The sequence below is a fragment of the Apteryx mantelli genome, chromosome Z (genome assembly GCF_036417845.1).
Source record: "Apteryx mantelli isolate bAptMan1 chromosome Z, bAptMan1.hap1, whole genome shotgun sequence".
Classification (NCBI taxonomy): domain Eukaryota; kingdom Metazoa; phylum Chordata; class Aves; order Apterygiformes; family Apterygidae; genus Apteryx; species Apteryx mantelli.
Window position 1 is genome coordinate 30,637,666 of NC_090020.1, and position 72,089 is coordinate 30,709,754.

Consider the following 72,089-nt stretch of genomic DNA (forward strand, 5'->3'; position numbering starts at 1 on the left):
TTTGAAATAATTTGAAATAAATACAAAACATCCTGACTAGTTCTTCCCTAATCCCTTCCAGTCAGAGGAGACAGCTGCATATTTGGTGGCTATTTGTTATGTGTAGGTAGAAAAAAAGAGAAATCTGCCTTAAAACATATCAAATCTTTTGCTGTCATGCTGTCAACTGTTCTCTGTGTTTGACATCCTCATGAAATGACATCTGTATGTCCTACACCAATGTCATTTTTAAAAATCCATTACTTTCCAGTATTGTCTGTTATTTCAGTTATTTTCGTAATGATCAGTGTAGTTTCTTATGTCATATTTTCTGTCAACTTTCTTGCCATCTGCAGAAAAGTGTAGGTGATTTCTCCTCCCTTTTCTTAGATTTTCTCTCTCTAGTTGAAACAGATTAATAATCATTATCAAAATTAAACTACCAAAAATGAGTTGGCAGAAACTGAAGATTTGTGTTCTGTGGGAAATCCAAACATTCAGAACTAAAATGAGTCATTCCCACAGAAAGATATTAAGAAAAAGTCATGAAAATAAAACTGTTTTTGTTTTGAATTTCCCAAAACACAGGGAAGTAAAGCAGCCCACCTGCTCCCTCGGATTCTCTGAGCTGCCCCCACTCCCAAGACTCTCCACGAGTTTGACCTGGGGGCAACAAAATAACATTCTCCAGGACACAGGAGGGACCCCCCCCCTTCCTCTACATGCTTCTTCCCCTTTCGTGATTGAACAGGCATCCTGCAAAATGAAAGTTTTTATCTGCTTTTATTCGGGTAGCCCACACAGTGCTGTGATGGTCCTGCAAGGCTCCAGGCTCCCAGACAGCTGGACGGGATGGGCACCTTTGGGTCCCCAGCTCTGATGAGCATGAGAGATGTCTCAGAGCTGTGATATCTGTAGGGCAGGAAATTTTTTTGTAAAATATTTGCTGATGGCAAAACTTTTTTTTTTTTTTTTTTTTTTAATCAGCAGTGCAATCCATTGGAATTTCCATGACAAGCTCCATCTACTTTCAGTCTTTTACTCCAATGCCTGGTGTAGTTTTAGTACCGCTATAATCACATGAGTATATATATATAAGTATGTATGTATGCATTATATTAAACCAGAATTATTACCCCTAAAGCAAACTCAGCTTATTCACATTCCCAGGTGGGAAAAGCTATGCAGAGATAAAACATTAGTGAGTAGCAGCTATGGGTGGAGGGGTAGTATGGCTTTATACTTCACAGTTGCCCCAAGAAGAAGACACATGGTGTTTTTTCCCTTCATCTGATGTAGTTGATCTGCTTATCTACCCAAAATGGAGCTTTCTCTTTGTGTTTTTTGTTTTTCTAGTCTAGTTTGCAGCCCCTGTCATTGAACTCCTTTATTGACACTTACAAGTTTCATGTTGTGTCTGTGAACTATATGAGTCCCAATTGTAAATAAGAACATAGTTCATTTGTTTTCTGTGAGGCTCATTGAAGCTGATGGGACTTTTTACAGTGAGTTCAGAGGGAGTTGGAATGAGGTCCATTTGTTCTGAGTTAGTTTTCCCTGTAGTCCAGTTTCAAAGTAACATTTGTGAAAAAATACTTCACGGAAAAAGCGATGGCATAATAATGCAATTTGCCACACATTTATTATATCCAAGAGAACAACCATGTAGTTGCAACATTATTACCATGAAATGCTTTTATTTCACAGTAACTGTAAAATAACCTTATGTTCCCCGTTCAACCCCTTTCTCTCTTACGCACAGTCTCGTACAATAGCATAACTGAAATCTTATTTTCAGACTTGTATTTTTCCTCCCTTGCAGCTGGGAACTGCAGAATTCCCAGTAAAGAATCTCTTTATTTTTATATGAAAGAGGGCATCATTTCCCACATACATTTCTTCTCTCACCAAATTAACTGGACATTTTTGCAATCCCTCATTCAGGATTCCATTCAATCTCTGCTCTTTCTGTAGATATATTAGAGATCCATTATTCCCTTTTAGATGTCACTTCTGCAATTACAAAAGGATCATAATTCTTAAGGAAAACGATGTCCTTTGTCTCATAATTTCCTATGTTTCTTTCTTTTTTAGAAGACTATAGAATATAATGGCAATAGAGTCAATTGGATTGAAAATGCAATATTAGAGAGTGATAACATGCCTATACAGCTTCAACACCCTATAAAATTTAGAAAGAAATACCCTTTAGAACCCTTATTGTAGATAGAAAGGACTTTTTCTCTTCCGCTTGTATCTATATGATTTTCTTAGGACAAAGCAATCCCGCCTGCATACTATATCTTGTATCATAATCATGCTAAATTTCCTGGTATATCTTGGCCTTCGCTAGGGACTGCATATATTCTATAAACATACCTCTCATACATATTAATTTCTATACTGACACCTATTTGATTTGTATTATTTCACCTTTTTACCTTATATTTGTTTTACTTTATTCATCATAATTACTCTTATTCTGTTCTGTGAGCCTGATTTTTTATTAAGTTTTTCCTACTTCATAGTAGGAATTCACACCACTAGAGAATTACTTGGACTGTTTATTTTTAACACCATAGGTGTTTATTTTTATCATCTGTACATTTTTAGTGTTCTATGGCATTGGCAATTTATGAGGAAAATTTAAAAGAAAGACTTCATTTTAGTATCTTACAATAACCCATTTCTTCAGTTTTTTATTCTTCTGGAAGGGGAGGATTGGGGGTTAGAAAGGGCTCCCAGTTCCAACTTAGATCACAGCCTACTCGTTAGGCTACTCTTCCAGCAATGAAGATGTTGGTTTGAAGCCCCCGAAGCAGGGATGGTCTAGATCAAGGCTATAACCACCTGTTAATCTAAGTGCGGGCACCTATGTTATTAAATCTTTCTTTCCCTTCAATGCTCACTTTAAAGGAGCCACCGTTACACATGGTGAAGGTGTAAGAGAGCCTAGGCTCTGCTACCGAGGCTCGCACTGGAGCATGAGACAAGATGGTGGCAGAAGTAGGACTTCAGGCACAAAAGGTCAGGTCAGGCAAAGAGCACTGCGGTTAGGCTCTTTCAAAGTTAGACCATCACTGAATGAGAGCTTTTACATGGTGGTTTTGAGCCTAGGTTATAGACTGTGGACAGACTTCTGTTCTACACATCTAGACTATTTTTCTTGAGCTTGCTCAAAGTCAGTTCCTAAAAACAAATAGTTACAAACCATCTTTCAGACAATATGCAAAACTTAAGTTAGAAAGAACATTATTTGCTGAATCTTTTGACCAACAACTCTAACTGCTTAGTGTACATGAAAATACTCAAGCTTCTCAAGACACGATATTGCCAAGACACAACGTATTAAAATTTCCAAGGCCTCATTCAGAGCCTTCCATATCTGTGCCTTGACCTTCTTATTCCTGCATGACCACAACAACACCTGTCCACCTTTTGAAAGCCTAAGGTGTGGTATTTCATTCTCTATCATCATCCTCCACAGCTGTGGACCTCTGCACATGCTTTGTGAGGCTGAACGAGCTCTGGCAACAGCTCTGTGCCGCTGCAGAACCCGTAGAGATAATAAATACCTCTAAGGCAACATAAACCAGAAGGGAAAGAGGCAAACCAAAGGGGAAAATGGGACAACGGCAAGGTTAGAGGTACACTAGAGCATTTTGAATATTTATTCATAAAGCTGTTGACCTGCAGGGCCACCTAAAATGACAACAGGATGCTCAAGACAAGCAAAAAGCCTGAAGAGAGAGCTGCAAACAGTAATATAGTGATTTTGAAAGCATTTGTCTAATTTAGGACCAAAAAAAAGTTCTGTTCATGGATTGGTGTAATTGGGAGGGGCTAGTGGAGTAGAAATAAGCGTTTTAATACTTATCTTAAATCTACCTTTCAAAGTCAGTGTGTATCTGCCAGCATTTACCACTAAGTAAATGCTCCTTTATTCACGAGGCTGCAACCTCACAGAAGGCCCAGCTTGCAAAAGCTGCCTGGTAATCCATATGCTAATCGACTCTTTAAAGATGCAGTGAGAAGGCAAAGAAAATCTAATGCTTTGAAAGGACACGTTGAAAGCATGTTAGCTGAGCTATTCGATTTGCAGCCTGATAGAAACAGACCCGTGTAAAGAGAGAGCTGCAGGCCCCAAAAAGGAAACAGATGTTAACTGCAGCATACAGGCAGGGCAGAAATTAAAACTCAGCCCAGGTATTCCACTAGCGGCAGTCTAGCTGGTTGCTCATATCTATATTTAATGCTATAACTTCTTTTAAAAGATACTTCTAGAGCATGCAGGCAGTACACAGTAAAATAGCATTTTCAGGGAACGTTATAAAGACACTTATGTAGACCGCAATGACAGAAAGCTCAAATATTGAGTATAGCAATATATTACAAATCGAATATTCAGGATATCTATTTTAATCTAAGAGGAAACAGAGCTCTCTACTCCAATCCTGGTGAAATGCCTTTGGCTTACTGAAGTATGTGATCTTGTTAAATGAAAGGATTAAAATGAATGCATCCTTACTTTAGTATTTACTTACAATTAAATGAACTAAATAAACAACATACTTGTTATGTCTGCAGACAAGATGAATTAAGTGAAACAAGCCAGGCTGTGTGGACACGCTGATGTCTTTGTTTTCAACAGAGCCTAATTCTGGGAAGAGCAACATACCACGATAAATAACAAAAGTTGCTTGTTATGGTTAGCTATTCATTGGCTGAGCTCTGATTTGGTAATCAGAGGGGCTGTGTAGCAAATGATGCCCAAGCATCTCTCCTCTGATTAAGAGACTTTCTGTGCCCTACACACCCTCAGCACCCAATGGGCTAGAGAAGAAAGGGAAAATAAATTGGTTAGAGGAGGAAGGAGGATTTAAACCAGTTACTTTGTTTGTATTTTGCTGTCTAGCAATTGGCCACTCTTTGCATCTAAGCAGGCCTTCCTACCTGCATCCCTTTTAAAAGGATGCCCCTTGCCTTCAAGGCATTAACACTACCCATAATTAAGGCAGGACCATGTTGTTGCCTTTTTCTTCCTGGAGAACTGCTCACATCAAGGCACTCAGACAGTTAAGCCACCCACAATCACACCACAAATATTTGTTTATTGGGAAGGAGAATATGGACAGATCTACAAAACTGGTGTATGTATTATTAACACCAGCTTTGAAAGTGTTGCGGTTGAGCTATGGTAAATATCACTGGTAGTACAATATTGAAGAGTTTGGGAAGTCATCAACCAGTGCTTTAGATGTGAAACACATGATATAACCACAAGCTGCACTTTATGAAATCTGAAACTGTAACATGAGGAGTGACCTAATTTAATTCATGTGGTTCCATGTGTTTGATGTTAATAGACCCTTTCTTACTGGGGGGAAATAAGGCCTTTAATAAAATACCAGACATACCCTGCCAAGTCATTTATCCTTGGGGACTAATTCTCTTCATATTATGATTGATAATTCACGGATTCCACAGGGGTTTCCTGTACCTTTTACACATCCTATTTGAAGGAGTAATTAACTGCAAGTTTCCAATGGTTTCCTATCTGCAGGTGTAATGAGGGAGGTGGAGTCAGATTGCTCACATATGGCATAGCAATTTTTCAGCCAGTGGCAAAAAGAGGGTGCCAGAGATGGAGGCAGAGCCTCACTTTCTAACGCTTGCAGGCAGCATTCATCTGCCATTGTTCAAAGGCTTGTTCTTGTAAAAGTATTTTATAAACTCTCTTTAATTGGTTCACTTTGTAAGCAGATACTTTTTTTCTCTGTTCTGTGTGTTTCTCCCCAGAGAATCAAATGCCTCAGAAATACCACTGGATGATTAGATTACCAGCAGCAGTTTTGAGAACATTTCTGCAGGCTTCCCAACCTGGTATTATAGGCCTTTTAATGGGGCCAGTAACAGTAATTAATGACAACTGTGTCTCTCTGTGCTTCCTTCTCAGTTGTGCATTTCCATCCATCAGTCCTTCCCTGATGTCATGTAATTTCTGTTCAACTATGGGCAAACATTTTAAAATGGGCCTTTGTTTTGAATCAGAATGAAAATTCAAACTGACTCTTCGTTTCAGCATTTCAGATCAAAACAGAACATTTTGACATCCCAAAGTCAAAACATTTGACCATAATCACTTTAATATGTTCCCACACTGCTTTGGAGGGCGTCATACGTGTTTTATTTCCAGTTTCTAGTGGCTTCTAGGCTTCTGCTTCTCTGTGGAGTTGGCAGACCATTCTACATCTTGTACATTTTGTGGACAATCAGTATTTCACCTTGATTTTCCAGATAAACATTTTTTACTATTGTTAAAATGGAAGATTTCCTGTAGAAAAATTTATTTTGGAAACACTTCTTTGCCACCAAAAAGTACTCTCATAGAAAGTTCCTCACTAGATCTACCTAAAAAACAGTCCTTTTATAGAAAAACAGGAATAGCAAATTGGTATCTGGAGTCAAGTGATTCTTCTTCCACATGAGAGCAATACTGCTGACTCAAAATACTTAGATTTCAGCCAGAACTTATCTGTTTAGATTTTTCATTTTTCATTGAAAAGAGTCTTTTTGATCAAAGATTTCTATGCCCTGATCTAAAACTCACTATTAAGGCATAATACACAGGCATAATACAGAACATGCAATCAGTGATGGAGGATGAGTACCATGAGCTAAATTAGCCCTCCCCTGATTTGTTTTGGCTTCCTAGAACCAGGAAAGAGCCAAAATGGTAACCAGATATCTTATCAAAAGTCTTGACCTTTTTGTGCTTACTTTAGGTCATTAGAAGGTATTTAAGCGCAGCTTAATTTTCTTCCTGAAATAGTCAGCAACACAAACACAACCAGAAGCAAACAAAAAATTGAGCAGAGAAAATAAATGCAAACAAAGGGAATGCAAAAGACAGGAAACCAAGCCATCAGCTCTGAGAAAAGGTTGTCTCAAGGGCCACAGCCAAAGGTACCATTACAGCTGAGATGGAGGTGTGACTGTCTAGCAGCTCAAGCACAGTTACTGTGTGGGAGCTGTATCACACTACAGGCTGAGCTGGCTCAGGGACTGATGAGAAAACAAATCCTCACTATGGGAGGAAGCCAGAGATCATGCTGAGGCTGATACAAAAGGACTGTCCAGGGACATCATGACTCCAACTCTACCTCACAACAGGACGCTTGGAGAACTCTTATCACCTCGTTCTTTTCTTACCTGTTCTTGAAACTTCCTTTTCCTTTGATCTGTGTATAGGTCTCCTGACTCTAAAGCATATGGAGATTGTGCCATATGTCTCATCAGATCATGAACATTGACCATAGTCATGCCAAGTTTTCTTGAACATTAACCTGCCAAACTACTTCCCTCCCTTTTTCTCTACCAATGACCACTCCAATGAAAATATTTGTATTTTATTAACTCATAAAATAACCCCCTACCTTCTCCTAAGTGACTAGACAAACAGGAATTTCAAAGGCTAACCTGTTAGGATGAGAGAAAGCAGCTAAACCTACATGAGGTTTGTTGCTGAACGGGGATTATAAAGTAGAAGAAAAGAATATGCAAACTTATCCCACAAGAAACTGAAATAACTTAATATTGGGAAAAGTATGATCTTCTAATGTCACACATCTTCACAATGTTATGTCATAAGTCAGTCTGGTCAGTACTTTGCCATGGAGCTCTCAACAGTGATTTTATTCAATTATTTTCTTATTATGCATAAGGAGAAGCTCAGTAGTCTTACAGGTTCCAAATATCACTTTTTGGAATGAAGTACATTCAAACTGCTTTAAATTATTTAAGACAAGTTCAGTCTTCTAGTAAATAGGTATAGCTCTTCCTGATCCAAGTAAACAATTTCCAACAACTGCATTACTGACTATAAATATAGCTACTGTCACCTTCCCTTTGCTTCCCAGCATACAGGGAGATTTTAATTGGCATTTTTTTCCTCTTTGGTATTAAAATTCAGCTCCTTACCCCAGGTCCTGCTATTCATTAACAAGGTTCCAATAACTACACACAATCTTCTTATATAGAAAAACTACAGTCATTTATCAGTATTTCCTCGTATTCTATTGCTTACACCTCATAATTCAAAACACACAGTGGAACACCTGGTGTTCCTGTCGCGAGTCACTGTGGAGATATATACATATATATATAGTACTGCTCCTTCAGAGTGTCCCTGGCCTTTTCATCTTTCTGAGTCCTCTGAAGGCAGATAGGTAACCAGATCCCTGCTAAGCTGAGATCCAGAATCATTACAATTGTGACGAGCACTCTTCCTGCACTGTTGAAAACAGAGCGGAACATACTTCACCATTTCATGCATCTGGGATAAAATGTTTGCTGAAGAGCTAAATCTTCTCACAGAATTTGTCTTCTCAACATGAAACCAAAACATGCAGACTAGAACAAAGATCTCCTATTAAAAGACAAAAGCTTCCTTAGAAATAATAATAGAAAACGACTTCCCTTGAGCAGTAAGCGAATGCTTTGATTAGTATCATTCATAAACTATTAAGACTATATCTTCTGACCTCTCCAAAGCATACATCTGCTCAACTACTGCAGATTGACAGACAACAAAGCAGAGCAAACATATTCTGTAGTGGTTACTCTGATCAAAAACTTTGGGATAACATCACTTCAGGGCAACACCATCACACTTCCTTTCCACATAGTTCCTCAGAAAGCAATTATCTTAAGTCCTACCATTCTAAAAGTTCTGTTTCTCCCAACCATGCTTTCCCTAACTATAAACATTTTTCCTTTTTGCACATTACACATTATGTCGGTACTAGTAAAAGATGACAGATTAGTAGCCTCCGAAAGACTAACGTCCTCTATCTTGACACCTAATGGGCCACATGGGCCTGATTTCTTTTCCACAATTTCCTGAATTCATGTTCATGTACTTGAAGACCGATCTGCAGTGGTAGTCACTAGCTTGAGAGACTAATTAAACCTATACAGCCATTTATTTTTAGCCTGTCTGCTGAGGCTATCAGCAAGATTTTTACAAGCATTTCAAGTGGTCATGGTTCTATGATTTATCTGATGGAAGTTAGACCCAGTCAAAATACCTTTGATGGAACAGTTTTCCATCAGAAGATGAAGTTTCATCAAATTGATTTTTTTTTCCAGTGAAACATGTCAATTTCAATTAAGTTTTATATGAGAATATGTCAAAATGAATAATTTCAAGTTTTTTATTTGATTTTGATAAAGTAAAATATTTTGTTTTGACTTTATTTTTTTAGGGAACCATAAAAAAACAGGACTGGAAAGATCTAGTGCCTTGGCCACGTTCAGCTATATCAGCCTCACTGTCTTACAAAGCCACACTCAAAAATTCCTTCCCCTGTGACTGTGAACACTGGTGAATACTCTCTGGGTAATAGTTATTTGCCCATTTTTGCACCAACTCTATTGAAGTATCGTTAGAACAGCATTTTCCAAGTTTGCTTATTAGTCAGCCACAGGATTCAGTATCCAAAGCCTTATTAAAGTCCAGTTATGAAACCCAGCAGCTTTCCCATTCACAAGTCCTGTTATCATCCTGCAGAAAATATTTGACTCGGTTTGTTCCTGATTAATGTATCAAATGTCTGTATCTGTTAGTTACCTCCAGGTTATTTTTCAGATGCTTATGAATAGTTTGATTATTTGTTCCAAGTTTTCCCAAACTGAAGCTGAGTTGACTGAACTATTATTTTGCTAGCTCTTCTTTTCCTCCTTTAAAAAAATCAGACATTATATTTTTCAGTCTTCAAGTATCTCACTACTCCTCCAGAAATCTTTCAAAGACAACCCTGATGTTGTTTCTCCTTTATCTTTAAGTATGCCAGAATGCAACCCTACCAACCCAGCTCAAAGCCTTCTTTAACCAACTCTCTCCCCCTTCTAGGCTAGTTTTGTTGCACCAACACTATGGAATTATATCACTGAATTATTTTGAAATTAAATATGTCTTACGATATTTAAATCTGTTATATATTGCATATTTTGCAATAATATTTTAATGTTAGAAAAATGTTCCTATATTTCTAAATCATTTTTATATTCAGAATTTCCACACCATGAGGTATGGATATTAATACTATGACATACCAAATGTTCATATCAAGTCAGAATGAAAACAAAATTATATAAAATTACAAAATGAAATACTGCCACCTTTTATATAGATATTCTGTTTTTCAGCTATCGCTGTTGAGAACAGTTTGAGATCATGGACTAAACAACGATGAGAGAAAAACAAGTGACTACCTTTTTTTTTTTTTGTCCGTTTGTTTTAAATCAGTTTTCTCCAACCTGGTTCTTACCTAGATCTTTATTTTACGAACATCCTTTCTTTCTTCAATCTCCTTTGAAAGTCACACTCTTTAAAAAAATCAATTTATAAACTCTATTTTAGAAACAACTTTTAAAATGGTCCATTTAATTTGTTCTTTCATACACTTTTAACTGTCCAGAGTAAAGACTTCTTTTGCAGAAAAGTGAGTGTCAGCCAATCCACTTTGATTTCAATTATTTGTGTAGGATTACGGTTGATTAATAAGAACAGAGAGAGAAGCAGAAACTAGTGAGAAGAGACCATACTGCTCCTTCCCTCTTTGTTTATTTTTAAATCACACCCAAAACCAGAAATCAGAGCATCATTTATAATATTTTCATTCTGTTTGGCTATTGTTTTGTTTCCTTAGCAATAAACCTCATTTAGATTAACTACGCAGACTTGTGGTCCCTTTGTTCCAGCTCAGGTTGTTGTCACATGAAATGGGGTGCATTTCCTATTATCTTGTACATAAAATAACTATTTTTAGGTTCTGATATACACACAGTTATTTTTAAACCTTCAGTCTTATAAAGCTGTAGCTGAACAGCAAACTAAAAATGTTGAAACTGATTGAGAAAGACCCCTGGCAGCACTACTCTTTCTTATGGATACTCTGTTTAGAAAGGTGCCTGAGATATAAAAAGCCATTTCTGCCACTGAAGGCACTGGGGAGCACCTCCAATGAAGTCCAAATTATAGAACAATGAGCGCAATATCAACTCAGTGTATTATACACTAATTTTGGCAATGCCATTTTAAAAAGAAAATAACAAAAGATACCCATTAACAATGAGCACAAAGGATCTCATTTTCAAACCATCAAAGCACAAGGCCACTTGCAAAAATATATGCCCAATTACATGCTTAATCTGCATGCACAATTACTGTGACTTCATGTGATGCTCAGGTATTGAAACTCAACTGACCATTTGCATGCACACAACCTGATTTGCATTTGCAATCACAGTAAATGTACATTCAAATTAAGTGTGTAATTATGCATGCATTTTTGCACATGGCCCTGAGCTTCTAATATTTGGAAAAATCAGACCCTGAGGGCTACATTCTTCTCCTGAATACACAGAACTCCCACTGTCCCATTAAAAGGGTAACCAAGAGCAGAATTTGCTTCCATATGTTCTCACAGCACCCCTGTCTTATAATTAATTTTTTCTAATATTTAAAAGCTAGCCAAAGCCCAGAAGTTTATCTTTAAATAATGAAACAATTTAACTGCATCGCTTATCCAACCTGCATGGAAATAGACAAGCTATTTATCAATCCCTGAAAGTGGAGTTTAAAAATTGAAATGCCAAGAGGTACTTAACTAATGCTGAGAACTCGGTGCCACAATACAATGCACAATAAAGCATTCTTGTGCTCCTAGGGTCTTTTCTTGGTCCTGTGCTTCATATTCATCCACAGGCACAAAAGGAGGAGGAAAAGAAGAATCTGCAGAAAAGAAACTAGAAGGTAAAGATGAAAATGAGAAAAAGTGTGGGACCAATTAAGGAGTGAAGGGAACTGATATTCAAATAATAGAGCAAATAACCTTTGATGGTCTAGTGGGGAGCAGAAATGAAGACAGATGCATAAATGACAGGAAGTCAGAAGAAAAGAGTTTAGTGCAGGACTAGAATTTTATATTCAGGACTGAGTTGAACAGATTAAGTCAAACCATGGAACATAAAAGGTGGCTAAACTCAGTAGGGCTGAACTATATGCAGTAATAATATTAATACAGGAGACAAAGAGTGCTTTTCAGCTGTGGCCTCAGAATTCTTTACATAAGTGGGTATTATTACTACCACTTTACCAGAAGAAGAACCAAGGCCCAGAGATATTATATCACATGACAAGCACCACTCTCAAATTGAAAAGTAGAATTTAGGTTGCTTACCTTTCTCTCTACAGTTTTCCTGAGAACCCTCGAAGAAGGGGCTGTGATGAAAGCCTGGTCTTCTGTGCAAGCATTGGACTACTGCAAAATAGCACGTTTCCCCACAGGGGAAATTTATGTGGCTGCAGGAGAGAGGAAAACATTTTTTAAAATAGAAGATGCTAAGCTCTCATCCACAGAAATTTTAGGTAGTTTCAGAGACAGCTCTAGTGTTTGACAAGCTACTCTGAACCCTTAAAGATGTAGCTTCAAATTGTCATTGTTCCTTTAAATAACTAAAATTTTATGTCTACATGTGTACAGCAGGTATCAGTGCTTATGTGAATGTACCCAGCATAGAATCTGTGAGTGCTATTTAGATGGTCAGCTTTAACTACAGGCATATAAAGAGAATTGTTCCTTGCTTATTAAGAAAAGTTTCTAAAGTCCTAGGATTTCTACAATAAAGAATCGTTGCTGTCCTGTTAAACAACTATTTATATCCACCCATTAAAAATAACAAATGGTACTTGTTATGCAAAGTGAGTACCTATTAATGAAAGAACATTTTACTTAGGCTTAACTACAAAGAATCACTTCCCACCTAGTTTTAACTTTGAATCTCAAATGAATAAATTGCCTTGTATTTAAGTTGTTATCCATGCTCATGGCTTCCTATGCAATGAGAAGGGAGCAAGAGCAAGCCTGGGCGAACACTGCAGAGAAGGGGCATAATAGCACCATTGCATCTGCTCTGCCTTAGGTAAGGAAGCAGTTCTTACCTAATAATATGCAAACAGATCTGCAGCTAAGGATTTGGACATGGGCATGCCAAGCGCAGAGAAGTGTTACTTGTGCATGCGTGTTCCTTTGTGCTCTCTTGCAGGTGATATTACAAATCTTTACAAGCTCAACACCATCTCTTCCAAAGCACCCCCATCTGCCAGTACCGATGGCACGACAGCAGTGTATTAAGACGACAAAAGGAACAAGTGGGTACTTAGAACCACACTAGCACATGATAGAAGTTGACAGAATAGACCAAGAAGCTCCCTCTATTGTGTCTTGATTTATATTTCTATTAACAGTTCTGAAGACAAGAGTCACCTTTTTGATGTATGCTTAAGCTGTACCTCATACCGATATAAGTTTCTGCAACACAGAGGCAATGCTGACAGCGAATGTCACTTTTTTAGTAGTCTGCAACAGACATTTTTAGCAGCATAAAATGGCATCTTTTGGGAGAAGGGGGGGGTTCATTTGCATTATTTGTGTAGTTCCAACCACAGAATGTGTCAGAATGTGTCCAGCAGCATGTGGAAGTTGTCATGACTCTTAAATCAAAATGTCACTGCAGTGCAAATTTCAATTTCTTATTCACCAAAATTTGCATTTCTTTCTTTTAGAGTTATAGTTTCTCTAAGACTTCACTTGGGGGAAATAATATAACAAACAGCCCATGCTGATCGTGCCCATGGAAAAGTCGAAAGCAGCATACTTATTACTGATGTACTTTGTGTAGGTAGGAAATGTTCCAACAACTGTGATGGTGTGGGGTGATGCAACTGATATTGCATCTTTCCCCATCCCGTTCTCTACCGGACATAGTCCTTCCTGAAGATGGGATAAAGAAGAGCGGCCGCACCATTAACGGCCATAGTCATGTTGTTCTGCTCCATCGTGGCACAATACATTTTGGAACAGCAACTGGCAGGATAACATCCGCAATCCTGATGAGATGAGATAAGTTCCAGTAAACGAACTAGCTCCTTCCCATGTTCTGTTACACTGAACATACAATGAAAATAAATGCAGAATGTACGGGAAAGTGCCATACCCCTGTTTTACATTGGCTCATATTTGTTAGAGTGATTAACAGAATTAAGCTCTGAACAGCAAGGATGTCAGGAGAGAAACTCTTTTACTAAAGGAGCCTTCCACATTCTAATCTATTTCATGGAAAATACCTAGGAACAACAGGGATGTTCACAGGGAAATAAGAAAAAGCTATTGCTTTTTAACAAAGGCTTTTTTTGTTCCTAATGCGAATTTTCTTAACCCTTGCTTTTGTGGGAACACATCAGACCTTGAATGGTATTTAAATGTAATTTTTCACATAATATCTAAGCCTGCTTTCAAAACTCAAGTAGCAATTTAGTTACCTGGACTTTATTATGTATTCCTGCTTCATATCTCACCTCTGATTTGAACATGTTTTGTCTTTCATTTCAGTCCAGTTTCTATGACTCAAAACCCCATGCTAGACTAGAATACGGTAATAGGGGCAATTATGTCATTGAGTATGCAGCACTACTCTCAGGTTAAGGTTTCACACCTGGGTGTCATTATTCTCTCCCATATCAATTTATTATTTAAGGACTTATTATTCGAAAGCTCTTACAGTGCTCTGACAATTAGAGTAGCAGAGATTCCATCTGCATTAAGTGTATTTATTTTGCTCTCCTAGCTTTTTGTGCTAGAATAATTAAGTCCGTTTATAATACAGTAGTGGCAGACTACTCTGGAACTGCCAGTATTGCCCAGCCCCTCTTTAATCATCTGTGAAAAAAAGAATATTAATACAGATGTGTGTCTGTAATACACTCATACACACAGAACTACAGAATAGAAATGTGATAAAAATACAGCTAAATATTTCAGTTTTTTTCATATTGGTAGAGCAGATGATTGATTTTTGTAGTAGAAACACAACAATTGGGAGTAGAAGTTACACTGCAGCTTATCAAGAAAATAAAATTCCCCAGTTTAAAAGCAAGAGCAAAACCAATTTAAGTTCACTAACATTAAATATATGGTATCTATGTTATGGCATTTACATTATGTTTTTAGTCAAGCTAGGAGTTTGCATCACAACTCACTGCAAATCTAAAGTTCTGAAGACATAATCAGCTCTGGAAGTTTTCTAATTCAACTGCAAAGGACACATGTATTACTTGCCCATATGAAGGCCATAAAAAGCAGAATGACTCTTTTCTGAAGATTATCTTTCTACTTGTTAGCCTAAACCAAACCACTCCTTTTTTACTGATGGAAAATTAAGGTGGCTACTCAATACGGAGAGAGCAAGAGAAAGAGAAACACACACACACATATAAACACACTTCCATGAAATATATGCACGTCCATGCGCGCACGTACACAGCACTACACCTATATGTGTATTTGCACCTGCATGCTCAAAATGCTGCTAGAGTCCTACCATTTAGGTAAACACAGGAGAGCTTCAGAGAAATATGCTTAAGCTTACAGATTACCTGTAAAGTAACATAAACTATAATTTGAAAAGGAGTTTGAATGTTACTAATTTATATATAAAATAGCAAAAAATAGTGGACTGTAACAGAAGTGACATGCTTTCTGTATCCTAGTATTCATTTTCTGATGATCCCTTTTCCCAGCTCTTAAGTGTTTGTCTCACCATAACTTACATTCATTTATTCAGGTATGATTTGCACTATCCTATATCTCACTCCAAAACAGAAACTCAGTGAGTTTATTTCTATTGCTATAAAGTAGCTTGGCTAGATCCATATCTGTTTTATTATCAAAATGCTTGTGTTTTTTCTGTCTTACTTTGCATTTTATGTGCTTGTAATAAAAAAGTCAATAAAAATACTCTTTAATTGTGAAAAAAGAGGAGAGAGAGAAAGAGAGAGAGAGGGAAAGTCAAAAGCGCACCATAAGGCCCTGTCAGCCTCTCCTAATCTGGCAAAACAAAAATGGGAATATGAAACTATGTGAGGTTCATTTTTGTGGAGCTCCCCCAATACTCTCAAATCCCCCTTTCACCTGACCTTGATCTCCAGAAGTAGTAGAGATGGAACAAATTAAGAAAAAGCCAAACAGGCCATTTCTGAAAATAAGAATATTTTTCCTAGGCTAGCAATACAAATTTAAAATACGAAATCAGCTTCTTGCAGAAATTTCACAAATGACAAGCAAATGCTGGAAGGTATAATACAAGTTCATTTGGGATGACTAATGCCCAAATGAAAGATGTATTCTGGAAATATAACTTAATAAACATATATGTATATATTTTATGCATAAATATGTTATAAAATATAACTTAATAAACATAACCATACAGAGAAGTATCAGGAAATTCTAAGCAGCAGTCCTCTGTTGTCAAACAGTAAAGTGATTTTGTGCAATGTCTAAACATGGAAACAGCAAGTGTAGCAACCTTCACATCATGTGATAAAAGATCTTTAAAAGCTTCTCTTCACTTTTCCATACACAAAGTCCTTCTGTTACAGGTCACACCCACCACATGGTTGATAGTACCACATTCACCTTAACAGTAATACCTCTTTACTGGTGCTGCAGCCAAGCCCAGTATCATTTACTACACCCTTATTCTGTCATGCCTGAATGACATCTATATATTGCAATTTTAGGGCACCTGACACTGTGGTATCTAAGCTGAGGCATGATATGCAGTAACATGCACTGCTCAGTTGCATGGTAATTTTCTTCAAGTGTTTCAGCCATTTTTGAGTCTTCTCTATGCTCTACAAAAAGGGCAGCATTAAAATTAATAGTCTTAAATTTTCTTCTGGGAATTATGTTACTCATTGACATTTAGAAATGGACTTCCAGCAGTTTTATTTGAGCAACCCACAAGACCACAACAGCATAAAGAGATTAACAGAGGTGAAAGAGAGAGCTAGAATAAAGCAACAAGTGACCTCAACCTTCACCCAAAACTCAAGACAAATCTTAATGAAGGTCAAAACGATTTGTAACTTCCATTCCCCACCATCTCTCTTGCATTAGTTCGTGCCAAAAAATTATGTTAAAATAAAAACATTGTTAAAATAAAAACATTCTTCGGTTCCTCTTTCTAGCATAAGTGAAAATTATAAAGGAGAATTTCCAAAATAAACAAATAGCAATTCAACACCAAGCTTTCACAGGGACAAAAATAGCTGTGCATCTTATTTCTATTTGACTGCCCATTGAAGAATAGGTGCACTGCTCTGAGGGTCCCATTGAAATATCTATCCAGAAAAGGAAAGAGAGCAAAATGGATATTGGCTCAAGCCATTGGCATTCAGAGGACATTTATACCTGGAGTTACCTAATTTTACCTATTTAATTAAGGTGCTTTCTATAATTAGTGGTGAGAAGGAGGAACGCCAGTGAGTGATACAGCCCACCCAAGCAAAATGCTTAACATTAGGAAGGAAGAACCCAATGCTTTTCCACTCATTCTTCAAGTTACGTTGCGAGCAAAGGGAAAAGTGCTGAATTACATGGCTGAAACAAATCCCTTAAGTCACACTTTTGTCAAACAGCTTACAGATCTAATTAAAATGAGGACACCTGATGGGCCTTTATCTATTTCAGATTTTGTTTTGCTTTGTTTGCGATGGAACTTAAGAATACTTTACTTCCCATGGTGGTGCTAACTAGACTTATGCTGGGTACAAACTATGTCTAAAAAGCTGATTAAAAAGTATTGCACTTTTGAATGAAATTAGGGAATCAGGGATTTATGAAATTGGCAACATAAGAGAAACATCTTTTCTCTAAGGAAATCCAGCATTGTGAAGCAAAGTTAAAACTAGACTCTTACCATGGTATGTCAAGGCTCTCTAGAATAAATTTTTTAAAAGTATTATCACAAAATTAAGAAGGGAAGCAGTAATACCGAGCCACATTAATCCTTTTTAGATTCTCTACTTTATAAAGTGACAGTTTGAAAGATTATTGCTTGTCAAGAGGGCTGCTCCATATAATCATTCCTCTCACTGTCAAATATCATAGAATGGAAGACGAGAAGTTATATTCATAACTTCTAACTAGAAGTTTGTAAAAAATTGTTCCCTATTTTATTCAGCAACTGAAAAAGCAATACAAATAAGACATACAAAAAAATCTGTACACATTACTTCTCTGTTTATAGTTATAGCTAAGGGGACAACAGTAGAAGGTCTTTTTAAGCCTGGATTCCTGGAACGAATGTAGAGCTGGAATCCCTCCAAGGTGGGGAGATTTCTGAGGACACACTCTGGGAAAGGGGGTGGCCAGCTCATGAGATAAACACTAAATAGTCAGATAAGGGGTTGGAAAATCCATTTCTTCCTTTACAAGTCAGCGTCAAAGACTGTATGTGTCTCTTTTGGGAGATTAAAACCAAGTCGTTTAATACAGTTGCAGTAAGAACATTTTTCAGGAAGACAGACAAGAAATGATCTTCAATTCTTGATAAAATTGATAAAGATTTACTATCCTTGTTAAGATTCCCTTGCATTTAATTATTTTTGAAGTGTTTATGTTATAGCAATTGCTCTTGAACACCTGGTTCATTTTTGCTATGTGTAAATACTCAGCCCACAATTTCTTCAACTTTGAATTAATTAATTTTCCAGAAGAACTACTGATTTTATATCCAAAGCAATTAATGGGACAGTCTAGCTTGACAGCCTCTCAAACAAGATACTAAACATAAAAGTTGTGCTTCTTTCCCGACTGCTTGTCCTTGGGAGTATTTCCAGTGACTTCAATGGCTCCTGGATTTCCTTTGGTTTATGTTGCAAGTGCCAAACTCTAAAGCTAAAATAAATATCCAACTTAGATGGAAATGAAGGAAATAAGCCAGTAACCTGAGCGCAGCTAACAGAGGCAGCGAACAGACGCAGCAGTTTGCGCAGAAGGGCGCGCGAAGGGGCGTGCGAAGGGACCTTCATTTCTGTTCCCTGTGGTGTACACTTCCCCAATATGGTCGTGACACGCCGCACAGCGCGTTCCCCAGCGGCTGTTGGAGTTGCTGTGTCAGAGGCTTGGACCCAGACTGGCCCTCTGACAGTAGATGCAGCTCTACAGGTCTCAGGCTGCAGGGAGTGCTTGGGGCCTCTCCGGGAGGCCTGGGCTGGCAGCCAGCTCTCCTGCAGGAGGTGTGCTGCTGTTGACGAGTTGTGTCGTCAGGTAAGGGAGTTACGGGAGGAGGTCAGTAGGCTGCGCAGCATCCGAGAAGCAGAGCAAGAGATAGACAGGGTATTCTCGGAGACTGTACAGCTCCGGGAGTCCCAACCCCCTGCAGCAGTGGAGTTGCCAGAGGGCTCTGTGCCGTGTGAAACGGTACATCATAACATCACAGAAGAAGGCTGGAAACTGGTCACTGCTCGTGGGAGGAGAAAGGCTCCTACTCCTCCTGAAGACCTGAAGCTGAAGAACAGGTTTAGTGCCCTCCAGGATGAGGAGGAGATGGGCATGGCTGCCAGGGAAGTAACCGGGACAACAGACCCTGTGCCCTGCCGGAACACCCGGAAAAAGCGGCGGGTGATTGTTGTGGGGGACTCCCTGCTACAGGGGACGGAGGCACCTATCTGCCGACCTGACCTCATGTCTAGAGAGGTTTGTGGCCTGCCAGGGGCTCGCGTGTGAGATGTCATGCAAAGACTGCCAAGGCTTGTCCACGCTTCGGACTATTACCCACTGCTGCTCTTCCATGTGGGCGCCAATGACACCAAGGGCAAACTGGAGACCATCAAGCAGGATTTCAGAGCTCTGGGGATGGTGGTCAAGGGTCTGGGAGCCCAGGTCATCTTCTCCTCAATCCTGCCAGTGAGGGGGATGGATGAGAGGAGGAGGAGACGGACTTTCCAGGTTAACGACTGGCTGCGCCGCTGGTGTTGGCAACAGGGTTTTGGTTTCTACGACCATGGGACCCTGTTTGAAGATCGACAACTGATGGCGAGAGATGGGATCCACCTCACGAGGCGGGGCACACAGGTCTTTGCCAACAGGTTGGCCAACCTGGTAAGGAGGGCTTTAAACTAGGAAAGATGGGGGAAGGGGAGAGTTATAGTGACAGGGTAGTTGGCAAAAGACTGCTCAAGTCAGGATGCCTCCAGCAGGTGAATGCAGCCAGGGAAGTGCGCATGGGATGTGGCTATGGAGGACCCTCTTGTATCCCTCCTGGGAAACCTGCATGCTCGATCACCTCCCTGAAATGCCTGTACACCAATGCACGCAGCTTGGGGAACAAACAGGAAGAACTAGAGATATCTTTGCGGTCGCAGGGCCATGATCTCATTGCCATTACGGAGACATGGTGGGATAGCTCGCATGACTGGAGTGCTGTCATGGATGGCTACGTACTTTTTAGGAAAGACAGGCCAGGAAAGCGAGGTGGTGGAGTTGCTCTTTATGTGAGAGAGCAACTGGAATGTATTGAGCTGTGCCTAGGGGTGGATGAAGAGCGAGTCGAGAGCTTATGGGTAAGGATCAAAGGGCAGGCTAATAGAGGTGACACTGTTGTGGGTGTTTACTACAGGCCACCTGATCAGGATGAAGAAGTGGATGAGGCCTTCTACAGACAGCTGGAAGTAGCCTCACAATCCCAGGCCCTGGTTCTCATGGGGGACTTCAACCACCCCGATATCTGCTGGAAAGACAACACAGCTAGGCACAAACAGTCCTGGAGATTCCTGCAGAGCATTGGTGACAACTTCTTGACCCAGGTGGTGGAGGAGCCAACAAGGAGAGGTGTGCTGCTGGACCTCGTACTAACAAACAAAGAAGGACTGGTGGAAGATGTGAAGGTTGGGGGCTGCCTTGGCTGCAGTGACCATGAGATGGTGGAGTTCAGGATCCTGCGAGGAGGCAGCAGGGCACCAAGTAGGATCGCAACCCTGGACTTCAGGAGAGCAAACTTTGGCCTCTTCAGGGACCTACTTGGAGGAATCCCATGGGTGAGGGCCCTGGAAGGAAGGAGTGTTCAAGAGCTGGTTAATATTCAAACATCACTTCCTCCAGGCTCAAGAGCGGTGCATCCCTATGAGTAGGAAGTCAAGCAAAGGAGGTAGGAGACCTGCATGGATGAGCAAGGAGCTCCTGGCAAAACTCAACCAGAAGAAGGAAGTCTACAGAAAGTGGAAAGGGGGACAGGCCACTTGGGAGGAATATAGGAATGTTGTCAGAGTATGCAGGGATGCGACGAGGAAGGCTAAGGCCCGTTTGGAATTAAATCTGGCTAGAGATGTCAAGGACAACAAGAAGGGCTTCTTCAAAGACATCAGCAGCAAGAGGAAGACTAGGGAAAATGTGGGCCCTTTGCTGAATGGAGTGGGTGCCCTGGTGACGAAGGATGCAGAGAAGGCAGAGTTACTGAATGCCTTCTTTGCTTCAGTCTTTACTGGTCAGGCCAGCCCTCAGGAGCCCCAGACCCTGGAGGCAAGAGAGAAAGTCTGGAGAGAGGAAGACTTTCCCTTGGTGGAGGAGGAGTGGGTTAGAGATCATTTAAGCAAACTTGACACCCACAAATCCATGGGCCCTGATGGGATGCACCCACGAGTGCTGAGGGAGCTGGCGGATGTTATTGCTAAGCCACTCTCCATCATCTTTGAAAGGTCATGGAGAACAGGAGAGGTGCCCGAGGACTGGAAGAAAGCCAATGTCACCCCAGTCTTCAAAAAGGGCAAGAAGGAGGACCCAGGCAACTACAGGCCAGTCAGCCTCACCTGCATCCCTGGAAAGGTGATGGAGCAGCTCATCCTGGAAGCCATCTCCACGCATGTGGAGGAAAAGAAGGTGATCAGGAGTAGTCAGCATGGCTTCACCAAGGGGAAATCATGCCTAACCAATCTGATAGCCTTCTATGATGGAATGACTGGCTGGGTAGATGAGGGGAGAGCAGTGGATGTTGTCTACCTAGACTTCAGCAAGGCTTTTGACACTGTCTCCCATAGCATCCTCATAGACAAGCTCAGGAAGTGTGGGTTAGATGAGTGGACAGTGAGGTGGATTGAGACCTGGCTGAATGGCAGAGCTCAGAGAGTTGTGATCAGTGGTACAGAGTCTAGTTGGAGGCCTGTAGCTAGCGGTGTCCCCCAGGGGTCAGTACTGGGTCCAGTCTTGTTCAACTTCTTCATCAATGACCTGGATGAAGGCACAGAGTGCACACTCAGCAAGTTTGCTGATGATACAAAACTGGGAGGAGTGGCCGATACGCCAGAGGGCTGTGCTGCCATTCAAAGAGACTTGGACAGGCTGGAGAGGTGGGCAGAGAGGAACCTCATGAAATTCAACAAAGGGAAGTGCAGGGTCCTGCACCTGGGGAGGAGTAACCCCATGCACCAGTACAGGTTGGGGGTTGACCTGCTGGAAAGCAGCTCTGCTGAGAAGGACCTGGGAGTGCTGGTGGACACCAAGTTAAGCATGAGGCAGCAATGTGCCCTTGTGGCCAAGAAGGCCAATGGTATCCTGGGGTGCATCAGGAAGAGTGTTGCCAGCAGGTCGAGGGAGGTGATTCTCCCCCTCTACTCAGCCCTGGTGAGGCCACATCTGGAGTGCTGCGTCCAGTTCTGGGCTCCCCAGTACAAGAGGGATGTGGCACTACTGGAGCAAGTGCAGCGAAGGGCCACAAAGATGATTAGGGGACTGGAGCATCTCTCTTATGAGGAAAGGCTGAGAGAGCTTGGCCTGTTTAGCTTGGAGAAGAGAAGGCTGAGAGGAGATCTTATCAATGTGTATAAGTATCTGAAGGGAGGGTGTCGAGAGGATGGGGCCAGACTCTTTTCAGTGGTGCCGAGCGACAGGACGCGAGGCAATGGGCACAAACTGAAACACAGACACTTCCATCTTAACATGAGGAAAAACTTTTTCACTGTGAGGGTGACAGAGCACTGGAACAGGTTGCCCCGAGAGGTGGTGGAGTCTCCTTCTCTGGAGATATTCAAAAGCCGCCTGGATGCAATCCTGTGCAATGTGCTCTAGGTGACCCTGGTGGAGCAGGGGGGTTGGACTAGATGATCTCCAGAGGTCCCTTCCAACCTCAGTGATTCTGTGATTCTGTGATTCTGTGAACCTCTTGGGTTGTTAAACGACAAAACCGTGAGTTATTCTGTGCCAACTGTTCTATTCAGTCTAACCCTTTGAAGTAATTATCTGATTTGATCTGCCTGGCTAATAGGTACATCCCGGATCCTGGGACTGGAGAACTACAACCATCTTCCAGATAAGACTGTATCTTCTGACAGAAGAGAATATAATGTTAAAACTAGGAAGGTAGCATCTTAACCATTAACAAAGTGGAGTGGGGAGGTGGGTATCTTCAGGCTCAGCATAAATATGCTGAATTCAAATCGTGTATGATGCCAGCCCTGGGGGACTGGCCCCACCAGGCTGCCAGAATGCAAGCCAATTAGACAGGAAGCACCACGTTCAAAGGACTCTGCCAAGCATTAGGCACATCATTCCTGTAAAAATCAGTGGTGAACCAAATCTTCTACAGAGGATCCAACACCATTTTCATTTAACAAGTGGATATCCAGACTCTTACAAAATGAAGCCAACATTGACAAAATCTTGAGAGCCCAAGGACTCCCATTTAGTAAAGCAGCCCTCTTGCATTTGCACTATCATTTTTAATATGCAAGCCCTAGGATAGTCCATCTTGATCTGACAAAACAGCACTATTATGGACTGAATAAGGCACAGGATGCAAAGATGAGAAAACACATCTCTTAATTACTTAAATCGGCACTGTTTTCAGCAGAATTGTAGAACTGAAAGACTTTCGTTTCCACACACCTTATAGTTTATCCCATTCAAGTTCTCCTTCAAGTCTTAAAAAGCCTTATATATATTTCACAGTTCAGTGCATATTCCTGCTTAAATGTATAAATGTAATACTTGGAAAATTAACAGTCTGCAACAAAAATAAGAAGCAATTAAATAAAACTGGAAAAATATTTTTTCTTTGCAACAAGCTCCATGGAGTATATTAACAATCTAGACTTTTATTTTAGAATAAATACATGCTAATGGCAAATAACAAGAAATCTGAGGTTTGTAATCTCTAGGCACCTTCTATACCTTGTGTTTCTTTTTTCCACAGGGAGATTCAGACACTCTGCAGTGTCATTCAGCTAAACAGGTTTTATGACCTTAAGTTTCCTGACAGTTATCCATTTTCAAACTCAGAGTCAAATTTAATGTATTTTTAATGTTTTTTTCCAGTATTAAATCTTTCAAAAATCCTACTCTCTGACACTGAGAAAACAGTGTTGCATATGAAAGCTATTAAAATCTAAAGAGATTAGAATAATATTTAGAAACTGCACATTCTCCAAACTCTGTTTTTCTTGTTAGCTGAGGTTTTTTTTTCCTAATTGCTGCTGCTCAGTTGTATAATTGGATGTGCCTGTAAGTCTTTTCAGTGTCTAAACCTACTGGACTTTTGGCCTAAATGCCAAATTGACAAATGCAGCAAAAAGTTCAACAAAACTAGGTATATGTTAAATAATTATCAATTTTACATTTGCTAATTTTTCCCCATTTTGTTTAATGTCCCCTCATTCTTGTGCTTTAACATATGGTATTTTAAAAGTCCTGAATTATCATTCATTATGTCTTTCCCCTTCCTATACTTAAGTTCTCCTAATGTTTCCTTCCTCCTTACAGGCAAAGTTTTTCTGTGGCACTAACCACTTGACACTGACACTCATTATTTCAAATCAAAGGAAAGGAAGAGAAGTACAATGACTGAAAACCATTTTGACACAAAACAAGAAAAAAATCAAAGTTGAAAAAATCAGCAGACTGAAGAAAGAATCATTAATACTTCTTGTAAAAAAACAGAACACAGGAAGAAGAGAGAAAGAAGATCAATGGTCAAAACACAAAAATAGCCATCAAACCCATAGTTTTCATTCCCCATGAAAATTTCCACAGAAAATAATAATTTCAGGAAAAAAAATTTTCGCTGTGTATTAGAGACAGACAGACAGACAGAGAAGGTAGAGATTTTTTAACAACCTCTGACCTCTGGTTGCTCCAATTTACACCTACCTTTCTACCCCACTTACAGCCCAAGTACAGTTCTGGAGAAAGAACTTAAGAAGACAAACTACAGGGTTCAAAACCAGCTACTATTACTTATTTTCATGGTGACATAACCTTCATGGAATTACTAGCTTGTTCTTGAAAATCTCAGCTTTCATATTAAAAAATTAGAACTAAGAAAGTTATTTTACTTTTCTAGTTTGGGGAAAATACTTGGTACAGGTTACCTGAAACATGCAACTGTAGGGGGGATGAGAGGGGTTCTGAGACCTTTCTCCACACCAAAGCCCTGGCTGGGAAGAGGCCAGAACATGCCCTCATTGTGACCAATTCCTTCACGTCAGTGGATCATTGGTGGATATGGGGAAATTGGCATTGCCAGTGTCATAGGGAGAAAGAGTACCTTGCTAACTTGCTCTGTTTATCTGCGTAAGTTAGATACTCATTGATGATCACTGACAAATCCATAGTTATTTCTGTAGGAATAGATAATGGTGTTATTTCTACAGGAAAATTCATATCATTAACCATTCCACTGCTCCTGTCAGAAATGAGCAGTGGCACCATAAAACTGCACAACATTCTGAAATGGTCACCTCTCTTCAGTGTCACAAGTGGGTGACATTTAGAAGATAGCACCACCTCTCTGCTCACCCCCTCCAATCCCAAACCTTCACTGGGAAAAAGTAAATCCAAAGATTACAGCTGAATCCCATTCTAGCCCTCAGAAGGGCAGCCAAGCTCGATTGGCCAAAAGTTAAGCACAGTCAAGCTCTACATGCGTTGAACTGAACCACAAGCTAATGGCAAACCAGAGGGATAAGGCTAGTGTTTGGAAAAATATCACCCACCATTTTTTTTTGTTACAGAGATTGCTTCTTAATTATCTCATAATAGTTCAGCTAGGATTGTAAAACTAATCCCAACACATACGGTGTTTTTGCAATGGACACTACGCATCACTTCTACTGCCTTGCTGAGCAGACTCACCATTTCATTATAAACAATGCTAGTCTTGGATTTGGAATTCATCTGGAAAGGTTTCTTCCAGACCAAAATCCAACAAACAAAATAACCTCAGGAAAGACTAGATCAAATTCACTAGAGTTACCTACAAAGATCTAAATTATCACAACCTGTAGTAGCATAATGTTCCTGAGATGCTCATACTGGAGCACTGGCAGGGCAGTACCCTCCGCTTGCTGTTTGTATTTTCCACTGGCCCACAGCAGTTTTATAAAGCTTCCAGAATGTTTTCCTGTGGTATTGCAAACATGTCAAAAATGAAATGCTTTTTCATAGTCTGTTTTTCCAGAACACCAGTGATATTACTTGGAAATTTCCAAAATACATATTGGGGCTAGGGGGAGAGGGAGAGAACGAAGGGAATTCCAGGCTACTATTAGTTGAAATTCAAATATCTACAGAAAGGCCAGAGCCTGCCTCCCTTTAATATAAATGACAGATTCTGTCTACTTCAATTATCAACAGAACATCCAGTGTAGTTTCAGGTGAAATACTATTACTTTTTGCCACTTTTTTTAGCTATGTGTCTGCATTTCATGGTACTATGTTTTGAGAGATCTTTGAAACCTACAGAAAGCCCGAGGGAGTTAAGTTCAGGATAGACTTTTACATCACAAGTTTTTTGCTGTTTTAAGACTTTTAGAGATCATTCTAAATAAAATGGAACATATAGAAATGGAATGTGATTGGATAAGTATTTACAATGAAACTGAACAGAAATCCATGTTTTTAAATACATCTTTTATACAAACAGTGAAGTTTAGTTCAGTTTTTTTAAAGAAAGCTGAGGGAAGTGTTAGTCTAGCATAATATAGTATAAATAAGTTCTCAGCCCCAAGCTAAACAAATAAGTAGGGGACAGGATATATTGCTAGTCACAGCAAGCTAGGCCATTTTAATATGTAAATATGAAGTTTAAGACCAAATACAGTTTCTTAATGGTCTCTATTTATTCATTTCTAAAAAGTCCTTAAGATAATGTAAATCAGTAAATAATTTTTCAGGGAAAAATATGATCCTCTTAAAAAAGGAAACTGATCCTACAACCAAAGTAGTTTTATTCAAACTACTGGCCATTGTGTCATTTATCTTTTTCTTCCCAAAAGCCTAATCCCACAGACAACCAATTCCTAGTCAATGGCACTATTCACGGTCACAATTTGGTCGGTAAATGGTCGTGGAAACAGCTTTTTAACAAAAAACTCAAATCACTTTCTCCTAATTTTACTATAGTCTTGTAGCAAGGGTGAAAACTCTTGTCTTGACATTAGGTTTCAGTAAAGAAATGCTGAGACTTACACACAGAGAGTTAAAGTCCAAGCTAAAAAGGAGGTGCTCATAGTACATACATCCTCCAAGCCCTTGCCTCTCCCTGCACGACCCCCAAAACCCTCCTCGCCAGTTCTTCATGTCTCCTTCCCATCTCGCACATCCCCAGGACCTACCTCCTCCACTACTATCCTATTTCTTCTTGTTCACTTCTATTCTCTCTACCAATTCATTGCCTCTTTCTCCTTGAGTATCTCTCTGTTTTCCACATTATTTTCAAACCATGAAGGAGAGATTTCTCCCTCTCTTTCACACTACCTGAACACCAGTATGGGAGCAATGAAGTACAAGAAAAATAGCCTCTCTAATCAGTTTTTGTGCCTGGCAACACAACACCCCAGAGCAGCAATTGCAGGGAAAATCTTGCTCAGACTTCAAGCCCTGGGCTGAAAGCACATGCTCTGGATCTGCAGAATGGTACACATGCCAACCAGGCATCATGGAAGAGCTGTGAGGAGCAAGGGCATGCTCATTTTACAGGCAGAGTCTCTAGCTAGCAAATTTTAACATATCTTTATCACACATGCAAACTAAGACATTTATCTCTTGGCTAAATGTAGGTAACCTTCCATAAGAACAGCAAAGGACATGCCTGAAACAAAGCACCTCCACCAAATTTCATATACTACATTCAAGGCACTACCTATCATATGTTCTTACCAAAGTGGCTGTAAAAAACATTGCAACATAATACATCATAATTAAACTTCAGCTGATTCTCTGAAACAGCTGGAACATTTTAGCTGAAATAGTCTCCAAACATTTTATTTTCTTTTTAAATGTGCTTTAGGCAGATGTTCAGAATCAAAACTTTTAGTCCCAGCTGACAAAATTGTCAAAATGATAAGCAACTGAAAGATGATCTTACAAGGACAAATTATTATGGAAGCTCACCTGTTGTTGGCTCTGCTTGCATTGCTTATAATCTCAGTGACTTCATATAGTTAGCATTTTGACCTCACTCACTCTCCAAGATCACCCGCCAACCATTCAGCTCCAATGCCTATCTCAGTTAATATGACCTATTTGTCAGAAGCAGTATAAATGAATCATTAAACAGGTCATTCAAAAATTATTAAATAAAATTGTTATAAAATTTTGAAAGTTTTTTTCCCCTTTATTTTATACTAATACCAGACTTTTTCCCAAAGATGTTATTCTGTCAAAACGCTGAGAAGGTACCTTAAAGACTTATAGTTAGCATGACTTTTAAATGCCTGGTCACATTTAAATTTCATTGACCTCAATGAAGTTTCAGCAGCTGACATAATCAAGGCCCCTGTAAGGACTCCAGGTTTGTGACACATGCCAGCAGTGTTAAGACAACAGCAGTCTACTGCTTAAAGACAGAGGCTTTTCTCCTCCTCTCTCCAAGGAATATAGAAAAGTTTGTGTGTCCACCAGAGAAGTAATCATACTGGGCCGGGGGTGGGGGGAGGACAAGAATAGTAACACTAAGAAAGAAGAGTAAGAACAGCAACAGAACTGAATTTGCAGGCCAGTTAAAAAAAGATGAAGAAAGTCCTGTCCCATATCCTGTTGCAAAACATGATGAGGTTAACGTGGCTTTCGATATGAAAAAGCAAGAAAAAGGCAACATGAACATTTCAGTACAAGAGTAGGAGATCTTGAGAGACAGGGAGGAGCAAATGAGTGGAGTGTCTTTTATTCTGTGTTTATCACAATACCTACTCAAATAATTTAAATGAGAAAGGATTATAGACAGAGAAGACCTGTCCAAGCAGACCATATGACTGGTCGTACTAGAAGGACTCATTTATCTCCATTGGAAGAGGACAAGACCTTTATAATTCACTTGTGGCTTCATTGCCTGTGAATTATGAGTCTTGCCCCCTTCCTAGTGGGCACCAATCTGTTATCCCAACAGCCTGCTGTCGCTCTTATGCAACTTCTTTTCCTGCTTTATTGATATGTGCCAGACCATCTCTGTTCTCTCTTATCTGTACCTCACAAACACGAGCAAATGTGCTTTCCTCTGACATAAAATGAGGCTAGCTGGTAATATAAGGTATATTCAGCTGAAGTCCTTTGAGTATCTTTTGTATCCCTTTATATCCTTTAGAATTCAAGTACTAAATCATTTCTTGCAGCTGCAAAATCTTTCAATAGTGGGAAAAAAAGCAGTTTATGAAAAGGTAAAAGAACTTATATTAGTGAGTATGCAATCAATAGACATCATATACACAGAGAATTATTTGCAAGTTACTCTATCTTCAGAAATCACGCCACAAAAATTACTATACAAATATTTATTAATAATGCACTAATGCATTAAATGCGCTAATGCACTAATGCACTAGAATGCACTAATACACATGACAGAAGTTTGTGACTCTCTCAGAAATAGGGGGGCTACATGACTGGCTTTATGCCATAGTTTTCAGTACCATCCAGTCCATTCACAACAGGAGAGATGCACTAAGCAGTGGGCTCTCTTGACAGACTGGAAAGTCAGAGTTAAAGTTGATTATGAAATACATATGGCTAATGCTGATTTGCCAAAATTGTTATTAAAAATAGTAACTGTGCTGCTACATTTAAACTTAGAAGTTGTGTTTTTAATTTCATGTTTTTATTTGGTGGCATTTAGTTCACCAGTGGAGCTATTTTAGAAGTTTAAAAAGGCACTACAATCATAACTGAGTATTTGTAATGTTGCACTGTATAACAGTATCTAGTCTCATGCACTGGAAGAGGGCAGAGTTAAGGATAGTTCAAGAACCATAATTATTTATTCTATGCTTGCAAATTAATGTCCTTTTTCAGGAAACCTTTCCTAAGCCAGTCTTAAAGGTAAACAAAATCACTGTACAGCCTGTTCAGAAGCAGCGCATCTTACCCATTCAAAGCTGCAGGGGACATTTTAGTTACTTAGGCTAAATTTGGTTGCATGAGCTGAAACTTGAACTGAGTGTAGACTGGGCTACATAGCATGTCGATTATATTTCTCCTGTTGAGCTGCAGGTTGTATAACTTAAATTAATATCTTCTCTAGCTTCTCTTCTCCCCTGCCTATCCAGACCCATTTACCTGAAGTATCATTTATTCTAGTTAGCTCCACCTGCCCACCTGTAAGGAGTAATTGAATCCAAGGGGAGAGAGGCAAAAAAAAACTTGCCTGAAAATATGAAATAAAAATAGAAAGCAAAAAAAAAAATTCTTTTTTTAAAAAAAGAACAAGAAAAACAGAGGTTTAATTTTGCATATTATTGGAGGAGGACTTGACTTCATGGGATATACTTAGGCCATGATAGCTTCATGCAACTGCAGTTTCAGACATATCACATTTTCTTTGAATTTTAGCTTAGTTATTTAAAAGTGTGGAGGTGTTGTTCTCAGAGATAAGGGGAGAAAAAAAAGCTATACCACTCAGTTTCCCTTCAATGACAGAATTGTTTCCCACCGCATTGTTTAGTATTAAAAAGGAAAAAAAAAACCTCAAGTAGATGTGATGTGTTAACATCTAAGGTAAGGGAAAATACCTTTGAAACTAATTAAACCTTTCTGGTTAATGAGGTTCTCTGGCATGTCAGAAGATATAGTTCAGCACAACTCGTTCACTTTCTCTTCTGATCACTTAATGATAGCTCAGAGCAAAATGCCTTGAAAAGAATGTTACTTCTGTAAAACTGAGGAGTTGAACACTAAGCTAGTAAGAGAGAGGGAGAGATAAAGGAAAAGTGCAGTCTCCCAGCTATTAATATTACATTGGACAGGGGCAATAAATAATTGACAGTTGTCATCTAGCAGTTTCTTGGTTATTCATGGGCTTAGAGTTAGTCCTTTATATCAGTGCCATCTAATCTTGTTACATCACTTGCACTTCTCAACTCCAACATTAATATGTCTGCCAGTTACGTGTGATACACACTGCTTTTCAGAGATATCACAGACTGCCGATCTGCACCAGTCAAGAGCAGAGTAATTGTCACTGGCAGACAAAATATTACTGTCAGACTGAACAGTGTAAATAATACAAAAAATATCCTCCAACACTGCACAGAGAAATCTCCATAATTAGGGAGAGATCTCTTCAATCACACCCACTGTGCATCACTCCTGAATTAGAACAGCAATAGACTAAATGGAAGGGTTCTATTCAATCATACTGAGCACCTGCACTCTTTTGATTATATATCATGCAGCTATCGAGCAGGTGTGTGGGTTACAGTGAAGAGAAATGGAAGATTACAAGTAAGTAGTTTAGATTTTGCTTCTGTTTCTAGTTTTAAACACCTGTAGAGAAGGCATAGCAATTCAGCAGAAGATACAGACATTCAGTAATAAAACAAGCCTAAAACCACTTAAATTGCTGTTTCTAATTGCAAGCCAATAACCTGAGGATACAGTGAACTGTCTGAGAAACTCATCAAGAGGAAGAGCTGTAAGTAAGAGTGTAGTTTAAGACAGATTGTAGGATGAGAGGAAGTCTGTATTATATTTAGGCACAAAATGGCTACACTGGATGTCGGTCAAGTTTACATATAACTCAGCTAACAAATGAACGCTAAAGCACATTTACTGGTAAACACCATCTATATTTCCTTACCACTAGCACAAGTAAATCTGCATCTGTGTGCAATGAGCCTTAACCTAAATTCTGACCAAGCAGGCAATGTCAGGTTTGCTCCTAACCTGAGACAGTGCTGATTCCCATCACTGTGAAAAGAGCCAAGAAGGGAAAAGGGAGAGAGATACTGATTTATTCATTGCTGAAGGGGAAAAACAGGATCAGAAGAACCCACCTGCAGCTCAGCGAGACAGGTGGGCCAATCCAGCTTTTGGGTGAGGAGGCAGCATGGTTGGGGAGAATGAACTGAATGTAAGAAAATGTATGGATTGCAGGAGCACAGAAAGAAGTGGAGAAAAGGGAACAGAAGATGGGAGAAAATGGACAGAACTTGCTAGGAAAGGAAGTGGCATATTATCTCTTTCCAGAAGTGCTCAGCACCAAAGAAGTGTTTCCACTTCAGTGATTTCCTCCACTACTACGGAAATCAGACTATGATCTTCCCTGGACTCTAGAAGGTCTGACTTCTTCCTCTCTCTCTCTTTCTCTCATCTGGGGCTCACTGAATACTGTTCACAGAAGCCCTAATCAGAAACGACATGTGCCTAAAAAATTTTATTTCAAGTTCCTAAGAACCTAATTAACTTTAAACACATGCTAAAATGTTGCTGGCTGCCAAAATATTAAACAACATATGCGTTCTCCTGAGTGGAAATGGATGTGATCATGTAAAGCTGGCAACTGTTTCACTGGGGCTGGACTAAACTGGTCTTAATCATTACCAGAGATTGGTAATGGCCTGTAAGGCCATCTTAACCTGGGAAACAGTGGCTGAATTTGGCCGTTTAACTTACAGTTGAGATGTGAATTGAGGAGCAATTTTGCAAATATATTTATAAAACAATGACAGTTGTATCTATTTTAGTGATGGCTTTGTATGCTGGGACTGCCAGAGAGGTGAAGGAACAAATCAGTCCTATAACATACCTCTGTGAGATACAACATGCATCTTGGGTAAGAAAGTTTTCTGAAAACGCATCCAGCGTTGACCTCTCCATGCTCCCACTGAAACCAAAGGAAGCTTTAGCACTGACTATGCAGATGTGTGCTGTTTCTAGAGAGAAAAATAAGTGCACCAGAAAAAGATATCTATTTAGTAATTTTTTGCAGACTGTGATAGCAAGAATGAACCACAAGTGCTTTCACTTCACTCAGGCCCAGAAACATATATCATATATGAAGACAATGCCCAGCTGTAACATCAGTGAAATCCTGTAAAAAACCTTCCATAGGAGTCATGTAAAGAAAACCAACAAACAAAAAATACCCCAAACTGTCAGACAAAGCAAAGTTAATTAATGAAGAGGATTGTATGGAGTATCTGGCATAAAAATAGGAATTGGATCTGATCATCTTAAAGTCCTTCCTGTTCTAGTTCCTGTTTCCTAAACAGTCCTTTGATACAATATTTTACTGTGGGCTGTCAAAGGCCGAGGCTGGTGGGCAGAGGCAGACAGACAGACCCAGCCCTGAGCTCAGTGGGAGGCTGAGCAGGTGTGCAGCTAGGGTTGTGCTCTCTGCTCCTCATGCAGTGGGGAAAATGTGGCAAAGAAACTTATTGCCACTTGCTAAGTTTGCACTCCCATAAATGAATTTGACATACTGCCAAATGTACCATATATATACTCATGGACAAGGATTAGATATCTGCTTTCTAATAATTGGTAGCCCTTATATACCATTTTCAAGCCAGGACATGAAGATTTAACAAAGAGAATAAGACTGAATCCCTGTTTGATTTTGGAAAAATCTTCCTTTAATATCCACATGTGTTTACTTGGCCTTTCTCCTATTTTTCTGTTCTGTTTTCTGGCTAAACAATAGTTTGTATATACAAAGGCTTTTTTGCTGAACTATCGCAACTGCTCACTTTCTAAAATTATTTTTAGAGCTCTGGAGCTTCTTGCGTGATGGTATACTATACTGATACAGTCCATGATAACACCCTGTAATCATATACCAGGCCAGCTGTATCCTATGATCTGTAAAGATGTCTTGGGTATACAACTATTGTGCTAAATGCAGATACTCTATTAAAATAAAAACTAGGGTACAGATTTAAACCTAAAATACTCAGGAGTTTCTGAATTTATGGTCCTTTATTACCCATAATTATTGGCCACATTATCTGCAAATGGCTACACTTCTTTTTTTCCCCTCAAAATAACATTACTGATTTGGTTTTTCCCCCTCTATGTTGCTACTACTTCAAGTGAAAATCACGAAATCTTTTTAATATCAACCTTTAGAAGACATGACATAGTGAGGAAAGTATGATAACATAATTTTCCAAAGACAAATAGATCCTAAGGTAAATATAAATTTGGACTTGTAGTATTCTGTGGAGACAGGGAGTACATAAACAGGCAGTGCTATGCTTTTTGTTCCATAACTGGCAAAAACTAAACACAAAAGAGCAGTGTGAATTGTAGCAAATCCTTCAAATATCAGGTAAATTGCAGTAAGTGCCTTTGCCAGTGACTGTTTTTTCATATTTCAGTGCACATAATATTTCATATATTTCACATATTTCAGTGCACATGGCAGGGTGTTCCTTTGCTGGTTTGCACTAACCTTCTTGGTAAGCTGTGAACGACAAGCTCATGAAGCAGGTATGATTATGGTATCTTCTTCCTTCAATCATGTGGTAATTCTGGGGCTCTTCCTCTGGGACTACATATCAATGCCAAATTTGTTCACAAATGGCCAATTATTAGGCATTTCACACCTGTCTTATGTTTGTCACAGAAAACCCGCTTTTGTGCAGGACCCACTGGAGTTTCTTCAAAAAGGAAACACTACAGACTTGCTAACCTGACACAGTACAGCCATGACTTTCGCCCAATACGATTAAATAGCTTGTGCTCTGCATGTTTATCCTCCTGGAAATGTTCTGTAGGCCTTCAACAAAAATAATGATCATATACAAGACTTTTAATATAAAAGTCTTTTTGTTGATATCACTGATAGTGTAAGGTGAGTGCAACAGCTTTAAAAGAAAAAGAGGCACAAAACCATGGTATTTTCTGTTTAATTCTAAAGGTATTTAAAATAATTGCCAGACAACTTGAGTGGAGTTATCCTAACCCAGTTTATAGGACTTTTAAGCCAGACAGTTGATAATAGGTTAGTAACAGGCACTTCTGCTTTGATATTCATTTCACAGATGTCAGCTTTGTATATTGACATACAACCCTTACATTTAATTAGTCTTTAAAAACTTTATATATTTTTACAGGCATATCCCATTGGAAGATGATTTGAGTCTAGATTTACAGAATTAGAAAGGGGCATAAGGAGGCAGTAATCCCTTCATATTTTCACCAGTGCGCAACACCACGTGAGGTGTCAAGAGACCATTGCGTCCTCCAGGCCTCCCCGATGCTTCGTCTGCCTCGTTCCAAAGACATGTTAAAATTGTTAATTGCAATTCAGGCAGATGCTGCTGTTTGCTAGGTGTAATTTTGGGAATGCTTCAGGAACCAGCAATCAGTCACTACATTGTTATAGTGAATCCTACACATATTTTACCATCATCTGCTTTAACCATATCACCACAAAGCTGTGACTTGCCACTACAATAAAGATGAATGCCACTCTTTAGTGCATATTTCAAAATAAATGGTTTATATTAACTGATGTACAAAACCCCTCTCTCTCTGATTACTTTTAATTTGTACATTCATAATGCCACGGATTACTAATAACAGTTATCAATCATTTTTCCCTGAAACAATTTGACACTAAGTACTAGAGATCACAGTTAGTTATAATGAAAACACCGCGTGCAGATAGCATACAAACACAATTGCATTTCCCCCTTGGGATTTAATAAAAAATACTCACAGCTCTCGCACCATCTCATTTCCCCAAAATGGAGTGAAACCACCTTTGAGCACAGACACAAGAAGCCATTGGTGTCCCTTAATGAATCCCTGCCAGCCAGCTGTCCCACTGCCTTCTGCTCGTCCACTTATGCCGATACGTTTAACTAACATCTCATGCCACACACCCTAAAGGCAAATAATTCTACAGACCTCCATATACATTATTTCAATTCAGACAGAAAAGCCACAAATGCTTTTATATTAGTAATTGCAGTATAATTAAAAGAGAAAGTTGGGTACTATGACTCTGCCAACAGATTCAGCGCAAAGGATAAGATTTCTGTGAAACCTTGAGTACCAAGACATACCAAGCTACAAATCAGCATCACCTTTATTTGGCTGATGCGCCACCAAAATCCTTTGAGTGACAGACTCAGAAAGGCTGCCTGAAATTTGTCACTGAATAAAACACGGCACAGAAAAACGTAGCAGCTCTGAGGAGCTGCAGGAGAAGCAAATGAACATCCCAACACCTGGAACAGCCACAGTCAAAGCGACACGTGGGGCACTGCATTTTTAGAGCTGAATTGTGTTAAAATTGATTGTTGTTTCCTTTTTTTTGCTATTTTTTCCTTCCCTTAGTGACCCTGCCCCTTTTGCAAAAATCACAGCTGTTGTTACTTCTTAAAGCAGGCGGAGGCTGCTTCAAAGTGAAAACTGAAAAGAAAATACTGTGTGGCCCTGAAGTAAAAATTCATAGCCTGGACTTCAGAGAATGCAGTCATTTTGGCCCTCCCGCTCCAGGCACTGGCCTGGGGCATCTTTATTTTCACAGCCTGAAAGGAAAGACAGACAGGCAAGACAGATTCTCTCCCTTCCCCCTTTATACCTCCTTCAGGGAGCAAGTCCAGACTGGAGGAGAAACAGGACACACTTCCTCAAGGAAAACACTGAAAAAAACAGCAGCAAAGTCGGATGTCTCAACTCCTTGCCTTGCACAAAAAATATCATTCATTAGTTAGCAGTTATGCATTCTCTTTGATGGACTAATGATGTAAGCGAGCCAGCAGACTACAGCACAGCTTAAAACTAATAACAGCGGGAATATTTATTGGGTTAATCAGGTCAAAGCTGCTTGCCACCCAGAACTTCATTAAATGTCATCTTTGCCATTAAAAACAAATCCTAACTTGACTGGAGGGAGTGAGGAGATGTCTCCAGCATGGGGAGACACAGCAACCTACTTTGTGTGTTGACTTTCTGTGTATGAGATATATAGTCAGCATTTCTAATGAATCTGCTTGGAGCAGCTAGAATATTATGATTTATAGCACCTTCCCACTCTCTATCATAGCATTTTATTAGATGGATGGGAAGCCAGTAGTAATGAGATTAGGAATGAGAAAACATCCATCAAGCTTGGCTACATCTTCTCAGGAAAGACAACATTCTATCTCGTATGTCACAGGCAGTGATCTAGGTCACGATGGTATAAAATGCGTGATTAAAACCAAGCATTTGACACTAGATAATAGGCATGTAGTTAAAAAATAGCTCTAGTGTTCCCAACTTTTAATTAAACCCAACTCATAAATATGCACTGTGGTAAATATACTGCAGAATGGGTCTTGTTTATATTCCACCACATAACAATTAACTCCAGAATGAACCCTTTATTTCACTACATGGTGTTATTAGGCAAGAGACAGTCTAAAATACAAATGTTAAGCCAGTGATGTTAGGCAGGCACACAATGATCCTATCCACTTCAATTGCTTGCTCTCCTTCTCACACTTGCCACCGCAGTTATCAATCTAAAATAAAGCACCTTTAATCATTTTCAGCAATCTTTCAAGGCACCTTTGATTGCCTCAGTAATAACAGGGAGAGAGGGGGCCTCTTAAATATGGAAGAGTAGTGCCTTGTAAATATTCGTCTAACAGGTTTATTCTTTTCCATGTGGCTCATTTACAGAAGATTTTTTTGTGTGGCTTTGAATAATGTAAAGCTGACAAATTTGTGTACAGAAGCCACATACAGCATACAGGCTCTGGTTCAGCAGGATATTTAACCGTGTGCCTGACTTAAGCGCTTGAGTCGTCTGAGGTGAACAAGCACTTACCGATCAATTACCAATTCAACAATTGATCAATAAAGGAATAATCCAGGTCCCTCACAGCTTCAGGAGGTAACATGCCCACATCCAAAGCTAAAGGCATTCAGGTCAAGTTCCCTAGGAGAGTGAAATGTTGAAGTTGTGAAGTCGACGGGAGGTTTTCCTTGCTAGGCTCAGATTCAGTGCCACACATAGAGGGGAAGCCAAAAACAGGGCAAGCTGGAGAGCAATGCAGTGGCTCAAGGTTTCATTTAGTGGTAAAGCAAGGTCCTCTGCTCTGCTTGTTGTATGTCCAGGTGGAAGTTAAAGATCCAAGGATATTCATTTCTACTTACAAGGGGAAAATGCAAAAGAGAAGCATTTCTCCATTGACACATATAGCACCCATCATCCCTCAAAGTTTCTGTCTTCAGAGAGATTATTCTCTCCCTCTCTCTCTTTTTTTTTAATGCCTTTAAATGGCTTGTTTTAAAAGGGCAACATTTAGATGGGAAAAAGTAGAAAACAGCCTCTTTACAGCCTACTCAGACGAAGCCACCCCTACAGCAGTTCTCATTGGTGTTGTCACTGAATCATGAAAAAACAACAAAAAGACAAACTAGCAGCAGACACTCTTGCTGCTGCCAGGTACCAGTTGCAAGTCTCCCATACAATTACTTTTCAAGACATATTTGAAATTATAGTAATAACTGTAACTGATAACTGATCCACGAAATGAGGTACAGCAATATCTACTTAATTGTGAGCAAGAAACAGCCACTGGTCTGATGGATATGCTACAGTGAGAGAGTTCTCTGGCCTAGTCTCTTCAGTATTTTCCATTGTAAATGAGATTATGTTTATCACGTCAGACCCATAGAGCTATCAAGAACTGTGCAAAAAATATTCACATGGGTGTTGAGACAAAAGGAAGTCTATAGGAGGAAAAGAAATGCACAAAAATTGCATTTTGATTTTTTTCTAGAAACACACCAAATGTTCCATTTTTAAAGTTTCGCAGGCAGAAAAAGTGACATTTTATAATGGTGACACATCTTGGTAAACAGGGTGAATTTTCCAGTGAAGCTGAATCATGGAATCTTATAATTTGCCTGGAAGACTTGAAAATTTGTGATTTCTGCTGTAAAATGCTATTTTTTCCCTCTAGGGAGACCTTTGAAGTGTTTGATAGGGGCCTCCTGAGAGCTGAATATTCATGTGATTCTTCTTCTGTTTCCACCTGCTACAATGAAAGATAACTATAAATATACAAAATACATTCCAAAGCCAACTTTTGCATATAATCAACAACCATACTTGTTGCCGAATTTTTTTCTAGGCAGAGGGACAGGAAATGCCCTTCTAATTTTCACAGAAAAGGCGGCTGGATCCATAATAAAAGAATCTTTCAAAGAAATCTGTTAAATTGTTTCAGAATATCAGAGACAATTTCTATATAACCAGTTGTACCAGCTGCAGAGTAGTATCTTTGCTCATGATTCTGAGTAGGCAGAGTACATGCAGAGCTTCATCGTGACCAATAAGCCTAAAAAATACATTAAAATTCACTGACCTAACTCAGTCAACTACTAGTGGTCTGCCAGTGCAAAATCCAAAAATAATCTATTCCAGTATCATGCATTGAAGCGATTTTGTTCTATCTTTTATTTCCTGTGACCATTTTATATTTATTAAAAACTTTAAAACATTTCAATAATTTCAACAAATTATTGAAATCTTATTGAATGGAAATGGTAGCATTAGCAACCAAGTTCCCTTTGTGATGTATCATAGTGAAATATATCTTTATGATACATTTAACAGCTTCCTGTTTGTACTGGATTTTAATAACAGGACTAATTTGCCTCAACAGAAGAGACAAACTTTGTTGCTAATAAAAGGTGGGCTGTGGTGCCATACCACACCGGTGCTATATGAAAGTGCTTCTGACTTTGGTATAAGACCAAAACAGTTTCTTAAATGAAACAACTACTGTACAAATAGACCACGGGCTGCCTACTTGCAGTCATCATAATCCTTGCAGAAGGAGATTTATTATGCTGGATTTTATTATGCATCTGTTTTCCAGAGGAATAAATTACATGCTTCTATTACTGTGTTAATATTGCAGGCAACCATGGCTGCTGTTGTACACTCCCTTGGAAATATCTTTTATACAGTGTCAGTTAAGCAGAAGGTGGGAATGTTGGCAAGAGTATTTCAGCATTGCAGCTAAAGGTCAATACGACTACCAACCGTCCAGCATTTATCTAGTAATGGATTGTGTAGTCAGCACTGGTTTTGAGCCCAGCTTCTGCTAAGGGAGTTGAATATACAGTCTTCTGAATGAGAGCAGGTGCTATCAAAGGAGCCGTCCTAGTATTTAGGAGATAGCTTAAAATAGTTATAAAGCATGTCCGTGACCTCATCTTACCTAGCTAGCTTTTGTACACTTTTTTTTTCTTTTTCTGAGTAGTGTTAATGCTTCAACATTGAACTAGTACAATTCATATATTGAAACTTTGTCATTAACACTATACACAGACACCAGCAATAGCTTCTCCCCTCCCTCCCCTTTTTACAGATGGCAAGAATTCATAACACTGACCAAAAAATACAGCAGGTCAGGTAGCTCAGGTGTCTTTTAGCATCCAATGATGAAAGTTTATCTTCATTTTAAGGTTATTCAGAAGGCAACTGGCAATTTCATTTCTCTCCTATATTTACTACTTCTTAGTGTTTAAATCTTCACTTATTGCCATCTTCATTTATTCTTTGCTTCTTCACTTATTCTTCACTTATTGCCTTCAAGTCACTACTCAGACTTGATTGCAGACTAAACTTTATTAATGCCTAGAAAGGGTCTGAATGAATAAGGCAAGGTCTGGGATCATCTTTAATTTAAGGCTAAAAACTGATGTTGAATGCAGAGACGCTTTAGCCTTTCTAAGGGAACATGTCAGTAGATATTAAATTGCCTTCTTATACACCAACAGAGACACTCTTACCCTGTAACATTCGTAGTCATGGCCATCACCAAGAAAAACAAACCAATCCCAAGGTTATTCCAGGAATAAATTTGAGCAGCTACAAGGCCTCACAAACACTGCACACAGCTCAGCAAAGAAGCTGTTGGCCCTTCAGAGACCGAGGTGCAAGCTCGTGTGTCTCACCCCACTACTGTTACTCATACCTAGCCTCCGCTCCTGCCACGCTCTGCACATTCCAACTATCCTTGCTCCTCACCTAGATTTCCCTGCCATCCAGCACTTGCAAAACTAACACTAACTTCCCCTTCCAAATTCTTCACAGGCTGCAAGAAAGGGGAGAGACCTTTCTCTCCATCAGCCAAAGGCATAGATGAGGAGAATTCATCCTTTGAACTCATCTGTTTTGAAAGTCACCTTCCCACATTAATGCTGTTTTCCAATCCATGCAGAGCTACATAGTTTTTCAAGAGAAAAACACATTTCTTCGCTATTTAATTTTATTCTTAATTGGGCTGAAAACAAATCTTTCAACTTCTCCCACAAACAAGGCAAAAGGAATCATTTTATACTTGCTTATTTTCTTGAATCTGCTCAGTGACAACAACATTCCTCCTCATTTAATCATTACTAACAGAAGGGCATCAGTTTTCCTCAGGAGATGTTGAGACTTTGAGGGTAGGATATCCCAGAGCAAGTCTGTCATATGACAGGTCTGGCCAGAAACCATAGGCGTTCCTGCTTCCAGGGACCGGATGTCTCCTCTGGATCCCCAAATACTGCTGTGTTAGAAAACTTTCAAGCAGCTCTGATGATTACCCTTACTCTTAGCGCACACATTACATGATGTGGCATTTATTCTAACTTTCTGCAAATAAGCTGTTTAAGGAAAGAGATAGAGCTCCTGTCAAGCACACTTATGGTTTGGACTTAGATCTTATCCAAGATAATAATTTTATGGCTGCCTGTCTCCACCCACATACTCTTCACTGAGCTCTTCAAATTGTGAAGCATGAAGTATCCAAGCAGGGAGGAAAATGAAATTTTCTAGTTATTCACAACAGGGAAGTTTATGCTTCTTTGGCACACGTCAACACCAGGGCAGCCTGCAAAAGCAGTGCATGAGAGCTCTTTAGCTTACACAAAGCATCGTATGTGCCAAGAGGTTCCCAGTACATAAGCAGAAGGAGCTGTGCTCCTAAAGAGCATTGCACATGTATCCTTGATTGCATATCTTCTCTGACTGGGCACCTCTCACCTCTGTCTCTTTGAGATCACTAAAAGCAGCAACTGAGTGCAATTACCAAGGCTTTGGTCAGCCTGTGACTGGCAGCAAAAAGAGGAGAGAGGACGCAACAGTTCACTACTTGTTAATACAATATTGAAAACTGTCACCAAAACACAGATTTTTAACAGGTTCCTTATATATCTTAAGCAATATGTTCTATCTTAAGCAATAAACAGGCTTTTATAGAACTCTATTTTCATGCCGCAACATATGAGTTCATATCTACAGACACAGTACATTACTGAATGCCCAATAACACTTGGACAACTGGTTACCTGTAAAAGCACTTTGCGATGGAGAGCAGAGCAGCTCTGAGCCTGGCACCAGCAGGCCCAGCTTTGCACAGCGTGATGCTCTTCATTAGGCACAGAGACAGATCATCATTAGTATGAGGCAGGTATAAAAGGAATATGTAAAATTTTCTGTCTGTACTTGGTCTGATCACAACAAAACCATCAACCAATCTCTGTCACAAGGAGTAGGTATTTTGGTTTTAATATTTGCAGAAGCTGAGTCTTACTCAGACCCGAAAGAGAGAGCTGAGGGGCAACTTCTCCACCCTGCAGACTATGATAAAACCTTCTGGATATCTCCAATGAGTCCCCTGAAAACTCAGAGTGCAATCTTGCAATCTATAAACTCTGAGAGTCCCAAAGACCAAGATTAAACACTTTAACTTCTCTCTCCAAAAACCTGCTATCTTGATAGTGCATTAAGATCAACAAGGGGGAGAAGGGAGTCCTGTATTTGTGCAGATAAAGATAAGAGAAAAATAGCAGATCTAAGGGGCATTTTCATCTGCAAGCCCTAAGAATATTTCAAGAAGAGTACCTTCTTTTTACAGAGGATGATATCACTACAATATGAGCAGTTTTTGTTTCCATTACAATTTTTTGGCAAGAAACACTATGTAAGAGAGAGGGCAGCATCTTCCTTGCTAGAAAACCAGGCTTCTGTAAGTGTCACTTTCCTAACAAGAGTCCCCTCTGTGCCACTGTGTTTACTTTCTTTGCAGAGAAAACCTAAACAGTGAGAACACTGGTGCATAAGCCCTTCAACTATTGAGATATTGAATTCTGATCTTTAATAAACCAACAGTGATTTACTTCGCTGCTTCTGTTTGCTTAGTTAAGCTCTGCTGGCATAGGAAAAGGCACACATAATTTAATCAGATTGCTTTTTTCATTTGATTTTTATTAATGCAGCAAGCAGGCATTGAGCTCTGTGAATTCTCTCCATTCTCACCAGCAGAATACCCCTTCCTCCCTCAGAATGGAAGTTTGAAACAACAGCAAAAAATAGCAATAAAATACAGGAGCTAAGATCACACAGATGATGTGAGGTCTGCTTCAAGGGGACAAGTTCTCCTCTTTCAATCTCGCATTAAAAACGTGCTTTGTGGACTAGAGAATGCCACATTTAAAGAGAGCGCTGGAATTGTTCGCATTTCAGTGGGGGCTGTGATAAACATGCCATTCTCTTCTTCTCAACTAGAAAAATCCCACCACTGTGGGATTGCTGGACATCTATCCAGCTGTCTCATGCCATTCAGCACGCAGCACAGCCTGCTGTTCCTAGCATTCTCCTCCCATCTAGATAAATGCAGTACTGTTCAGCTGTCACAACTGGAGACCTACAGGTTTTCTTACTCTTTGTGTTTTGCAGTTCGCAGCAACATTTTGCCAAGTCTCTCCCATTTATTTCAGGGTCAAGCCTTCAAAAAGGCACACACACTCATTTCGCTGTACAGAGCTGTCATGATGATTTTAACAAACAACTTTAAAATAAAGTTGAGCATCTTGTGAGGATAATTCCACACTGTGCCCATCCACAAGCTCCTTAGACATCTGCACTTTGTGTAGAGGGGAGCTGATGAGAATCTTGGAGACTGTGTTGCCCAAACCGTTTCCATTTACCTGTTTTCCCACTGGCCCAAACTGTTTATCCTACTGTGTTATATCACGTCTATTGCATTTCACTGCATTCCATTTTGTAATGCCAAAGACTGAATGGACACACACATAAGTGTCATGGACATACATATAACATAATTTAAAATGTCTTAGCCTCTCTGGAGTGTCTGCATAATTGTATTTTCATTTACTGTGGTACAGTGTCCGCCTTCATACAGGGATAAGCAGCCTCTCCACATTTTCATTTATCATCAAAAGAACACACAAAGCGCTGACGATAACTGTAAAAATTATACTTCCTCAGCGATGGCAGATCTTCCCCCTGGTGATAAACCTCACAGGATGGGATAGGGAAAGAAGAGGAAGTGATAGCGCTTTTTCTTGGCATGGATTTTCCTTTATTGGAAGAAATTTTTAGAAAGGGCATTATCCTCTGGACACCGGGGACTCCTTTACAAACAAAACAAGGACCTTTCTTGCAGTCCAGTTTCCATCTCATAGCTCCTAAACCTGTGCAGAAAGAAATATAGCTTCAGTATATTCCCTACTGTATTTAACTCAATGAGAGTTAAGACTGAGTTAGTTTCTGCTAGAATTGCCAGATGACACATTTCTAAGTCTCTCTTAAAGGTTTTTGACATCAGCCATGCGTATACTTTGTCCTTAACTCTATATAGATACTTGTATTGCTGGTCTCTTTTTTCACATTGACCTCTGCTCACTTTTCTATCTATAATTATTCTATTTAAAAGTCTCTCCATACTCATGACATCTAAATTGATGGGGCTCGTATCAGGTCTGCTTTCGCTGAAGTCAGCGAGAGTTTTATTACCTATTTCCCTGAGCAAGAATATTTACAGAAACGTTCCACCCTCGTCTATCATAATGATCATCTCCTAAGTACAAGCAGACAAGACAAATACAGGGGAAAAAATATATATATTCAAAGCTGCAGAAACCGCCAATTTTTTTTCCCCACAATTTTCAAACTTAGCAGCAAAAGAAAGATGCACTTAATGAATAATAGCCCACTATTCAGAAATGTGAAGCACTGTAAGTCCCACAAAATCCTTAAAACTAGCCTGGTTCCAGATGACATTTTAAACTAGTTTTCAGTCACAATGCTTAATTTTTCCTGAAGTGTGAAATCACCTTTAAAGCTTGCTAAGTTATTGCACAACATATCATCCAAGAAATTTTTTCATTCAAAAAATTAATATTCCCTCAATATTACAGAACTATTACAAACAACAAGCTTTCAGCATTCCAGCATTATAGAGATAATGCCCAGAATATACAAGGGCATACTATATACTTTTACTATAAATCACAAAGTGCAAGATGCTCCTGTGTTCTAAGCCAAACACATTATTTTCATAGACAAAGCTTCAATATCTATCAATCATTTTAAATGACCATTTAAAAAAACAAAAATCTTATTTTCTTAAAGTGTCCTGAAAGAAATGACTAAAACAGGAATGCAAGGACATTCACAATGAAGAGAAGTACTGAACTTCATTATTCTCAATTCCCTGAATTGCAGCACATATCTAATATGCAGTAGCATTCTTCTACACCACTTCTGAAATACCTAGCCATGTGCAGACAGCTGTAGTGAAAATGGAATATTAGGCTGATTTTCATTTCAAAGCTGCAATTTCTTGAGTTTCTACCTACGTAAGTAGCAGCTGGATTCTGTTAAATCACTGGTTTTTATAGCTGAATTTCACATGAACCCAGCAACAAAAGAAAGACAAACTTACAAAAGCAACTTTTATGGAAGACTGTACAGTGAATAGGACTCCAGAAATACTCAGTCCATGTTATAATATACCATCAAATGCAAAAAAAAAAAAAAAAAAAACCTTTAAAGCATTCTAGCTTTATATTTTATTTTATTGCTTTGTTTGGGTTGCCACAAAGCCATAAACAGAAAAGCAAATGGTTTCCTCAAAACATTCATACGAACTTGTTCCTTTTACAAAGTAAGCCTGTCATAAAATTCAAATGTCATCTGTCTTAGCAAACAGACTGTCACCCCCTTCTGGCAAACGGCTGGGTCTTTGGTCTGCCTGCCTGCCTGCCTACCTGCCTAATGGGACTCTGTGGTATTGCTACAACGATGGGACATTCATATTCAAAAGTTTGTCTCCAAGGATCCTCCCTCCCATCTATAGTCAAAACATTCACTGCTTCCCCATATGACAAAACATATTCCTAACCATAAATATTCCAAATGAGTGTTTTCTGGCTGACGTTCTGAACAGCGTCATGTGAAGCCTACAGTCACTCTGCATTGATGTGAGGCAAGCTTGAGATCTTCGCAGCACGCAGGCAATACTGGAAGAAACTTACCAGACAAGTTTGGCCATGAAACAAAGATACACAAAACACTTCTCGTGCAACTCCTTTTACTCTTACTGCATCTAGAAATGACCTTCGCATGAGTTTATGGACAGGCTTTCAAACATCCACATTTGCCTCCAGAAGAGTATATTATAGTCTGCAGGTTTTGCTTATTTTTTACATTAGAAGGGAGAGGAACATGATGCATAACTATTTGTAGAAAGGTCTAGACTACAGTATTTTTTTAAAATAAAGTGTCCCACAACATTTCCAAATAGTTCAGTATTCCTAACTAAGTCTTTTCAAAGACTTGTGCAGATATCCCCATTTAGGATTCCACCTTGGGGGCCAAGGGCAGAAAATGAAGCATTAGAGCAAATACATTGTCAGTCTTTGTGATTTATGGCTATGTTCAAAGAATTCATATTTTCCCAATAATTTTGATATGATTTTGTAAATGATTCTCTGCATTTGTTTTAAACACAGATCAAAAGCTATCTGGTAAACACAGTCTATTTTAATCATAAAAAACTATGCTGCATAGTTAGATTCTCTCTCTAATCCTCCATTCCCTATGCTGCATCCCTATGCACTCTCTCAGTCTGCAGTTCTGAGGCATAATCCCATACAAGCACAGTCATTAACTTCAGTGGTAAACCTGCCTGGGGAGGGCATACAGGATTAGACGGCTGCAATTTAACAAAAATTTAGTGAATATGTCACTTTAAAGCACACTACGTTTTGACATGAATATTTGCTTGCAATCTAAATGTATTACTTATTACAGTGGTAATTACTTATGGAGCAAAATACAGAGTTATCCTGCAAAAGTAGCCTACATTTTGCAGGATGGTCATTTGTGAGTAAACTTGCAAAGCTGTGCACAGGGAGTTATGAACAAACCCTATTAGCAAATATATGGATTTGATACTTGCATACAGCTTGGAAAATGTCCCATTTCATGTCTCACAGCCTGAAGATGCAATGGCTGTTTTAGAGGTGCTCTCTGCTACTACCTAGAAAAAGAGCTAAATATCTCCATTGCCTGTGGAATATAGTCCAGTATTAACAGGAAGAGCATGGAATAACCAGTGCAGGGAATAATTTGTGCATAGTGCAAAACTCCAAAACTAAGAATACACCAAATATTTTCTTAGGTAAAGACTATGTCAGCTATTACAGTTGTGTAGAAGATACCACTGAAGCACAAAGGAACATTAAAGGAGTATGAACTTAAGAGAGCCTTAAAATCCTAGTAGAAAAAAAGTTACATGAGGAAAAAATTGTTTCCCCGTTTTTCAGACATTTCCATGTTCCTCAAAAGCTTTTTTCCTCACCACCTACTCACCCCTTTTCCATTTGTGTCACTTTTTTTCTCTGTAATTTTCAGCCTGTTGTCTGTTCTGCAGTCTCCGGATCATTTCCCTTTTCTCCCCACCATGAACTGGCTTCTTCTTTCCCAGTTCCACAGCTTTAGTCTACAGTGTCAGGACTGTGTCCTAGAGTTTCACTGAAGAAGTCTTCACAATCAGTCACTTATCTTCATTTGATGAACATTTTTTTCACTATTCTTTTCAAAGCTCTGCCAAGAAGCTTCATTTCTCCTTCCTCATGGGACATCTAGAAGTATTGGGTTTTAAGCTATTACGTTGCTTTTCCTCTACCCAAGATCTATCTCTCTTTTTATTAAAACTAAAACAGTGCTATCCCTTTGCTTCAGCTCTCCCTTTTTCAGGTCACCTTCATGATTTTTATGCTTTGTTGAACAAGTCCGTCTCCTGCCTCCTTCAATGCCATCTACCTACACCCTATTTTGTACTATGCTCACCGGCCTTGTGTGTCAGTACTTATACCTTAAAATCAATATCATTCCTTTATTTTTCCATGCTAACATGCAGCAGTTCTCTCTTTCATCCTTAGCCTTCCTTCAGCACTTTCATCTACACTCTAGTCCTTTTTCATGAGGATCTCTCTCCTCCTCTGTGGATATGTAGAGCCTCTACCTTCTTCCCCTCTTCAGAAAAGTGATCTTTATTTAACCTCTCTGTTTCTTCTTCTTTCATTCTCCTTCAATCCTCTGCAAGCTCGTTTTTAGCTCTCCTCACCAGTGAAATGACTCTCACTAATGACGTTTTACAGAGCTACTGTAAATAATTTAGGGGCAACTTTAATAATGCACAGCAGAGAAGGAGAGGAATTAAGAAGCACAGGAAAAGAGGAGAAGTTTTCAGCAGAGAACCACAACAAGATTGAGAGAGACAAATACATTTCTCCTTATTATCTGTTCTCCAGAGAAAAAGATCCATACTCCAAGAGTGATATATAAAGGGAAGAGAAATGAAGTCTGATGATCAATAAATGAAGGAGGGAGAAGAGAGAAGAGGTTCATAAAATGGATCAGGATAAAGTTACAAAGGAAATTTCTAAGCAAAAGCAAGCGGGCTTTTCTTTACTACAACTTGAAAAGAGAGAAGAGTGACTAGCAATCTTAAACATGGGTTATGAATTCATAATACTTATGATATGACAAGCAACCAGAGATCATTATGTGCTTTGAGTGCTTCCTATATCTGAGTCAATACTTCTCTCAGATACCACACACATTTGAATTGATAGCAAAAATAGTCTGTTATTTCATCAATACAAATGAACCAACTTGATTTAAAATGCAATGTTTCCACCTGTAATTCAAGTGTTTGAAAGCTCTGTGTGGTTCTCCGTGTAGAGGGGCTAATGAAATACAACGTGAGACAGAGACTGTCTTCTGTAGTGTAGGGACCCTAGTGTACAGGACTGTGGAAAAACTTTCCAGAATGTATGATTAAAACTTTTTTCTTTTTTTTCCTGTGGAAAACAAAGAGACTTTTTAAGAGAAAAAAAATCAAAACTGCTGCCCTGGAGATGGAAGTGAGGCTTACAAGGAGCCTTCTACAATAGTTGCTGGTCTTATTCAAGCACCCCGCTCCTGTGAAGATGAAAGGCGAAAAGACTGCGTGAACTGGTTCAGCCTCCCACCATCAACAAGGCTGGAAAATTCCTGCCAATAGCCTTCTATCTACTGGTTAGAGTTTTCCAGGCAGCCAGACAGAAAATCAAACAGGTGGTTTCACCCAACATAATCCTTATCCTTAAAATCCCTTTGGCAGTGCTGACATTTTGGCATTAATTCCCCTACCCCTCTTTTTTTTTTAAAAAAAAAAGGTGTGACCTTTCCACTTTCCAGCCTTCCAGAGAGAGCAGTGTTTCTTTTCCAGTATGGCAAGTGGGTTAACAAGAGTCAGATGCTTACCAAACATTTGGCTTAATTACCCCCAAATAAAACAGGAACAAGAGTCCCTTGCAACCTCATAAAACACCAGTTGAAGAGCAAACAGAAAAGCTATATCCTTCCTGTTAGCTGCAAATCCAATGTATGCAGCAGTGGCACGATTTGCAGTACTTCCTGAATTGTACATCCCTTTTTTCTCATACACACATGAGGAAATACAAAAATATTAAAAGTCTCTGACAAAGGTTCTTTGTGCAGAAATTTTGGGTTCAGATTCAGGCCTTCCCCCTCAACACCCTTTCCCCCAAGGGAACGATCATACTAAGTCACAGGTGAACTCATGACATGTGACTGAGATTACTTAGCCACTTGATGTGTCAGCTGGCTAGCCCAGAAAATAAACTTTGTCTCAGATACTTTATCTTGCTTAATCAAGTTTCATATAAAGCAAACATTTTACATAGTTTTGTGAGGTGGAGGGGTTGGTAAGGAAGAGCTTGCAAGCAGCTACAAAATTTTGAATGCCCATGTTTCCTGCCAAAGCTGTCTTGTAAGTGGGCAGTTTGCATAAATTTTATTACACAAGAAGGAAAGGCTTAATTCAGAAATGTTTAATCCATTACAGGTTTTAATGTTTCTCTTTAACTATATAGGTTATATAGATTTATTTTATATAACTGTGTTGCATCAGGATAATTACATTAAAGTAAAAAACAAATCATTTAACCTTGTACACCCAGACACTCTTATTTTACCTTAAATCAAGTTCACTCCAGATCAGTTAAGGATTCGATCAAGATAGCCTAAAAAAAGTCCAGCTGAAACCAAACTGAGAGCATCTATACAGACACACAACACCACCAGTTAGGAAATTATGTATTGATTCAAAAAAGAAAACAACAGAAAACCCTTAGCATATATATAGCCCAAACTGGCTAACATGAGTCAAGGACACACTTTTGGAAAGAAGCTGTGCTCTGAATTGTATCAAACTGATGCAACTATTTTACAGGAAATACATGAAGCAACAAGGGTCCTGAAATCCTTCATGTATAGCTTTGCTCTAAATAAAGTTAGAATGACCAGTATTCTTATCAGTATTCTTATTCTTCTATTATTTCTTGCTTCTGCGACAGAAAACATCCCAGACCACACACACTTTTTCTTACTGTTATTGCCTCTCAGCTTACTTGATACTCATCTAGATGCTTGGTAGCCTGTCTCCCATAAATTATATTTATGAGTGAAAGGACCCTCTACTGACTAAAAAGCTTTGGGAAGTCCTATCCTCTCTATCAGCATAATCCTACGGCTTCTGCAACTAGGAGGCAACTTCACTGAGTCTGCGTGGAAGTGATCCATAATCCCTTGTCTTGTCATTAAAGAAACCAGAGAGATGCCTTAACTATAGCTTGTAGGCTTTAAAATCTGTAGCCGCTGCAAGATTATTGGAGAAAACAGATGGCAGTAACGCAGATAGTCTTATTTCCCTGCTTATCTGAAAATTTAATATTTTGCGGTGGAAGCAAAGCTCCTTATCACCTGTGGTGTAATTTTTTAGAAGTGGAGCACAGAGTCTTTTTCACCTAAATCTCCTCTGAGTGAGCGTATGTCTTCAAAATGGGAGGAGCTATGCTCCTAAGCAGGGCTGTCTAACCGAAACAAGCTAAGTCATGTTAGTCAGCAGCACAGGCAGCACAACTCAGCTTAGTCATTCATGTTAAATCTTAGGAACCGCATAATGAATTTCAGCCTAGGCTACTAACACAAGTTGTTTTTGTCTTCACTCCCCTTTTAACCTGATCCAAGTTAGAGGCTAATCTTTTTTTTTTTCTTTCAGCCAAGAAATTCAGTATTAGTAATGCAGGCACAGCACCTGGGAGCTTCTGTGATGCTATATGGCATCCTTGTCTCCTTCTCTCCTACATCAGAGCTATGCACTGTGCTATGTTAACTGGGTCTTCAATTCCTTTAGTATCTCCACAAACCCACCACAGTAAATGCAAAAACACTACTTTTAATCCTCCCACAAATATTTTATTGTAATCTGTTCCCAGATGGGATACTGAGGAATAAACCCTAACCAGCCTTGAATTACTCCAGGCTGTATTATTTACATATATTAATGTACTCAACTTACTCCATTCTGACAAGTTTTTTTTTTTTGTGTGTGTGTGTGTGTGTGTGTAAGAGTTTTTAAAGCAATTATAAAAGGATCTTGGTTATTTGAAAAGTTCCTATGCATGCAGTTTTTAAACACTCTTCATTTTAGCCAGTCAGTTATGAAACAGGCAAATAATGAATAAGGTTTTCTCTATTTCAAATACCTTCAGCTTCTATTGTGCTAATTTGCCATTTCATATGACAGTTGAAACCACCATGTGCTTCTTTGCTGGTGCATGCATCGACCCTTAGGACAGCACCAGACTAAGAGAGAATTTCATGGCCCCTGTGTGCCCAGCTCAGCTCTACTGGGTAGCACTTGGAGCTGAGAAGTTTATGATTTCAGCAATAGACGGTAATTAGTATATCCTTGTTTTGTGACAAGTGTCACTACTGCAGCTTTGAAAATAACCTCCTAACCTCTGAGCAGTGCTTCTTGGAAACCAGGTCCAAATTTTGAAAAGGTTGAATTTGACTTAACTTCCCCGGCAAAGCACATGCTAGAGAAAGCAGGAGAAAATTATTTTCCAAAGTTTACTGCAGTTCCCTCACAGCATAGCAGCTGAGTCAAATCTTCCTTCCAAACATGCTAACTTTCAGTGAAACAACTCTCTTCAGAAAATATTTAGCTGATCCGTGTTTTTTGGTACATCTTTTCTTAGAAGTATAGTCAACTTCTCACCATCTCACCTCAGCAGAAGCAATCTAAATTCTCTGAACATACACTATTTCCTTATTCTGAACTTCAGAGATCTAGCATGGCAATATTTGTCTTTAACTGGCGTGTGAACCTGCATGTCAAAACTGAAGACTATTTCACTTGGAACCAAATCTTCATCAAAACTTCCCTAGCATATATCTAGAGGACTCAGTGTGCACAAGACTTAACTGTCATGAGATATTAACGAACAGAATTGTAGAGTAATTAAGGGCAGAAGGGACCTCTGCAGGGTAACTTAACAAAGGTATATAAAGATCATACCTACACCTATATATCCATAGCTAATGCTGCAGCTTAACACTAACAATGAGCAGTCCCACCATTTCTCTAAATTCCAAACTTGATCACACTAATACAAGAAATACCATTTACAACAGAAGTTCCAAAATCCACTCTTTTTGAAGAAATGGAGAGACACAAAGGCAGACAACACCACAGTCACCAAATTTGTAAGAGCGTATACCCATCATTCTCCGGGAAACAAAGGAGAAGAGACTATTACTTACTTCCCTGCTGCATCTGGCATGCAGGAGCAACAGGAGAATTTGGGGGGCAACTAACAGCAATGGGTTGCCTCCAATCTGGGCTAGCCACAGAGGCATATCTGAGCCTGAAAGATTTTTACAGTGCACGGAGATTCTTATGGCCTCACTAGCTTCCATATTAATATGCTAAGCACTAAGGAAATTTCTATTTGTTTTTTAAGGTTTTGGTGTGAATTCACTAATTAACCCAATATATTTGCTAATGAATATTTTAATGCAGTTTAATATGCTGCATATGCAAATTGAGCCTACAGAGTGTCACCTGGAGAAGAACTTTTACTTCAATGCTTGATTGATTTGCAATGCAGGTTTTGTAATACCACACTTTGCCTTCCTCCACATCAGGCAGGAGGCTTCACAGGAATAATTGCATCCGTAGCTCAAATCATCATGGAGGACGATTTTACACAGGCAGGGAAGGTTAAATATTTTTAAAATGCAAACAAGATGAATTTTTAAAAGTTTCAAAATAGCTTTGGATCCAGGAAGCCCTTTACCAGCCATGGGCATTTCTCTTTAACAAAAGATGCTCTTAAGTTATGCAGACTTCTCATTTGTCAGTTCAGAGATTTCTCTGTCTCCTCAGCTGCATAGTCTGTATAATTTAAGGTGACTCACTGTACAGGAAAGTTCACCTTCCATTAAAATGTTTTCTTTAGTAAGCACTCTCCTGGAAGTGCCATAGTGTAAACATGAGTGGCTACGAATACGAACATTTATTAAATAGTGCTGATGAATTTTTCAATACCTAAGGGAGAGCAATTCACAGCTCAATCACTCAGGCCATTTTAAGTGCAGCACAGGACAATTCCACTACATCTGCCATTAATATTTAATTACCCATTTTATTCTGTTTACCTTTTTGGTTAATATATAATTTAAAGCCCTTCTACTAAAAAGGAGGGGGGAAAAAAGAGAACAACTGTTAGTCTGCTTTTAACAAATCTCTGGTGAGAGCTTTTGCTTCATTTAAAATTCATTGCAAAGAATTTTTATTTAATATCAGTAACACAAACCTCAGGTATTAAAGTAAAACTTGCAAGCAACTGTTACATAACAATCCAGACATTGCCTTAGATTTGACCAACACCAGTTTCTGCCTGGCAGCCGTTGACACAGCCTCCCACAGCCCGTGATGATGCTACATAACTCGACCGCTGGAAGAAAGCACAAGAAAACTTAATGTGGCACAAACTACTTCTATGACACAAGAGTTACTCCACAGAAAGTCATATTCTTCACAGTCTTGCTGGAGACAGAGAAGGGATTGCAAAGGATAAGGAAAGCACTTTGTTCCCACTTACAAAAATGGAGAATGTTGACTGGTGGCTATATTATGTTTTGGTGTTTACAGGAGAATCCTACTGGATTACTAGACCTGAAAATATTTGGGTACTGTAAATGGGATATGAAAGCAACAACTGTGTGAGAATGTAACGCTTGTTCTTCATTGCCAGTCACCAGGACATCACAGCTTATCACAATCAGGAAGTCCATAGAGAATGACTGATTTCTAATAGCAGAAATAGAACTGCTCATGAATTTGGAACAGGATCAATTAATAGTGGTGGCACTTAGACTTTGGTTACTATTTTCAGAACCACACACAAACTCAGATTAGCTTCATACTTAGCAAGTATGGTGGTTCTCAACTACTCAGAGGCTATAGGTCTGATCCGAACACTTGCACCTCCCATCATCTTTAATATATATAAAACACATTAGGGATTTACAGCCAAAGATACTCTGTTGCTTTCCCTACATCTTGCCCTAAGATAAGATGTTCTGTGGAACTCCAGGCCCACTTTAATAGCTGCATTTAATAGCTCCTTTGATTTTGCACACGGACCATTACACTGGTATAGCACAGACAAATAAAACCATTTACCTTCAGACATAAGGAAACTGTTATGTCACTTATGAGAATCACATTACTTTTGTAGGCTTTACATATTTACCAAGCAAGTTATTTACATATATTAATACCATTTCTTCTAAACAGAAGAGATACCTTTCCAAGAAATTCTGGTGGCTTTACAGTAATAGTAAATAGTAAATCCTAGGTATTAGTGTGCATGATCTAAACTTCATTTAGTTTTGGCTTTCAAAACCTGGTTATTTGGTGAAAGGCACAGCAAAGGTATCATGTTCTCTGTCCTTGCAGAAAGGTATTTGGTTTGTTTTCAGCTCAGATATGGCAGATCACCTCCCAGCCAATACCTGCCAACTGTCTTTTCAATATGGTACACAATGTGAGAGAAGATGAAGACATCAGTCATGTATTTTCTACTAATGTAACAAAATGGAGATGATTGGCATGTTTTCAGGTATACTTCCACCACCTTTCACTTAGTCAAATTAAGGGCACAGGATGCAGGCAAAAAGAGGCAGAATCTTACTGACATATTCAAATGCTGAGAAGTTTTTGGAAAATAAATAAATAATTAATTAAATTTAAAAGAATTAAATTCCTTAACTTTTTTCTCATCCCCTTCTTTCCATTTTCTTTTTCAATCACTTTAAGTACAGGCATACTTCAGAGATATTGCAGGTTCATTTCCAGACCACTGCAATAAAGCCAATATCTCAATGAAGCGTGTCACACAGATTTTTTGGTTTCCCAGTGCATATAAAAGTTATGTTTACACTATACTGTAGTCTATTAAGTGTGCAATAGCATTAGGTCTAAAAAAACAAGGTACATACCTTAATTAAAAAATACTTTATTGCTAAAAATGCTAACCATCATCTGAGCCTTCAGCAAGTCGTAATCTTTTTGCTGATGGAGGGTCTTGCCTCGATGTTGATGGCTGCTGACTGATCAGGGTGGTGGTTGCTGAAGGCTGGGGTGGCTGTGCCAATTTCTTAAAAGAAGACAGCAATGAAGTTTGCTGCATCGATTGACTTCTTTTCTGAAGGATTTCTCTGTAGCATGCGATGCTGTTTGACAACATTTTACTCACAATAGAACTTCTTTCCACATTGGAGTCAATCCTCTCCAACCCTGCCGCTGTTTTATCAACTAAGTTTATGTAATATTCTAAATCCTTTGTTGTCATTTCAACAATGTTCACAGCATCTTCACCAGGAATGGATTCCATCTCAAGAAGCCACTTTCTTTGCTCATCCATAAGAAGCAACTCCTCATCATGAGATTGCAGCAATTCAATCACCTCTTCAGGCTCCACTTCTAATTCTAGTTCTTTTGTTATTTCCATCACATCTGCAGTTACTTCCTCCACTGAAGTCTTGAACCCCTCAAAGTCATCCATGAGGGTTGGAATCAACTTCTTCCAAATTCCTGTTCATGCTGATATTTGGACCTCCTCCCATGAATCATGAATATTTTTAATGGCATCTAGAATGGTGAATCCTTTCCAGAAGGTATTCAATTTCCTTTGCCCAGATCCATCAGAGGAATCACCATCTATGGCAGCTATAGCCTTATGTAATGTATTTCTTAAATAATAAGACTTGAAAGTTGAAATTACTCCTTGATCCATGGGCTGCAGAATGGATGTTGTGTTAGCAAGCATGAAAACAACATGAATCTCATTGTACATCTTCATTGGAGCTCTTGGGTGACCAGGTGCATTGTGCAACGTTAATGTCAAAGTAATATTTTGAAAGGAATCTTTTTTTCTGAGCAGTAGGTCTCAACAGTGGGCTTAAAATATTCAGTAAACCATGTTGTAAACAGATGTGCTGCCATCCAGGCTTTCTTGTTCCATTTACAGAGCACAGGCAGAGTAGATTTAGCATAATTCTTAAGGGCCCTCAGATTTTCCGAATGGTAAATGAGCATTGGCTTCAACTTAAAGTCACCAGCTTCATTAGCCCCTAACAAGAGAGGCAGCCTGTCCTTTGAAGCTTTGAAGCCAGGCATTGACTTCTCCTCTCTAGCTATGGAAGTCCTAGATAGCATCTTCTTCCAGTACAAGGCTGTTTCGTCTACATTGAAAATCTGTTGTTTAGTGTAGCCACCTTTAACAATTATCTTAGCTGGATCTTCTGCATAACTTGCTGCAGCTTCTACATCAGCACTTGCTGCTTCACCTTGCACTTTTATGTTATGGAGACAGCTTCTTTCCTTAAACTTCATGAACCAATCTCTGCTAGCTTCAGACTTTTCTTCTGCAGCTTCCTCACCTCCCGCAGCCTTCACAGAATTGAAGAGAGTTAGGACCTTGCTCTGGATTAGGCTTTGGTTTAAGGGAATGTTGTGGCTGGTTTGATCTCCAGTCCAGACCACTGAAACTTTCTGCATATCAGCAATAAGGCTGCTTTGCTTTCTTAGCATTCGTGTGTTCACTGGAGCAGCACTTTGACTTTCCTTCCAGAACTTTTCCTTTGCATTCACAGCTTGACTAACTGTTTGGTGCAAGAGGCTGAGCTTTCGGCCTGTCTCAGCTTTCGCCATGCCTTCCTCACTAAGCTCCATCATTTCTAGCTTTTGATTTCAAGTGAGAGACGTGCGACTCTTCCTTTCACTTGAACACTTAGAGGCCATTGTAGGGTTATTAATTGCCCTAATTTCCATATTGTTGTGCTTCAGGGAATAGGGAGGCCCAAGGAGAGGGAGAGAGATGGGGGAACAGCCGGTCGGTGGAGCAGTCAACACACACAACATTTATCGAATAAGTTCGCTGCCTTATATGGGTGCGGTTCATGGCACCCCAAAACAATTCCAATAGTAACATCAAAGATCACTGACCACAGATCACCATAACAGATAGGATAATAATGAAAAAGCTTGAAATATTGTGCAAATTACCCAAATGTGACACAGAGACACAGAGTGAGCGTATGCTGTTGGAAAAATGGCGCCAATAGACTTGCTCGATTCAGGGTTGCCACAAACCTTCAATTTGTAAAAAATGCAATATGTGCAAAGTGCAATAAAATGAAGCGCAACAAAATGCTACATCTACATAGCCTAATGCTTTATCATGGAAATAAGCCAGAACTAGATGAGGTACTTGACATCTAGCTGTATTAAACAAGTAATGTGTCTGGGGCAGATATGCCTTGCTTTTCAGAATTAAGTATAACCTAAAGAACTAGCATATTTGTATCCACAAGACTGGAACCTAACATGTAACACCTCAATTAAAGTGTGAAAATATGAAAATACTATACACAGGTAGCATGACTAACCCTAGTTAACATATTTTTAACAATAAGAAAGGAGAAATAAGAAGCATGAAGAAGGCAAAACAGCAGATCTACCATCTTCAAAGATGATTTGGTAGAATAAATATAACTAGAAATTGTTCAGATTTGCTTCTAGTACGTGTCCATCAACCTAGGGGACAGACCAGCATACTCGACCGGTATTATCTGTGACATTGCTTCTTAGAATCAATATCTTACTGTAGCAGGATAAAGCTCCCACTTCACAAGTGAACTTGATGAGAATAATTAGCTTTTTGATATGAAGTAGTAGCTGGGCAAGGATAACACATTGGCAGGAAGTCTCTATGGTCAGTCACCAGATCAGGAACAGTGAATATGATCATGGGGAAGGTCACACTGTGTGTTTGAATCCTTGGATGTTACCATATTATAAAAAACTAACCCAAGTCTGCCTAAAGTTTAAAGGAAAAACATCTCCACTAAAAGGAAAGCAAGATCTCCCCCTGCCCCAATTTTAACAGGTGATATTTTGAATCTTCAGGACTTCCACACAGCAATGCCTCAAGCCAGGTGTGAGGCAGGGAAGCAGTAATTTTCTCATCAGCAATCCCTCCCATGAGGCTACATTTCCTCCTCTGCGTGACAGACATGCTGTGGCACGTTTGCAAAGGGCCCCTCTCTCCAGCGCTGCCATTTCTCACAACCTTCAGGAAAGCGGCACACAGTGCCTGCTTCTACGCCAGCACTTCCCTCTGCCGTGAGCTCATTGCCCAGAGTTAGTGCCCACTGCCAACGGCCTTGCTTCCCCTACCAGCTAGCTTAAAATACCGGTGCTCCCCAACGTCTGGGGCAGCTGGATTGAGATACAAGCCTATCTTATCTGAACTCAGCAAAGTTATTCTTAAGCTATATATTCGAAGGATAACACATTTTTATTAGTGGCTTGATTATAGCCTGCAAATCCACAGGAACTTTCATTGTTTCAGGTTGGGGGTTTTGTGCCAAATCTAGTTTACTGCCCTACACAGGAAATAACTACATTGAATTCTTTTACTTACATTTAGCCAGGCATTAGAATAGCTTTATCAGTTAAAACCTACCAGCAGACAACAGAGTAATCTATGTTATTTAAGAAAGGCTAGTAATCTTCATCCAATAATCAGAGAAGGTGCTCGCATATTAAACATCCATTTTAAACCAAGAATTGATGAATTTTTGGAAGCTGCTCGACTTGGTTACCCAAGAAGCAGATTCTTTTTAGTTTGGTTTATAGATGTTTTTCTAAGTTTGTCTGAACCATAGGTAGACACTGCATACTAATGACTAACTTAGGTCTTCGTGCAGAGCTGTCTGCTAACTGAAGTGAACAGAAATAGACTGTGGAAAATTCATTCTTATGGTTTGGGGCCTCTCTGTTTATGGCTTATTAAATAATCAAAATACTTTTTGCCTATTGTTTTCTGATTGTTTTTCTTTTAATACAATGTAAATTTCTAAATTTCTTTTCACATTTCCTCACACTTCTTTTCAAGACTTGGCATATCACTAGTTAAATGTAGTCTGTTCAGGTTGCTTGTTCTATTAAATACAAACTTTCAGATTCTATTCTCTTACTCTTAGAAAGCTGAACCCAAATGGGATACATGCTTACCTTTTAATATCTGTAAAGACAATTCCAAAGAGTATTTAATGTCCCTGATATTTTCTTATCTATTGTCTCTAATTTCCCTGTCATCACCTGAAATGTGATTATCAGACCTGTTTGTCTGGTTGACATTCTCTACTTGTAAAACCTTTTACCATTAGTGTTGATACTATACTCCATTCAATACTTGTTACATAAGAAAGAGCTATTAATTTTTATCACATACTTGTATTTTTTTTTAGAATTTCTCCAGCCACTTCCATGGATTAAGCTACTGGTATAGATTTCAAGCACAGCACTGGTGGTTTAATATGTGAGAAGACCATTCGAGTCAGTCCTCCTATGCAGTGTAACCTCTGCAGTTATTAAAATACTTTTTGAGAATTGGTGCTCTGTTCCCAAACAAACCACGTGCGTGTCTTTTCTCTGACAGGTTTTCTCTCCCAAAAGGATGAGTACACTGGCTGCACTCCATCCATCAGAAACCCCACTCACTATAACATGCGTTGAGGTGCCAGCATCCTGCGCTGCTTGAAAATGACAAGCAGTGGGGCGAATAGCGACAGAGCTGTGCTCCTCTGATGAAAAGGGATATCTTTCTCCATCCTTTTCAGTGTACATAGAAACAAGAAGAGCACGCAGCACCACAAGTCCGAAAGAAGCCCCCCTGCGGACCTTACCTCATCCCCAGCGGTCGCGCAGGAGGAGTACCCCCACTGCGTGTAGGACTCAGTACATTGGTCCTGCAGCACAGGAAAGCTGCTGCCCCGGTGCGTGGCGAGGACGGCAGCTCTGCTGCCGCCGTGCCGGCAGATCAGGGAGCCCCGGCGCCAGCATGGCGCCTGCTGCTCTGCCCCCTTTGGAAGAGGAAAAAAGTACTGTCTTCATTCCCTGCGCCTGATAAGAAAGCATGATACAGAGGACAGTCAAACATTTGAAATGGGGCAGATACACAAACCAGGGGAAGACAGGCGCCGCGAACCTTTGTCGTTCACAGTCATGACAACCCTGATTAAATATAAAAGAGAAACATACTTTAAATGTCACCAGAAACAAGCCCTGCACTTCAACAGTTGACTCATCTCAGGCAAATACATGGCCTCCTTCAAACGCAGTATCTGCCTGTTTATCCTCCAGCCGTCCTGGCAGGATCGCACTGGTAACTTGCATGCAATTGGCAGCAAGCAGGGAGGCCTTCGAAGGCCCTGCACACAAGCACCAAGCCGCTCCACAAGATGCAGCGAGTAAAACTCATGCTTTTTGTTCGCAGATATATGCCCATCCACATCTTTATAATGTTCCTACACATTACATGTTCCTACATTACTTCCACTGAAGTCCATATTAAAAATCATTACTGAATCAGAGGAGGAAGTATGGGATTCAATGCTATCCACAACAAAATCATTTATTTCTTTTACATATAGTCTAGTTCCTTCACACATGAACAGCACACGTGCTCTGAAAAAGATAGAAGTATACAGAAAATTTTCGAAAAAGGACTGTACCATACCATTTTTGAACTACATAGGGACACTGTCATGTAGGAGCACTGAGATTTCCGACCAGAGTAATTCAGAAACATGTTGATTTCTTTTTTTCCAAACAGTGCAAAACCACTCTTCTTTGCCATCAGAATAAAACTGACAATTCTCACATGAAAACAAATTTCCAAGCCAGAGTTACAGGGAAATCATAGGAAAAGAGTTAAAAGAAAGTTTAAGGAAAAGGCATTTTCTTTAGACAGTTACAGGAAGAAAACTTTAAAAAAGAAACTGTTCACTAACTAACTGAAACTAAAGAGTAACTGATCCCCTCCGTACTAGTGACACGTTACCTAGCTTTGCTTCAGGGTACGTTTGGCCTTTAAAGTTGGACTTCTTCATTTGGAAAAGTGTTTTCTTTCCAGGGAGGTGCTACTACATTTTTAAATATGACTAAACAGCTTAGGAAGTTTACTTTGCTAGTGTGGGTGTTCAACATTTGGAGAGAAAAAGGAGAGGGTTTTGGTGTTTTTGTTTTAAATGAAGTGGATCCAAAATATTGGATTGTCAAGACTGACGCTCATCAGGATAAAAGTTTCCTCAGGAGGAAAAAATTAGACATGATTACTACCATAGCAGCAACTACTGCTGAGTGTCTTAACAGAGGAAATTGTGTATTTTCCCTTTTGCCTTATCAATCCCTTATTGGACTGATAAGAGGAAAACCCATAAGACAGGTCCTACCTCAGATATATCCAGAGTCCAGTCTCCATGTGCAAACTGTACATACTTGTTAGTTAGATGCTTTTTATGCTAATGTTGTAATGACTCTGTATTAAAAAATACAACTAATTTAATTATGTAAATTCAGATGTAGCCTTTGAAAATAACTGGGATAGAACATGTAGGAGTCGAGGATTATCCACCAGTATGTATTTTAATTTTTACAGTAAAATTCTTTGCCTATGCTAAACAATCATCACATTTTCTGTATATATGACCAATGATGCAAATACATTACAATAATCTCACATACATTTCCAAAAAGAGGAAGAAAAATATTTTAAAATTCAGAGATTTTAACTTTGTCATTTTCTCATCTAACTTGTATTTATGCAATAATATCAGTCTGCCCATTCAACACATGAATATACACACCCACACACTGTTAATATTATTTATTTGAAGCAAATACATAAAGTGATTCTTTGCATACTCTTGGAATGATCACTGGAAATAAGATAAATGACTCTGCACCGAATATTTCCTTGGGATGAATTAGAAATTCCCTTATGCCTCATCTCTCTCCAGTTAGGAATAAATATGCATTTTTACAGTTCATTCCAAACAGTCCACTTTGGCTGAGAGCTAAGTACTGAGCTGCAACCAGCAGTACACACTGCTCCTGATTTCTGACATAAAATGTCTGGTGGTAACAGTAATTGAGTTAGTTTCTTTTATCCTAGACATGTGATAAAATATAATTAATACCATGGATACTCTTCCTCTGGGTCTGAGAGTAGGTTAGGGCAATAAAATGTACTACATGTATCTTATCTAAACCAAATTATGGAGAAAAGAGGGTACAATTAAAACAGATATTTATCTTTTCCAAATGAGTTTATCAGCAAAAATGGCTCTTTCTTACTTTTAAATATATGTGCTCTTCTTAGTATAAATCTACATGTTTGGCAGAATATGTGTTTTCCTACTCTAAGGCTGGTGTGCAACAAGCATTTCAGCAAAACCTAAAGGATAATGAAACAATGCTTTATTGCAGCCACCTCTCGCCTCACATCAGGTTTTTTTTATGATTTTTACATTCCAGTTTCAGGGCTTTATAAGAAATAATATTAGGTAACATTAATGGCAGTATTTAATTAGATGAGTTAAGCCTCAATTTGGAATGAGGCTTCAATAAGCTTAAACCCAGCAGAGGCACGCACGTGTTGGAGAGAAGGGTGAGAGTAAATGCACCAGAAAGTTATTTATTTTGCCCTGCTTGACTGGCTACTAAGGGAGAGGAAGATGTGCTCCCCTGCCGCTGTTATATACAGCCGTTGCTTCTTCTTATTTCCCCTCCCCTGGTCTGACAGACAGGAAAGTTACAGCCAATGCTAATTTAGGTAACATCTGAAGCCTTGCCTGACAAGGTAAATTCAAATTATGAAGAGATCCCTTCACGTACAGAGACCTTGTTAGTTAGATTAGTGGTGGATTGGCTCTGTGTGACAGCTTGTTTGCTAAAGGTGAGCTATCTGCATTTCCAATGCAGGCAAGCTATATCATCATTTAAAAAAAAATAAATAAAGATGTCATTGCTTTTATTTGTCACTGAGTTCATGTAATATTCCTTCTCGGTTTTCTTCATTGTTGACTTCTTAAGGAAATAGCAGCAAGTGTGTACCTTTGAGGGAGACACCTAATTTTGTTATGGATGAACATAGTGTTGTGACAAAACAGTGGCACAGCTGTCATAACAGCTGTCACACATTAATCATGACAGTGACAAATAGCATAATTACTTTATCTGGAATGTCTAGCATGCACGCTTAGTATGCACCACTGCCGCATAAGCATATCAAGCATGGTTTAATTAAAAGACATCAATACAGGTTAGTTAGACATGGTCTTAGAGACACTGATACAAAATGAAAATAAAATTATTTATAGGTTCCTTTTTAGGGACACTCAGCAACCAATTACTTAGTCGACAGGGTAATTTGAATCTCTTTTCCTAATCAGTCCCTTTGATGCTGATCTGCATGGCAAATTGAGCTACCAGCATAAATGTGTTTCTGACCCCAAAACTCAACTGTGTACCACGTTTAACCGTTATCCCTCCTTCCAAGATGGCTTAAATGTTCACATCCGTCCCACACCTTCTGGGTGCGCAAAATGCAGCAAAATGACAGGCTTCATTGTATGCTGGGTAAAACTTAACTTTCCCACAGACTCACTTGTGGAGAGAAAATAGGGCGGCTTGGGTCACAACATGCACGTTGGGATCTGCAATTGCACCTGCCAGGGCTTAGGTGTTATATAGCGGGGGCCCATTATGAGATAATGCCATTGCAAAATGCAAATCCTGCTCAGGCTCTAATTTCAAACTACCCGAAGAATGAAGAGCTAAGTTTTCATTTCAGCCCCATATCCAGGTCGGTGTTCCTTTACTTTAGCATCACTCTCTGGGTCCACATGTGCATGAAGGCTTGCAGCTGTTTTGTTTAGGCTTTTCTGAAGGAAAAAAAAAAACAAAACACAAAATACTGTTGCCAAGGCTCACTTCACACGGCAAATTCCTTTGGTAATTACCAACTTGTAGTATTTTTTACTTTTTGCTCCAGATTTTTTAAGCTCTGCAACTCATTGAATTCACTTATTGAATTTCTAGGGGCAGTTCCTGAATTGTACTGAAGCCGACTCAATGAAATATTAATGAATCAATTTCCATAGTCATAGATTCATTATCTGACTGGATGGCATCAGAAAACACAGTCCTGCAGGCAGTATCCTTCCACCTGTCTGCCACAGGATTTCATTTTTATTATTCAATCTTTAAAAGCCCACACTCAGACTTCTTGGTAAATTTACATCAGCAGGTTTTCAATCTCTTGCTCCAAGACAAAATTAATGGAAAACATTGTAATATTATTTAGGTGAACCTCACTAATCCATCATATGTGATTTCTCATTAACCCTCGAAGAGAGATTGTCAGTGATGTGCTAGGGATCACAGGAAGCACAGATTTTTCAAACACAAGAAATTATTTCAAACTACGAAAGTAATTTTTTTTCATTAAGAGATATAAAGGGGAAGATGAGAAAATATTTTACTAATTGGTTTCTGGGGGCAGGAAATTAATATTAATGAATCCAGGACTTAATGACTGTATTTAAGCTTCCACAGAGCAGGTCCGTGGAACTAGAGACCCCAGAAATGCATGTAACAACTTGAACCCATTTGGGCCACATTTATTTTTAAGGCAGGTCTTTGAACAAGCAATGGGTTACCCTGTGGCACCTTGTGTAATTACTCCCCTGTTCCTTAACAAGCACACACCTACCCAGTGAACTGCTTGCACCTGAGTCTTCTCCCACCTGCTCCAGGTTCATAACCAGCATCACTGCACTGACTTCCACTTTCCTACCGGAAGGAAGTTAATGAGGAAAATCTTTATTCTTCTCTTTGTGTGCATCAGCCAGCCCACAGTAGCACTCTCCCTCCCTCACAATGGCAACCAGCAGGCTTTTGGTGTAAAAACTAGCAGCAGCCGATTGTATTTATCTCCTTGACTAAGAGGTTTATTATTTATCTTCCCCATTGCAGTGCCCATGTGGCAGCACTGATATTGAGCAGCTGGACAGATTGCACCCTGGAGCCACATCTGCAGCTATATAGATCAACACCACTTTCATTGCCTCAGTGCCGGGGAAGTTTATCTTCTGTCAGCTAGATTTACTACCGACTTCATGAATTGTTAAGGGTTTCCCTTCCCCTCCCCCCAATTTGATTTTCAAACTGCATTAGTGTAATCTGGTACTGATTGTTAACAGCTGATTAGTTAAGCATTTGTTTACTTTTTTCTAATTAATAGGGATTTCCAGTTGGGCTTGTAAAGATGAATCTTGAATGGTGAACAGAATAAGCAGTGGTTGCTCAGCAAAGCTAGGGAACAGCAGTAAAGGACTGCAAGCTATACAACAATACAAGAAGATATATCCAAATACACAAGTGTGTCATGGATCACAGTCATTTCAGTCATTTCTTAGTATTAGAGCTGACCAGGCGGTACTTACTTACATTAGGCCTTCCTCTCTGAGGGACTGAGCAAGTCAAACCCAAAATAATTTGCTTTCCATAAGGAAGGGCAACAAATTACATTCTGAGCCTTGTGGCAATCACACATCCCAGGGAGAATCTGTTGCACTGGCAGGATCTTTTTCTAATAATTTATTCTACAAACAATAATTTTCTATAAATCTATGTGCCTATATGCTATCATCAAGCTGCCATCCAGATAGCTGTCGCACTAGCAAGGCAGAGGCCAAGAAACTGTTTGGACTAGTTCCTTAAGTAATGGTTGCAAGATCCTAACTTTTCATCTCCACTAGGCTAGCAACTTTTGGAGCAAGTCCCTCCATTTTCTTGTGACTCAGTAAAGCACCTGGGTATAAGCCTTAACCAAAAAGCTGTTTCAAAGCACCTGCCAGTTCAGAGCCAGCTACAATGAGCAGGCAGCAAACTGAACCAACTTAACGTGACCTGGAATGCCCTTAACCTGTCTCTGAAACACTGTTTTACTTGTTTTCTCCTCAGTGTTGGTAGACTACAATACAGAGCAGAAGGACTGTTTTTCCTTTTTTTTTCATTTCATTTCTTGCAAGTTGGAAAAGGTTATGCTGCTGTCCTGCTTTCAGGAAAATTCTAAAGGAAAATGACAGAGAAACAGGAATTCTCAAGGTATTGCAGGTCAGTTCAACTCTGGAAGCACAGGCAGTCTTTAGACAGAAGCCTATTGTGTCATTTGCAGCTCTGTTTCCAGCCCCCAAAAGTTTGGTGTAATTCCCATACTTTTGATGTCAGGCTCCATACCACGTGATGTCAGCTCAAATCTCACTGAATGTAGATCACCTTTGCACTAAGTAACACACTTTCTCTTTGCTCCCTCAAGCCTCTTTCTCCAGCTATTATCTTAATGAACCTAAAATTGGGAAAGCCTTGGGTTCTGTTTCTGCCCCCCTTTAAAACAGCTATACAATCCCACAGTTCATCATTAGCATGCTCTTTACATTTCTACAAGATCAAATCTCAACTGGAACAAGACGTGTTAGCCCAGAGGAGAACTTCCAGCAAAACTTGACTATCTCTATGTAATGTAAAAGACTGTGCTGTAATGGGAGTCAGAAAGTAGAAGTATTTTCAAAAGGAATGGAAAGAATCAGAGAAATAGAATTTGATCTGCAATGAATGGATCCAAGAAACTTTTAACACTTGGTATAAGCTTATATGCAGGGCACTGGGCAGGCTTCCACTGAGAGCAGCAGTTTCCAAATCGCAAGTCAGAAGCAGGAGAGGCAAAAGAGAGAAGTCAAACGCTCTACAGGCTTAAATAACCAACTAGTTTACACAGTGGAAGGTTTCTCTTTTTTTCATTTTCTGTAATTTCTAAACATATAAATTGCTCGATTTTGTCAGCTCTTTGAAAAAAATACTCTTATTCCAAATGACCGTTTGCAGCAGTGTAAGGGTTTTTGCTCATGTTTATAGCCACAGTTCAGTCTGAATCTTATTATCAGAGTCCACAACTGAGTTGTCAAAGCAAAATTAAACAATCATTTCTGACAACAAGAGAGACCTAAGCAGCCCTCCTTTAAACATTTTGTGTTCAGTGATGGTATATTTTTAATCACGAGTGGTTAGCATTTCATTCTTGCTATCTGGAATATGTTACATCTTTCAGATGTTGAAATCAAGCACTGTAAAATCCTGAATTAAAGCAGGGGTGTGTTTTGCATAGTGTAACACATAGTTAAGCTGAGTCTTGTCCATAAAAATACAGCATGAAATATCCAACTGATTTTTTCTTCATCTACATAAATACAGTACAGGGAATATTGGTAATGAAGTGGATGTCAGGTCACCTAGACACCTTAGAAAAAGGTTACCACTTTATTTTAAGTATCCCATCAATCATTATGAATTAGTGTGGTGTTCTGTGCAAAATTACTGATCTTAATTCATATGGTATTCATGAGTATGTCAAATATATACTCAGAGAGCTACCTGTGTAGAAAGAAAACCTTAAGCATGACCCATTCCCACTCCTGCTGTGAAGGGTGCTAGTTTTAATGCAAGGGATGCGTGTGTGTGCTTTCTTTACACTTCAGTCTGCGCAGAAAGACTGAGCAACAACGGGCTCTTGAGACATTCACCTTTTTAGCAGCCTCTAGTCAGCTGCCTCATCCCTTACAGCTGGCAGATTGTGGCCATATGGATCCACAGACATGATTTCCTGTTGAGCCCTCGTATCTTCACGCACACTGTAGGGCGACTTGACAGATCTATGCCATGTGCAGGCCTCCCTGCTCCTCACTGAGATTTCCACCACCTGTGTTGTTCTCCAAGAGCTGCCACAAAAAATCTACAACTGTTCAGGATATCAGTACATTAAGATGGTTTCTGTGCCATAAATTTTTGCTGTTCAGATGAGCCCATGTTTCTTGTAGGAGATATTCTCCAGGTCCTCCTCCTCCTCCTCATGTCTAGCTATGTTCCGTCTCTGATCACATGGTGGTGGCCCTTCTACATGCACTTGCATTCTTCTCTAAATATACCATCCAAGGGAAACAAAAAGGAGCTAATTCTGCTGCATATGCACATCGAGCTTGGAAATAGAAATAATGCCTGTCTGCAGAAGGGTATAATTCTGTTAGAATTAAGTGTTACTTTTGGAAGTGAGTAAAGAAGGGAAGGAAAAGAAAGCAATGAACTGATTTCCACTGTACTGTGGTAGTAAAGGTCCTCTATGGACAAGTGGGCCCAAGTAACCTCCAAAGTCTGTGAAGCTCATTATTGCAGAGCAAGAAGACTGGGGAGTCTTTAAAAAGAGTGGGCCTTTTAGTTCCACCCCACAATAATCTGGATCATAATTTGAATGTTTCAGGGAAAAAAAGAAGAAAAAATCTTGACAGCTGGTTTGAGATCTGTGCTTTCATTTCTTGTCTGTAGCTCTATCACATACAAGCCTGATCACTTCACTGCTTTTTAGACGAAACTGTTCATAACTGTGTTAAAGAAGGATGCATTTATATTTTTAGGTCAGTCCTGCAAATGCTGTCTTGAAAGCACAGACTAAATTCTGGAAATGCTTACATACATTCAATGAACAACTCACAAAAAATTAATAGGGACTTTTTGCATGACTTTTTTGCTTAGGCATAAGGCTACATGGTTCCAAGCCTAAGAAGTGTGTGTCTTTGCTCTACATGGATTCCTCCCTCTGAGTTTTGCTAGCTCAGGGATTTCTACTTCCATGTTCTTTGGGTGCTATGACCATGCCCTCAGAATCATCATCAAAAGCAGCAACAAGCACTCCGAATCCAAAGTTGCATTCGAAGTCTCCAGGACTTAGGCTTTTAAATGACTTAGGTGCTTTGAAAATTTCATCTATCTTCTTTTTTGTCAGTTAAGCTTGATGCAGAGTCACTAACGCAACATGAATAACAAGCAAAGAACACGGTATTACTAGTCACTTTTTCTTTGTTTTAGAAGAGGAAGACAGATTTGGGACTGAGACTTTAAAGCTTGGGCAGCTCTGAGACAAGTACCCCCTAAGAGGAGAATTCACTGATTAGAAGACAGAGCAGAAGAAATTTCCATTATTTCCTTGCCATATAAAATATATCGCAAATCTAATCTCATTATTACACTAATTATCCAAGTGCCATGACTACATTGTGAATGTTCTCTTTGTTCTCTAATGAGTGACATAAGCATACCTGCTATCTGAGGATAACAATCAACCATCCCTTGGCTTAATGCCTAGATACATGGCCTAAATGGATACACTCCTTCGACACAATAACAGATGTGCTTGCTCACTTCTCTACTTGATTGTTATTGTAAACCACGTTATAATGATGGTGAAATAACAGGCTGATGATTCACTAACAATAGTGTCCTTAGCATAAAAACTATTTTACAATATGGTCCTAAGTCTACTAGCAGAGGGACATAAACTCCAGCAAAATAAGATATGAACTTTTCAGCAGAATAGTTTACTGGTCTCCTAACTATCTCACAGCAGTAAAAATAAACATTAAGTAAAATTTATTTTGTTTTAGAAAACAAAAATGTTTGACTTTGTAGAGCAAGATTGTGCCAAGGAGTTAAAATGTATGTGACTGCCCCAGGAAGTAGTTTTGCTGAGCTGACTCTTTGTAAGAGGCAGTGATCTATCACACAGCAAAGCCTTTCTATTTTGTAGAAAAGGATTTGGTCTCCAAGCACACTAACTAGTCATCAAAAACAACGAAAGACATCAGATCCCATCTGCACACGTAATGTTCAGGTCCTCTGGTGAACACATACACACCTGTAGTGTTATACTATTTTACAATTTCATGCTGAAATCTTCGCATTTTTTTCTCTTTAAAATTACAAGCCTCTGTAGTACTCTTAAAATGATTACTCCAAAAAAGAACGTTCCCTTAAGCCACCCCAATTAAAACTGTGTCAATGTTTACCTGACACTCACATTCTGCTAAGAAGGGAATATGTGCCACGGAAGTGACAACACAGTCAACACAAGCAGAATATTTAAATTAGAGAAGTAGGGCTAAAATTTGCAAGCACCGCACATCCCCAAATGAGGCCATTGCAAATGCAATGACATAGTTAGTTTGATACCTGTGCCTGGAGCAAAGTATGAAAGCATAGCGTAGATGAGGTACAAACAGAGAAATATCTCTAGAAGACCTGCTAAATTGGGAGCATGTGGCTTGGCTTTCTTGAGATGAAACAGCAGAAAGTCAGCCAAGGTCCAGCTCCAACTGAGAAAGGAACGTGTGTTCTGTGCAATGTTATGAAGGGATCTTGGAAAGCCAAACACACAGGGAGGGAGGTGTGCTTATAGCTAAAATAGCCATAACAGATGTCTGTAAAAGAGCTGCTTGCATGAGGCACCACTGTTAGAATACAGCCTGTCACTTTCTTGCTTGAAAAAACATCTAAGTGGCATTCCCCAAAGGGTTAAGTAGTTTAATACTTTCTCCAAAGACAGACTGTAATAGGAGCCGATCTTGAGAAAGTGCTAGCAGCTACCAAGTATCCTCATGCTGTCCTAAGGGCAATTCCCTCTCCTCAAGGTTCAGGCACAAGAAGTGGGGTCTCACTCTGCCCGTGTCAGAGCTACTTGCAAAGTTAACCATGGCACCAGCTGAAAACGTGACTAGTACAGCACACTTTATGAATCTTTACGTTGACTACCACAACTTATTTTCCCCCATTTCTCTTTGCAACTCTGAGGCCATTAAACAACAGCTTGTAAAAATACCAAGCTATTTCTAGAAATCAGTACTCACTCATTATAAGTCTGGTAATTTATGTTGAAAAACAAAGTTTTTAGGCTCATGTAAAAAGCAAACTTTAAAAACAACCAGAGACACCTAGGCCGGACATGACTTCTTTACACTTGAGCCCTAGGGGCTTGAAAAAGTATCCAGGACAGAAACTAGACAGTGCAATATTAAGTGCAACTTGGGACTATACAGAGAAACATCTTGTATTGATGATAGTTTTGCAGGGAAACACTAAAGGATGAAATGGGTCCATTTCATCATGGGTCCACTATAGTTGTGCATTAATAAAAAATATGTAATTCCTACCTTAACTATCTAAAAGGGTGGAGGAATCCCTACAGCCCTCTTTTGTATGCACTGCACAAGATGACTAAATAGAAGAAACAACCAGGACATCTATTACACATATCTTTAAATGTATGAATGAAAAGTCTGTGCTGGGCAGCACTTAATATCCATTAGTATCCACGCATAATTTTTCAGGAGTAATATCTAGTACATTAAAGGAAGAAATTGAAAAAGATATGATGAAACCATGATTTCAAAAAAGCCCTGCCATCCCATTCCAAACCCTTTGAACAAAAGAACCTCTTATAAAAAAAAAATAATTGAAAAGAAAAAGA